Consider the following 60948-nt stretch of genomic DNA (forward strand, 5'->3'; position numbering starts at 1 on the left):
CCCCAGCTTGTATAATCCTCCTCTCAGGGTTCACACACTCTTCTTGCTGGTTCCTAAAAAGACTCTTCCCTCTCCTGTGTCCGAGGTGTTGCCCTGCAGCAGCACCCAACAGGCTGAAAAAAAAAAGCTGTACTACCTCCTTTAAGACTTTCACACTCTTCTCTTTCACATGGGGAGTGTTAAAACTCATTTAAAACCTGGAGATGTGAGTTTGAATTGCTCACATGCCTCCCGGCTGTGCCTTGGGGAAGGGGGGGATTTACCGGGGTTGTGACAGTTCCTCACCTCGCAGGAACTGCAGGGCAGCTTGAAAATGACACACAGCTGACCTGGAGCAGGAGCCACACCAGACTGTGTCTGCAGGTCTGAGCTCACTCAAAGCATGCAGGCACACCTGACAGACCAGGATTTTGGGAAGGAATGGCCAGGAACACGCCTTGGCTGTGCTTGTCTTCCCCCTCGCTCTGCAGGCACTTACAGCTTAAAGAAGTGTGATTTTTTTTTTGCTTTGCAGCTATATAGAGTATTCTTGAAAAATCTGTCAAAAAGTTCTGCACAGAACTGGCTATATTTAGCCTGGCACTTCACTTAAATACTCAATTATCTGTAATTTGATTTCACAACTTCTGTCTCCATAGATTCTCCCTGTGTTAGCAAGGTTAGCAAGGAATAACACACTCCTGGGTAAACATGCTGGTGTACTGTGAAGCTGTACAAACCTAAGGGCTTGTGAGGGCTGGCATGGCAGCCTATCCCAGCTTTATCCAAAATTAGGGACAAATCACAAAGCTTGATGCTAATGTAACAGTACCACACAGCTGAGTTAGTAAACTCAGTTGTAGTAAGCAATTAACTCAAACTACAACAGAGCCCCTTGTATAGATAATGCCCTGGTATCTATTCCCAGTGCTGCCACCAATCCACAGAGTTGGATACTTGAGCACCCTCAGGAGGAAAGCTATAACACAGGGATATTGCTAATCTACCTTAAAAGCTCTCTAAGTAGATTAAGTGTTTTGAGAAGGGTTCTAAATGTTCATCCAAAAATCATCTGAAAATCCCTTAAGCATTTCAGGATACTTTAGCTGATTGTTTTGGTAGCTCCAGACCAGCAGCAGGGTGACAGCTGCTGCCAGCTCTGCAGGACCAACATCCCTGGGAGCAGAGGATGTTCTTCACCCGCTGTCTTAACATCCATGTCAGTAGAACAAACCAGTTTCAGGTGACTGGTGAGAGCAGCAATAAACTCCTAGTTTATTGTTACAGTTTCATTTTGTGCTCATGCAAAGATTTCCATCCTCCTAACTTTGTCTTTACAAATGCCCTGGATGGTTTTACTGCAGCAAACTGCAGCAAAAGACTGGGGCTTGTGAGATTACACGGAGGCTCAATCTGCATTATCTGCATCTAAGTGGCTAAACGTGATCAGATGTCACAGAATGCCTCTAAAAATGCAGGATGTTGTACAATCTTCCTTAGTATTTTAGCATCCAAGGTAGATTTAACAAGCTGAGAATGTGCACCTCAACCTGTTACCCAGGACAGAACAGTTTCTTACTGCAAATGCAGGGTCACCTCCCACAGCTCCAGATTTATCAGTGAGTAAAACCACTGAAAGGTTCTTACCCAATTTTCCCTTAACACATTCCTCATACCCTCCTGTCCACTTTCACACGCCTGCTGGTGCTGCAGCAGAGATTTCTTTGGCAGGAGAGGCACTTGTGAATCAAAGACTCACATTCCACTCGGGCTTAGCATTATCAGGAGCAAGACAATTTGCACAACTGAGAGCTAAACAGCTGATAAACTCAACTACTGCTCCCCTGGGGTCCTCCCTAAATCCAGGCACATTTTATGCCGCTGCAGGGGAAATGCTCAGTACAGGGAAGGATAAGAAAAAAATTATACTGACATCCTGCTGGTATTTATTTAAAATAAAATAAAAATAGTTATCTAAAGAATAACACTTGGAACCGTCTGTTCCTGCTGTGTGCAGGCAGTTCAACTGGGATGTCAGAACCCAGTTATCAAGCACCAAAACAAAAATAATGATGGCTGAAATTGCCCAGAAACAGCCCAAGGTTCTGTCAGCCTGCAAGCTCGAGTACCAAAGCCCAACTGGACACTTGCCACCTCAGCTTGTTTTCTTTACTGTATCCACATTGACTCGGTGTCAGCTGCAGCTCCTCTAGGACAACCCCTCCTATTCAAAGACATAAACCTCAGCCTGACCACACACAACATTTTGCAACTGCCCCAAGAGACACAAACATTTACAGTCCAAGCCGCCTCCTTGTTTTGCTAAGACAACGTGCAACAGTCTAATATTCTTTACGAAAAGTTATTGGAGAACTTCGGCAACACGTGAGTGACAAAAAGGAATCCATAAAAGCACTGCCCAGCCTGAAGGAATCAGCATAAACCCCTTTCTCTCATCAAAAGGGTAATGACAAACAAAAGTGAAACCATAACCATTCTTGTGTTAGTCCACCAAAATAACAGAAAATACCATAGAAATAAGAAGAGCAGAGATTTGTGTTTACCCAGCACATCCTGACACTCTGTATTGAACAAGCGAACGCTCAGGGATTATTTCCCAGGTGATACAAATATTTACTCGGGGAATAGAGGATCCCTGCTGAAGTTGGAGTTACTTTCAGCCCATCTGGCCTTTGTGCAGTTGATAGTCTGCCCCTAAATGGCAGATCAACAGAACTGCTGACAGCACATATTTTCTCACATATGTATTCATAGGCTACGTATCTGGACGTGCAGCTGTCTCCTGATTGCTTCCATCTGACAGAGTAAAGATTATTTTGTCCCCCCCCATCTCATAAGACAGTAATGAAGAAATCTGGACCATATGAACAGCTTATCACTTCAGTGGAGTCACCCCAATAAACAGCAACACATGAGATACTTTTGATAGATGTTCTCAGTTCCACAGAAACTGCTTTATGCAGAAGTTCTTTCCATTTCTGAGATGCAAAATTGTTATCAACACTTTCCTTCTCTCCAGCAACCTTCACTATTTTCCAAGTTTCTGACACTAGGTATTATACAGTAAATAACACAACTTTTCAGTGAACTTGAAGATCCCAGGACACACAAAGCTCTTGCACAAAATCTAACTTTGAGCACACTGGAATTACTACCTTAAGGGTAATTCTGACAGTCTTGGAAAAAGAAATAAAACTCAAGGAAAAGGGATTGCTGAGAGCATCAGTTTAAGGGCTAACATATGGAAAGGAAGATGGTGTGAGGACATGTTGAAAAGAATGTTATTTAACAAGGCATGCAGCATCTACCCCAGAAGATCTGCCCTGAGAGAGCTCTCACACTTTCTCTGGAGGATCTGGAGAGCCCGAGAGGCTCATGGAACTGGAGACAAATCAGAAACACACATCCTTTGTTAGCCGAGAAACAGCCAGGCTGGGTTTCTGTGTTGTTTTTTACAGAGTCTAAAGCACAAACCAAAATATCTTGAAGCAGCTGTTTTGGCCTGAAAACGGTTTTGATGTTGCACCAGCAAAGCTTCCTTTCTGTGGAATTAACCTTTTCCTGAAGCAACCTCCTCAGAAATCCAGGTGCCTTACCGGAAGAAACAGGCGCTGGGCAGCACATGGTTTGAATAACTTCTTCCATTCCTGAGCATTTCCTACTGAGAAGGTTATTGGGTAAATGGTGGATTCAAACTTCTTTGTGTATGAGGAAGGCCACTCCTTTAACTGAAAGACACAATGGGAGGAATCAGAGAGTACATATTATACAGCTTTTTAAAAAAACTGAGCATGCATAAGGAATTTATAGCTGTGTACAGTAAACGAGCTCAACTGCTACTTGTTGATGTCCGTGTAATTCTTCTCAGAGATTTGCAACTCATAACTAGCACGTTTATTTATTTATTTATTTATTTCCCAAATGACAAAGAAACTCACCTTCTTCTCAAATTCAGGCTTAAGGGAATCCTCAGCAAAAATGTGAAAGCAGAGTCTCCTGCTGCTGAAGAGAACCGCTGATTTCAGCATGATCAGCGTCTCCTCCAGCCGGTCCCCACATGCCACCACTGCCAGATGCATGCACTGCAAGGATGAAGGCTCCTTTGGATGTTTCTGTTCCCCAGGCTTCCTGAAAATTCAGAAATAGGCATATAAAAATTACTGAGGCAAACATGAAGAGAATCCCGCATTAACAGACAGCAGGGTTTTTTCTTGCCCTTCCTTGAGTAAGGGGTCAGGAGTTTTTTGTGGTTAGATATCCACAGAACATGCACTGGCACACTCATTTTTGTCAACGGTACAGATCAACAGCGTTACAATTATAACACAAAGGAATTTGCTGTTTTCAGAAATTTCCTGTTATTCCTACATTTCTGGATTTGCATAAATCACTGCACTACAGACACAGATGAAACGAATTCCACAGCACCTCAAACCAGACACCACCTTGCTCTGTGCAAGTGACAGCTCCTTTCCCAGCTCAGAGGTCAGGAAGCCAGAATGGAGTTACTACTACCCAGCCAACTTTCTAACACATTGCAGATCACACAACTACATCCAGCAGCTTCATTCCCAGGCTTATAATGGCTAGACTGGAAGAAGACATCCATACTTTAAAAAAAAACCCCACTCTATCCATATGTAAATTGTTCTAACAGTTAATTAATTTTGCTGTTAAAGATGCATGCCTTAATCCTGGCCTGAAGGCACTGGCACAGTTTCAAAGGATTGCTCTCTATTTCACCCCATGGAATCGCTGAGATTTTGCTAAAATAGAGAATTTTGAAAACAAACAGATTCCCATGTCCCAGATGAGTCAGACTATATTCCACAAGTGGTCAAGGGGCAAACTATGGGGTTTTCACTTAGCACCCACCTGTGTGGGATTTATATACATTTCAGCCAGACTACAGGGGAATATGCACATAAAAGGCACATTGCACCTGCTGGCCAGAAAAATCAGAGCTCTCCTGGGGAGTTGAAGATGTTTTGAAAACACAGTCTTTTGGTTCTGTGTGTCCCCCAATTCAGCGTGGAGCTAAAAACTGCATCCTCCAGGAATGTTTCTACCATGTTGTACTCACTTATATTACATGGGATGAGCTGACCAAGGAACTAAATTAGAAGCACAGTAATCACTCTTGGAGAGTTCAAAAGGCAAATCATAGATCACTGCCCTTTCTGGACATATCTCTGAGCAGAGGACATCAATCCTGGCCCCTTCACAGCACACATAATTACATACACACAATTAATCAGTAAAGTTAATAGTACAAACAGAAGTTCTAAATAAAGAGAAAAATGACAGTTATAAAGCTGTTACTCTTTTTTACAGACATTAGAATGCTGCTTTGTGAAACAACAGAGTTCTGTCTTACAGAGTAACTCACCTCTGTGTAAAGGAACACCATCTACTGGCACTTTACTGACTATCCAAAGCAACATATTTTATTAAGGGTTTAAAGTCTTCTGCTTTAGTCTTAATTAACCCCCAATTTCATCAATGTATAAATAATGGAATACTACATCTATGTGAAGTGGTATTTACTTTCCAACCCATTAGTGTAAAATCTGCTGAATTATTGAAGTGAATAATTAGCTGCTCACACAGATCACCTTTTCCCCCTTCTCCCTATCTGTTTAATGTTTCCTCTTAATTGAGTCTCTAAATCAAGCCATAGGCAGGCTGGGAGCTGCTTTGATGTAGCTTGTGGCAACGGAATTCACTGGGAGAGGGACTAAACTACACTTTTATTGCAACATTTCAAAACCCAACACCAAAGCACTCAGCTTGGCTGTGCAGTTTTAGCCACGAGCTCTCCATTATGCAGCTATTTTGCAGTGAAAAATCCAGTGTGTGTAGACAAGCACTTCCAATGGACAGGCTCAGCAGAAGCAACCCTTGATGAAAGCAGAATTCCCAGTAAGCCCATGGGAGTAGGAATAACAAGAGACAGCAAGTGGAGGAGAAAGCTGAACCTTGGAGGTAAGGAATTATCAGTTGCAAAGGGGGTCAGGAGCGTGTAATGGCTTAGGGGGGAATAAAAATCCCTGAGAAAAGGGGCACGAGGTAGTACTTGAACTATGCCAGTAACAGTCTGGGACACTGAGGGCAACAGTCAGTGAGGAAAGTCACAAAGAGGTACAGAAGAATTTTGGAACACAACATTTTGCATATTTTTTATAAGTACACAAAGAAAACTAGAGGATTGTGGAAACAAAGGTGAGCTGGAACGGGAGATAAAGTGTCACAGCAGGATGCATTTGACTACAGTTTTAACCTAGCCCTTAAAAAATAACAATTATCATCCATAAGTCTGAGGAGAGGAAGGTGTAAAGGCAAAGTTAAACTGCCAGGAAGGCAAATGAGCAGATCACAGCAAAGAACATCACAGCTCCCCTTCCCTCCTCTGTTCATCCACACACCTACACACAGTGCAAGGAGCAATGGAAGGGACAGGGAGAAATATCAGCTGGATGAAAGGATATTCCCTAAAGATGTGCAGGATACAGCCGCATTGTCCTACCTGTACAACAGGAACAGCTGTTAGAGCAGTAAGAGTTCCCCACCTCAAGACTCTCAAGCACATTAAAAAGCCCATAGATCCACATTAGCCAATTCTTCCTAGCATTTATATGCACATTCATCCATCTATACTCCAAGTTGCTGGTTATGAATAGAGCCTATAATCAGATTTTATAACATAAATTAAAGGTTTAAATGCATCTAAATCAATACAGTGACCTGGGCCTTGAAGTTTAATGTTTTTGACAGGAACAAATAAAGAAAGATTAAGCTCTACAGAAAGCATCACAAAATACAGACTTGATAAGATGGAGCACAATAAAATGTTTATAGCAAAGACCTCCCAACAATACAGAGCAGCTCCCATCCAGTTGTTCACTGGTATTTTATTTACTGCCTACATTTTTTTCAGGCAGGCACTGACACAGCAGGAGCAGCCTGAGTGCTCAAGCACAACAGTGTACATTTCTAGGTCTTAAAGTTTAGATTACATGTAATTTTCTTATTAGTCACAGTCAAAGTGTCTCAAACATAATTAACCCAAAACCTGTCTAAATCAATCCAAATCCATTCAAAATAATGCATTCCCATCTCATTACAGAGCCTGCTAATCTATTCAAGCCTTCAAATTTATTCCTGAGAGGAAGATAATGCATGCAGATTCTTACAAAATGCAATATAGTTGTTAATTTTTGAAACCTTCTTCATATTATGATCTCATTTACCGTTGCAGCACAAACAAGGTTCGATTTAGGCGTTGTATCCAAACTGGTGATTCACTGAACAGGCTCCTTCCCTGACAGTCACCCCTGAGTCAATGTCCCAACAGCAGCTCCATGATATGAAACACATTTTCTTACACACTTTAAAACATAAATTAGAAAGGCTCTAAATGTTTTGAAACAAAGTTTTCTCACTTCAGTGGAGTTGCACAAAACCAACTGTAGCTGCTGATAATCAAAAAATCAAAGTTTCAACCTCCTCTTACTACTCAGAGAAAGGGGAAAATGACACTCAAAACCAGAATGGGTGTTTCTGCCTCCCGTTATCAAGTGAGTTCTTTGTGAAACAAGTATTAAATACTTGGGGCTTCAGCATGTTATTATCAAACTCAAGCCAAACTTGTATGTGTGTGTACACAGGCTGCAAAGGGAGAAAAAGTGTCTTGACAGGTTGCCATGCAAGAGATGTTTTGCTTTGGAAAAGTTACTTTCAGGGAACTAAATGTGCTGGCAAAGGTTCCCTTCCTGAGCCTTGCCACGCTGGTTTAACAGAGAGCATGGTCACATCTGCCCCTCAAATGTAAAATAACCCTTCTGCTTTTGGATACTTTGCACACACTGGTTTGGCACATACTTAAAATTTCTCATATAAAAAATGTCTTACTGAAAGCCTAGGACTTGCTACTTCCTATACGAAGGAGCAGTAAAACCACCATCAAAAATCAGTTTTCAAAGCTAAGCAGAAACTTAAATGCAGTGCTCACCTAGATTTGCCAAAATTATCTAAAGGCCAAAGCAAGACCCATGAATGTCACTGATAACATTTGCTAAGTACCAGCCAGCTAACAATATGAGCATACATGAAGCTTTTATCATGTATAACTGCTTATGTTAGAAGAAATCCGTACTTAAAACCTAAAACCTGATGTGTTCTGTCATCATGTGAACTACAGAAAGCAGAATTACAAATCCCAGCTAAAATACAATTCACCTTCCCTGCAAGGTGCTGATTCTCCTAAAGCAAACACATCCTAGAAAATGCCTCTGTTTCTGAGCTCAGCCCAAAACCTGCATCCTCTGACCAAACTACACAAACCAACTTGGCAAAACTGAATTGAAACAACTTTTTACATTCACACAGACAAAACTTCACTAAGGTTTTGTGAATTGATTATGCAGTCTCATGTAAGCACGAACAGTGTGATCACATCACAGGATCTTGGCCTGTCTCTTATGCTCCAAGTTCAAGCCCCTCACACGCCTTTCGGTCTCACCTGGATCAGGACTTTTAAGCCCAGCAGATCCTACCACCTGCTGCTTTCCCAAGAATTCAGGCACCACCTCCACTTGGACCAGGTTATGTCATACCTGCCTCACAAAAATTCCTTTTATGGAGACTCTTACTCAAATAAATTAAATCAACCTTCAGCAAAGGGCAGAACTGGACCCACAGAATTGTGCTTCTCAGTTATACAAACTGCTGGGGCCAATGGTGCAGGATCATGAGGGAAAAAAACAACAATCAAACCTCTAAACAAACAATATTTTGAAGAAAAGGCATGGTTTGAATTCCTCTTCTGTTGTTTGTTGCTGTGTTGCAGACCTTGTAAAAAGTACTTGCAAAGTCAATAAATAATCAAAAAGTTAGATAATGTCAAAGTTTGAAACATGAAGATGCTTCTGAGAAGCTCATTGAAATGGAACAGTTGTTTACACTCTTTGGCAGTTCCATACTTTCAGGGCTCCCTCCTTCAGTGTTCTTCTTGATTTCCATGATAATCACAGAGATATGCCTTAAAGAAAAATGACTTCAGGAGGTACAGTTGCTAGTGGAAATAATCCTGCTTTAATACAGGCATTTGGATTCTGCCCGTGACCCATTCTCAGCCCCAGTAAACATCTCCTGCATTCAGTGGGGTAACAATGCTGGTGAGAAACCAACTGCCTTAATAAGTTAAGGAGTAAGAGCTCAAAAAACAGGAATAGTCTTTCATTCAGAACATCCCTGTGAAATCATGAATCAAAGACACAAAGACATACCAAGTTAATTAGATATATGAGGTCACACTGACCATAATATAATTGGAATGCAAAGGGGAAAACAGTCCTCCACCCACCGAAAGCTGCCAGGGTCTCTTTCTGAACTAATTGGGGTTTTTTAAATACTCTGCCTGTAAGGTGCTGGGAGAGGAAATACAACACACCAGGACTGCGAACTTTTTTTAAAAGTTATGCGTAATGAATTTACATAGAAAAAGCATTCAAAACAAAAAGCTCGAGAGCTCAAAATGCACTGGTGCCTCCGCAGTTTGGAACCCAATGGTATCACACAGCAACAACCAGACACCTTCCCTAATGGGAAACCCGCAGAAGCGAAGCTCCCGAGGTGACAGCAGCTCCTCATTCCGGCCAGCGAGTACCTCACTGCCCCCGTCAGCCTTCGAAACAAGGCCAAAACTAATGGAAAAGCAGCTATTTCAGAAGCTGTGCTCGCACAGCCTTGCAAAGGAGGGGACCCGCTGCTCGGACCGAGGGACCGGCGGCGGAGCGAAACCCTCCCCGCACCTTCGCGGCGTCTCTGGCAACCGCGCTGCGAGTGGAAACTACGCGGGGAAAAGTTCATACTTCCAAACCAGCGCAGTTTGCACAAGGGTCTCCCATCACCGGTCACTCGCGGAGGCGACGGGAAAACACCTGGGAGAGGGAAGTGCTGGAAGCACCGGCGGCGGCGAGAAGGGACCAGCCGGGGGGACCCGCGGGTCACGCGTGGGGCTGGGCACGGCCGGCACAGGGGGGGTTCCGCGGGCAGGGGCCGGGGGACGGGGCCGCCCCCGTTACCTGTGGCCGGCGGTGCCGCCGCTCCGGCGCGGGGGGCTCCGGCCGAGGCGCGGGGGGCGGCGGGCGGGCGCGGAGGGCGCGGGCGGCGGGGCCGCGCTGCCCGCCAGCAGATACAGCAGCAGCAGCACGGCGAGGCACAGCAGGGCCGCCGCCACCTTGCAGGGCCGCCGCATGGCCGGTCAGCGCGGCCGCATGGCCGGGTCCCCGCGCCGGTCCCGCCGCCCCAGCCCGGCCCGAGCGGGGACGTGGCCGCCCAGCCCGGCCCGGCGGGGCGGGGCCGCTACCGCACTGCCCTACCGTACTGTCTGGAGTAGCCGCCGCACGCTTGGGGAAGTCTCGTCACTTACCAGCCGCAAGACCAATAAAGCTTATTATTGATTAATAACTCCAGCAAGGAACGCCAGGCAGGGCTCCGCGCCCCGCTGTTACTCCGAGGTACCTCTGATTTCACGCCTGTGCAGGTGCGCGGTGCTGGAAGGGGTCAGTGTTCACAGGAAGGTGAGCAGGAGGGAAAGGGGAGAGAGGGAACTGGGCTCTGAAGCGCCTTTCGTCTGTCTGTGCGAACATCAAACTGGTGCTGAGCTTCCCTCCCTCCGCCTTGCAGCCCCAGTTCATCACCTTCATACACGCTGTTCTCATCCCACCTGCTACGACGGCAGGTTGTACGGCAATAAACTGCAATACTTGTAGGACAGCGAAGGAACAAAACATTCACTCCCTTCTGTGCAGCTTTGGACTTGTCCCCGTGTGACCCACCTTAGCTGGTCTTCTGTGCAACATCATCAGAGATTACCACACTGTGAATTTCATGGAAATAAATCCTACTTCGGTTCATAATCTGATTTATGACCTTTAAATGAAGAGAATGACAGAAATGCAAGGATTCTTGTTGCCCCATGGAGCTGGAGCATAAACTTTGCATGGAATGGAAATGTCAGCACTGCAATGGGGAGAGAAGGGAAAGTGGAGCCTCACAAGTCCCTCACAGAGTCAGCACTGGAAGTGAACTTGGTTGTGCTTGGCCTTCACTACTTAAATGGCATTCACTTGGCAGAGAAACTCTGCAGCCTGTCCATTTTACACTGCTGTCACCACATGCCTTTACCAGTCGTATCCCAAAATGTACTTTACCTTAGTAGTAGTGGAAATGCAATGAACAACTACTGTTTCAGAATTTCATCCAACTCGGTTTCTGGCCAGATATATTTTTTTTCCAAATTAAGATGTGCAAATATCAACTTTCCCGTGCTGCCAGCTGCATGCTCACCCAAAATCAGTTCCATGGCTGGGCTGGAACAGAATTACAGTGCACCCTTAAATCAATGTTGCTGAATCTGCTGCACTCTCTGATGTTCAATTTTGGCAGTAAAGCAACGGACTGGCCACAATGTGCAGCCTTGATATGTGACAGTGGCTGTGATCAGTCAGAGTGATGGCTTGGATCTATAACAATAAAAAAATAGGGAGCCACATATTTTAGACTTGAACAAATTTATTAATATCAAGTGTGTTCAGTGTATTTTATATTGCAGACACATATCATGGCATCATCAAATATATTAAGAGGTTAATCATTCAAAGGCCTGTGTTATAACGTACTTTTTTTTAGTGTAGCTCTGTAAAGCACTGATTTAAAGCATAGTTATATTTTGAGAAAATCTTAAAAATTAAGCCCTCTCAGTAATTTTATATGTTTTGGGCTACTGTTTCTAAGGTTGTATAAGAAGACCTATTCTCTGCAGCAGCCAAAGAGTCAGACAACCCTGTAAAAACAAGAGTAAATGGCTGGGTGAAAAAAGCCAGGTTCCCAGGAACAGGGATGTAACAGACCTGCACCTTCTGCAGATCAGTCACAGAAAGAAAATCATACCACATACTATCTAGGGAGTAATACATTTCAAAAATTCACTGTCCTACATCTGAGCTAAAAACCCAGACTAGCAAACAAAGGTGTTTACATGCTGCTCCTGGAGTAAAAGTTGAACGATTCCAAGGACTTTTAACATAACAGCCACAGCAGATCCCTGGAGAGCTGTTAAAGAACCTGAAAGTTGCTTCAGCACAAACCCCCCCACATTTGGCCCAAATCCATGTCATACCCAGTGTGCCTCTGGGCTGCTCCTGGGTCATTGACCCAAGAACTCTCCTGCAATCAGTGGCTATCAGCTCAGGGTCTCACAGAGGTTCATTTGGGCCTCTGTTACTGGAATTCCAGTTTATGTCCTTCCATCACTAAGAAGCCAATCTCCAACTTGATCTCTCACACTCAAACTAGGCACTTGGAGATGTGTCTGGCAGGTAATGCTACAAAATGTAACACCAAGAGACCCATTACAAACCTACACCCCTGGCTGTTACCACTTTATCCTTGTAAAGATTTGCAAGTTTGATCCTGGATTTATGAAGACCATCACCCTGTGCTTATCTGAGACAGCACAGAAGGTCTTTGTGATCCAGGATCCTTCTCTGGAGAAATAGAATGAGAAGCTTCTTTATCTTTGGATAATGGAAACTGCAAGAGGAAAGAGCAAAAATAAAGCTATGGAGATATCCTGATATTGTGGCCACAGTACTTCTGCAGGTGAAACAGTTAAGGATTATGAACTCCTGGAAAATCAAATCTATGGGGAAAGGAAATTCAGATTAAAATGCATTAGATTTGGAGGCATGCTTCAGGCCACTTAGACAAAAGAAGTCAAAATACTTGTTTTTCACTTGTTTTCAAAGTTAAAGGGAAGAATAATATGAATTTTGCTCAAGTGTGCTATTTCCATCTCAGGAAAAGCCCTCAATTATTGTTTACATTGTTAATTTATACCAAATTTTTGCTAAGTGTAAGTCTAACAACTACAGAACTACTCCTAGTTGTTTATAGAAATTATTACACTGATAATTTAGACAATGGAAAATAGCAATGTGTTGTATTGTATTTTATAGTGTATTTGACAGAGAAATGTGTTTCTGATTGAAACCTATGCCTAATTTATTTCCATTTGTTTCCTACATAGAGAAACCATTTTATTCTTCATTTTACTTGTTAAACTAAATGCATACTCTGTATCTGATTACCATTGGTATGTACGTGCCAATTATATATCCAGAACACATTATGTATCATATCTGTGAGATTATGCCAGATTTACTTGTTACTATTAGCCACGTAGAGTCAAATGTGCTCAGAAATTGCAAAGCTTCATGTTTCTATTTTTCAAAGGAACAGCAAGTTTTCCTAATTACTTGCCCAAAACACTGTAGATAATGTTTTTTCATTCTTCAGTGCTGCATTAAACATATAGCAGCCAAATTAACTTCTTCATCAGAGAGACGCACCAAGAGATGTAAAGCGGTCTTTGTACATTTCCAAATAAAACTTTTTATTACAGTTCTAAAAAATTCAGTATGCTTTTTACAGAAGAAAGCAATAAACATTCCTTAGAGAGGCTCCTTCATACTTTACTTGGATGGAAAAGCAGAATGGCTGAGGCACCAGCTTCTTCACTGAAATCAGCATATAAATAGTTCTTTCACAAGGCAACTATTACCAGAAAAAAAGGGCTGGGAGTTCTTAGAGTCTAAAAAAATGATAGTGAGGCAGTATTGGAAAGTATCAGTTAGACAAGAATAAACCCTCTAATGAAACTTCTTATCTTTTATGGACTTGTCCTGCAAATTTGAATTTATGTAGAGAAGACGGTGCCTACTGGTTCATAATCCAGCTTCCTGTCCAATATTCTTATTATAGATTACATTGGTAAGGTCCAAAAGTTAATTAGTGCAGAATTCCTCTGGAAATGCATCAAAAGTTTCTAAGGACATGATCGAAGCCTTGGTCCAAGTCAAATCAGCATCTGAAATTAGATGCCATTAATTTCTTATTATAACAGAAAATGCATTTTATATGCCATGTATCTTCAATTTCTGCAGGAGAAAAAGTGGGACACAAGGAAGTTTAGGCAGAATTAAAACCGTACATCAGTTTTAGATCAGTGGGGAGAATGATCTATTTTGAAGCAAATCATTTGATTTTTGTGCAGTATTTAAACTGCTGGTTCAGTTCTGCACAAGAACGAAGAAGTTATCCCATGAAGAGATGTCATATTTAGTGGATTTCCAGCCTGGGGGATTGTTTGTCTACTTTTAAAGAAAAATTTATTAGCAGAAGTTATGTAATTATGCTTTCTCCCTCCAGGAAAAATGTTTGAATGCATCTCAGAGGGGGCAGCAAGAGGAAGATAGTCAGCAGTATTTAAAGATGCAAAGAATTATCTGGAACCAGAATACCTCTCATGGTCTAATGGCAGGAAAATCAGACTAATTCTACATTAGGCGCTATATTTAATAAATTACGGCCTTTAAACCGACTTTTCTGCTTTTGGCAATTTTTTGAGCTTCTTGTTGCATTTGCTCCTTAATGCTGCATTGTAATTCATCAGGATCTGCCTCTTTTCACACTGTCAGCGTTGTTCTGCATTTATCCAATGGCTTAGAAGAGATGTAATTGGGAATTCCTACTCCGACAGTGCTCACAGGATCACTCCTCGGTTTGCTGATCTACCTCCCCTGCAGCGAAGTGTGAACACAACAGAAATAACAGGACATTTGCTCACATGAATTAGTCCTGGAGTAACCACTGTTTTCATAGGAAAGAACAAACCAACTCTTCCACGCACTAAAAACTGTTTGATTTCCACTTATGAAAAGCAGCTGAAATAAAACATGCAGAGCGCGTGCAATACATTTTATGCAACTGCAGGTAAGAATCCATTCTTTCCATTTCTCGAGGGGGTGGATTCTGATTTTTAGCCAGAACAACTTAGGTTTTACACAGTTACACTGACCATGTCCACACTAACTGTTAACCATTTCCTTTCTAGCAACTCTGGGAGACATCGCGCAACTCCATCAGATTTTTAAGAGCGACTCGAATTTAAAGATGATGTCTGAATTCCCGTGTATTTCGCGAACGCCAGCAGGAGTACAGATCAGCAGCCGGCTGTGCCCAGCTGCCCGGGCACGGCGCTCCCTGAGGGCGGCCGCAGGGGCCGCCATTAAGGGGTGGGGCGCGCCCCGTCTGCGCCTGCGCGGCCCCGCCCCCGGTGCGGGCGGGCGCGGGAAGCGGCGCGGGCGGTGAGTGGCGGCGCGGGCGGGCGTGCATGGGGCTCATCATCCCTTCCTCATCCCCTTATCCCGGGGCTCTTCCCCCTGGGAGCCGCCTCCTTGGAATGCTCTGTCCCGCTGGAGGGCTCGGGAGGATGGCCCCGAGGGGTTACGGGCGCAGGTGGGCCCTCGGCCCGGTGTGAGCCAGCGGTGGAAGGTTGTGTTTTACCGGACCGCCCCCGTCCTGCTCCCTGCGCGTTTCCCTGGAGCGCAGCGGTGTTTGCTCGGGAAGGGCTGGGAAACGGGATTATTCGGGATACAAGCGCCTTCAGCGGCGTCTTGGCGCCGTTCATCAGCCGTGAGATACCAGGGGGGTTGTGTGGCAGCCTCCGGAGGGGTTTGGGGTCGTTCCTTTGGGTCAGGGATGCTCCAAGTGCAGCAGCAGCGCAGGGACGGCTGGGCCTGGCTTTGGGACTGCTCTTAATAGATGAAACTTTGACTTAAGGAAATAAAACTTGCCGATTGACACCCCCTGAGGGGTCTAACCGAGCGGCTGGATTTTTGTATCCCAGTTTGCGGTGTTGAAGTAGACAAGAAGAAAGCCCATAGCGCTGTACTTTCGATTTGCAGGTGTTCCCTATCCAGGCACAACTTTATATAAACACCTGGCAGCTTTTCAGCCTGGAAAGGGTGGGAATGTTGCCCTTGAATTAAGTAGTACGGTGCAATGGGGAGTTTAATTTTTTTCACGTGTGCCAAATGAGGTAGATTACCCATATGAAGAAAAAGGTAATCTGTTAATTTGGCCCTGTTAATGGTTAGTGGTTGCTGTCTGTTCATGAAATTGTCACAAAGGGGATGTATTTAACAAACATTTATCTGGGAAAGTGCTACTTTTCACTCACTTTCACAGTTTAGTTCTATTCTGCATTTTTTGGCTAAAATATTTTTGTTTTAAAAGGTTAGTTTTCAAAACTGTGTGGCCATTTGTAAACATGCCCTCCCCAAACAAACGAAACTCCAGTCCACAGCTGGATTCCACCTGATGAATTATCTCGTATTTAGAAGCTATTGAAGAGTCAGACAAGTTGTATATTGGGTGAATAGTTCTATGTAAATTCCTTCTCTCGTGCTAAATATGTACATGTGCTAGTGTGTATACACACATGTGATTCTGATGGATGTTCATCTAAACTGACCTTGCATCTGTTGCTTCTTTTTCTGACCAATGTGCGTGTGAACTATAAAATACAGCTCTATTTTTTTTTTTTTGCAAGTTTTACTCTTTTTCAGTGTTTTCTAATAGTGGTTTGTGATCAGTTCACTAAAGAACTGTAAAGGTCTATATGTGAGATTATAAATAACAGTTACAAAAAGTTGAAAAGTTTTAGGGCCGAATTCAGTGTGGGTTTTTTATGTGGAATATAACAGGTGCTTTTTGCATATATTAACATTCAGGTGTTTCATTAAGGTGCAGAGGTGGTACCTTCACATTCTGGATAACACTTTGATGTTGTTGTCATGAGTGTTTTCTTCTTGAGCATGTGGAAGATCATTTTGTGAGAATCTGAAATGTTCTTCTCAACAAATTCTGAAGAGACACAATTTGCTCTCATAAACTGGAAACTACAATAATCTTTTTCTTATTTTTATAGGGCCACACAGTCATTGCTTTTCCTGCTGGATCCATCATGATAACTCCAGCTTTTGAACTGACCCAGGATCTGGATTTTCTCACGATAATAATCAGAGTACCTTATGCCAGAGCTTCAGAGTTTGATGTGTATTTTGAAGGGGAAGACTTTAAATTTTATGCTAAGCCATACTTTCTCAGGCAAGTAGTGGAAAAACTTCTAAAAATTTGAACTTCATAGTAGAGATTGAACTTAATTTTGGCCCCTCCAGAACATTCCTCATTTGCAGCTTTTACAAGGGTGGCTGCAGACAGCCCACTTCATGCAAAGATCTGTTATTTTGAGTCTGGCCTCTTTGTTCTTAGGCATTAAATCACATTAAAGAGAGTTGAAAGAAACTTTTCTAAATTTAACTTACAATATATTTTTAATTGTGAGATGGCCAGACAGTTCTCTGGCTGTAGTTTTGTAGAACAAGTGTGTCTTTTCCTGAGAGGAATCCATGGGGATTTAACTGCGTGGCTTCCATTTCTGTCAAAAGGAGTCACGTAGTCTAATCCTTTGTGCTGCTTTTGGAATGTGCCTTACATTTTTATAGGCTGAGATGTTAAGTTGCCTCATTGAAAGCCTGACTAATTCTGCATCTCATTTTTTGCCCACAGATTGACACTTCCTGGGAGAATTGTAGAAGATGGCAGAGAAAAAGCATCCTATAATACAGATGAAGGTATTGGTTCATGTTATTGGTATATATGTCATTAAAAATGCTACTAACTCCAGTAATTTATACTTGAAAACAAAAAAGCAATAAAGCCTATAAATTTGTTGCTTGCAGAATGTTTATTACATGCTTGACTTAATCAGTTTGCTGAAGGAGTTTCTTATGATCTTCTGTAACTTGTTTGGTGAAAGGATTAAAAATAAAACAGAGCTTGTATTCTTCTGTTGTTTTGTGTTTATACAATGTGAGTCAGGAGACCACAACTGGTTAGATATTCTCTTTGATGTTTTATCATTAAAATCTTTGAGCTTTGTGAAATAAGGTTAAAAACATGCACAGAGATTGATGCATAATGAAATGCTACCAGTATGTGTCCCACTTCCTCTGAGCCTTTTTGATGAGAGGAAAAATGCACATTTTTGTTTGTCTTGGATATTTTAATGCACTGACTACGTTCTGGCTTTCTTTTAAGGAACTTTTACAATTCGGTTACCCAAGGAGGTTCCTGGCCAGTATTTTGAGGGCCTGGACATGCTGACATCTCTTTTAGCACCAAAGAAATCAAGATCAGCAAAGCCTTTGGTAGAAGAGATAGGTATGATAAGAAAAATCGTGTTTATACTGATGATATATGTACATAATGAAACAGTTTTAGATCTAAAGTGATATATGTGGAAAAATACAGTATCTATTACTGGCTAGTCCTAGGTGTGAGAAGGGTATGAATAAATGTAGAAATAAGTATGTTGTAGACAATATACATGTCAGCTTTATAGGTTATGTTAAAATTTTTCCAAAATGTGCTTTAAAATATGCTAATTCTCTGTAGATCTTTGTACCCCTCTAGTGGCTGTAGAGCACACACACATTGGAGTCTTCTGCTTTCTACAAACTACCACAACTGGACTTTTAGCTCATATGAGCAGCTGATTAAAACCCCAGGTTCTGATGGATGTCTTGCTTAACATCGGTATTTAACAGACAGAAATGTTTGACTATCTCTGTTTAAACTTTTAGTACCTATCTTAAATTATTGATAACATCACTTCTGTCAGGGTCCTCTTAACATCAAATTCTGATCTTGTTGAAATCAGTGGAACAAGTATTTCAGTCTTTGAGGGAGTACACTTAAAAAATTTAGTATTCCTGGTCTTCAGTTTTGAAAGTGGGAGAGTTGGAAGCAGGACCTATGGGTCACTGACCTGTATGACCCCCCAGTGTTGTGTAAGATTTCTTAAAAGATGTAGTAAAATGAGAAAGGCTTTCTGTGCTACCAGTGTTTGCCTTTCTAGGAAATCATATATATGTTTTCTGTGCACTGATTTTCTTTCTCTGACCATGCAATATATGCAGCTGCCTCTGCTGAGCTGTCTGAGGAGGAGGAGGAAGAAGAATTTGACTGGGAAATAGAACAGACCCCTTATGAAGAAAGTTCAGAAAGCACTCCACCACTGCAGCACCCTTATGGATTTGGGAATTTGCGGTCAGGGGTGTTCCAGAGGCTGCAGGTAGGTGCATTTTTGTCTTTTCCTGTCATAAAAGTTCTGTTTAACTGGCTGTGTAGGCTCTCTGGCTCACAAGGCAACTTTTGAAGAGTGGACTCTTCAAGGTGTCTGTCCACCTGGTGTCTGGGGTTCACTAGCATTATGCTGAGGCATCTAAATTTGCTTTTGTGGGTTGATTGGTAGGATAGGAGACTTCAAATGCTGTTACTCTGCTCTCGTGCCTTCAGCAGTTTCTTTTAGCCATGGATTGATTGAAACTAATCTAAAACCTGTAGCATGCTGAGTAGTACAACAATACTTGTAGTCCACAGCACTGTTATTAAAATAGATGATGATTTTTTGTAGTGTTCTTGCTCTAAGCAACTAAGTTGTAGCTGTTTAAAGCAACTTAATTATGTAACTCTAATTATTGCAGGAATTGTAGTATTTTCAGGTTTTGGAGCAGAAGGATTGCTATTTATGGAGAAAGTATTTATGTTCTGTTAGAATATACATACTGGTTTACTTGTGAAGAAATACATTTCCCAGCAGCATTAAAGTACCACTGCTTAATGATGTTTAAAAGGGCACTGCAAGTGCCTATTAATTCATGTACAGCCACTTCAGAGAGTGAGAGTAATCTCAAAAGTCACAAGAACAGTATCTGTGATTTTTATCTTGTCTTCGTTGTGGTTGTGTGCTTTTGTTAAATATTTCAACTTTTACAATAATGCAAAATAACCTCCCTGCCTTATGATAAAATGTCCTAAATAGACTTAATAACATCATGAATTCTAAGAGGCTTCAAATAATTGCATTTCCTTGGAATTTGGATGTTTCATTTGCACAGTGAAGGCAGAATTTGGAAAGGGAGGTTGAAGATCCGGGGATTTCAGTGTAATGCTGATCCCTTCCTAAATTATTACTAAATCAGTCTTGCATGTCATACGTGTGGCTTGGTCCTATAACTTTGGCTCCCTTTGCAGGATGAGCTCAGTGATGTGATTGACATCAAGGATCCAGACCAGACTCCTGCAGATGAACGAAGGAGGAGACGCCTGGAAGCTGAGGCTGCCAAGTTTGAGCCTGATCATTACCTGTGAGTATTGATTGACCTCATCTGCTCAAGGAGAGGTACCTCAGCTGAAATACATTCACTTTTCCTTTTCATAAATTATTTGGTTTAAAGATCATGTCTGGAAAGAATAATTTCACTTTTCATTTGTCTCTTTCTTTGTCTCATCAGGGCAGGCCCTGGAGGGTTTTCTTAGTGTGACACACAAGACATTGCCCATCTGTTTTGGGGTTACTCAACTGTTTAATTACTGCTTAAGTCCGTGTTCAAGTGGGGCTGCTGTGAACTCTTGCAGAACATTGTTTCATAGTTCACCTCTTCAGCAGCTGAGCAGCCAATCCCTGCCAGCATTTTGGGTTGTAGATGTCAGAACTTTGTTTTCCTCTTGTGAAACAAGGATTAATGAACCATCCTGGTCTATGAGGAGGTAATTTCAGTTTTGAAGTTAGGAATATTTTGTCTTGGCCACTTTGGTTTTTGCTTTCACATGAAAGCTGTTTTAAAGCAGAATGAGGAAAAGTTCCAAATCAAAACATTGTGTTTCTTTTGTGCTACTTTGTTTCTTTTGTGCTTCATTCCATGTAATGAACATGGAAGTGATTCTTCGTGTTCTTTTCAGGTTGGTTTTTTTCAGGTCAAGTTAGGTTTAGAAGCTCTAAATAAAATAAGTTGGAGCCATGAGATCTATTAATATACATTGGTTTCTGCAAGATGATTTTGGTGGGGGAAGAGTTTAGTCCCCAGTAGGGAGAACTAGTCCTCTGGTGTGTTTTGTGGGGGTCAGGAAGGCTTTACCCACTCTGAGTTTTTTCAGAAGGTATCTTTGCAAACCTGGAATTTTTCCCCAGTTGGATGTTTCAGAGGCAGCCTCATGTCTTTCTGTAGCACACAGAAAATAGAACAGCTTTCTGGAAATATCACTTGGAAGTACATTTCACTAGAACTGAAGTAGTTCCTAACCTATAATGGGATGCAAATTACAGTAATTCTAAGTTTCCACTTTAGACTCTGTGTTCTGGCCTGGTAGATGAGTTACACCATTTAGTTTAATGGCTGTGTTTTGGTTGCTTCAGAACAGATGATCCCAGCCTTTCTTCAAGAAAAATTGTTTTCCCAAGTACCCTGATTAAGAACAGAAGCTCTGGGAGAAATGGTGGCAAACAAGTGTTCTGGTGCCTTTGAGCAAAGTGTACACTGACTGATATCTCTAAGTGACTTTATAATGACATTGAAGGAAGGCAACAAAAACATCTGTCAGCATGAGAGTGAAGCAAATTCCATTCTCTGTTCGGTAGACTGGGCAGGTTTTGTGTGGTGATTAAGAAGGTTTTAAGAAATTTCCTGCAGTTTTTTTCAGTTCTCTGTATTTATACCATTGTTTGGCTCGAAGAAAAAGCTCATAGGGTAAAAGGAGGCTTAGAACTTGAGTCCTTTAGTAGAAATCCTCCCAGAATTACTACATTGAGGTTTTTACCACAGTGGCTTTGTGCTGAGATGGATGTAATCTCTCTTCCAGAATTCATGTACAACTCTTCTTTTTCAACTTTCCTGCTTCGTGTCCTTGTTTACCTCAAAGTCCATCCCTACTTTGTGTTTACCCTTCAGCTGCACACCCTTCCTCCCCACGGAATACCTAGTTCTTGAGTGGGAGAGCTTCCCAGTAAAACCAAGTGATTTGTCTGAGGAGCCTTCTCTTTGGAATATTTTCCTTTTAATACATCCAGAACAAATCATGTTTGTTCAGCTTTGTGTCATGCTGCAAGCTCATCAACATCCTGGGATTCTGGGTGGCTCAGGGAAGGTGGAAGAAGTAAGGAAGGGATACTATAAGATAAGAGAATGTTGTTTATGCTTTTAATAATGATTATTTTCTGCTTTTAAGTCAAAGAACATATCTCTAATGTGTGGAAAATAGCCCAGAACCCAGTGAGGTGTATTTTATATGTGCATTAATATATACCCACATGCACTATGAACTGAAATAAATAGCATATGACTTTTCTCTTTCTTTTCCCTAGAGCTGATTTTTTTGAAGATGAAGCTATTCAGCATGTTTTAAAGTACAAACCCTGGTGGGTTGATGCACATAAAAAGCTGACAGCCTTGCAGAGGGAAAGTCATCAGGAACATGACACTCATACATTTGGTGAGAACATGCTTATATATCTATCTATCTCTTATATATGTATCTGTACACACACCTGTTGCTTGAATGATAATTGCTGTGATGCCATGTTATGTTCTAGGTTATTGTTCTTGAAGGAAATTTATTACTTTACTATTATTTTTGTGGGTCTCGGCCTTTTTTTGAAGGAAAATTGTGTCTTTTTAGAAACCTAAAGGGATGTTTTCAGGGTTAGTAGATGGCCTTGTAAGAGCACTGTTAACAGATAACTGAGGTCACCTCCCTGCACACAGTGACTGCAGAGAGCACTGCAAGTTACTATTATGCATATTCTTCTATTGTCCTTTGCTCATTTCCTTTGTAGTATGAAAATCTGATATTGAAAGTAGATAATGATAATCCCTTCACCAAAGGTTCTTAGTGCACTAATAATACCTGCACTTTCACATTTGCTACAGGAGAAGAACAATGGAATTTGGGTAAATGTTGTGTATTTTACTGTGAATGTAATCTGATCTTCATTCCTGGTCTCTTTTCAGCCTCTGAAGCAAGAAATTGTTAATTATATCCATCATAAATATTTGATTTAAAAAGCATTGGACAAAGGTACAAAGAAGCTTCAAAACAGAATAATGAGGGGTTCTTTTGTTTGTTTTTATCCATTCACTCCTTAGTAAATGAAACACTCTTACTGTTTGCCTGTGTTAAGGAATATCATTAAAATGAAGAACTGCTGGATGATTTTATTGAGGAAGGTATTGAGATAGGTATGTTTTTCTTCAGTGTGTTGCTGGGTTTTAGGGGCAGCAACAACAGAAAAACTACTCGAGAGCTTGGCAAGCCTGCTAATGAAAATTACACAGAAAATAGAGCTACATTAAGGGCATTTTTCTCTAAACCATTTGTTATAAGAATGATAAAAAAAAATTTGGTCTGAGTCAGATATGGTTGAGTGAAGAGGATTGTGTAGTTTTGTGGATCTTGAGGCAATTTAAGTAACAAAAGAAGTGATGTGGTGTTTGGATGATGTTAATGACAACAACCCACCCTTTCCCTTTCAAAGACCTCAGTTTTGGTAACATTTGTACTGTTTGAATGGCAAGTGACTGAGACCAGTGGAGGCTCTTAAACCTGAGTGAGTTGTGGTGAGGGAAACCACCATGAGAGGGAGTGCAGGTTCCACTTGAAGGTCTATGAATGGTAATACAAAAGGGCAGGAGGTGGGTCCAGGCTGTTCCCTCTGGAATCTGATCATCAGCAGGATCAGTTCCCTGTGGGTTTTTGTTGCTTCATCCAACCAAAGGATGGTCCAGCTAATCAGGGTTACAGATCCAGGAATCCTTACAAACTGGGTGCAGTTGGACTGCACATCTGCCTGACTGTGTGTTCCATCCTGCCTGGGGAGTGGAGGTGACAGAACAGGCACATAAAAGGAACAGGGACTGTGTTAAGTGAAGGGCCTTCTTTACTGCTTGAGAAATCCCGTGTTATTTCCACTAAACCCGAGAAGTCTGCCTGCACTAAGCCAGGGTGTGCTGTACAGGGAGAAGGATAAGGAGGCTTTCACTGCACTGGAGTGTGCTCCTAGTGAGGAGCCTTTGAACACAAGTGCTTAGCTGTAGAAAGCCAGAGGGTACTCGAGCACAGAAGCTCTAAGGGCACAAACACTATCCATGTTGCAGATTGTTCCAAGGTGTTGTATGATGTGTGGTGATTCTTTGAGCCTGTGTATACAGGAAGGTGGGAGGTCAAACCTTTTTTCCTACAAAAATCAGATAGAAATGTTGCCTGTTTACTTCTGAACTTGTTTAAGGGCATAAAGAAAGAGGGATTGAAATCTTGATGCAGGGTTGTTTTTTATTGCTTATGGAGAAGAAGCATAAAATGAAAGTACCCAGATTTCTTTCTCTTCCTGAGTTCCAAATTCATGTCTTCTGTTAAGGAAAGCATCTAAAATAAGGTCATTTCCACCACCTTCCATGATGAGGACTTCCAAGCATACAGCCTGTAAAGAGACTTCAAATATTGAGATGTTTAAAACGTGTACAGCTCATGGCAGGTGTACTGCCCTGACCAGCTTGCAAAAACTTTTGTCTGTCCTGTGTGAAGGAAGGTTTTGTTCTTGATTTAAACATGTGCTGTTCCAAAGCTGTTAGAAAATGTTTATTTTCTTATTCAGAAACACTGAATGAATGGAATAAGTTTTTGTTTCTTCTTTTTCCTTACTTATATTGACATCCTTTTAGTCGTTCTCTTCAGTGTTTTCTTGGAACTAAAAACTTCATTACGTTTGTCTTCGTCTTTGACTGCAAGGACTAATTAGGAATAGAGATGGCATTTTTTATTTTTTGCCTGGCATTACAATTAACTGAAGATTTTCTTTGGTTGATTACTGCTCTTATATTCATCTCTGGTTATTTTCTCCCTGTTTTTACATCATCAGGTTTTTCTAATGTCTCATTACCAGATTTTTTTTTTTCTTTTTGGATTATCTTTTCTCATTAACATTTAAAGTCTTTGTCTCTCTTCTGTCCTTACCTTGAATCTATTTTTATTTGACCTTTTTCTCCAGCTCGTGTGCATGGTGTGTGTATTTTGCCTTTTTTTAATTTATTTTTTTTGTCCTTAATGTCTCTTCTTTCTTTGGTCCTTTTTTTACATTTTACTGTGTATCATCTCTTCTGGCCCGTTTTGCTCACACTTACAGTGTCTAATGCAACTCAAGTAATATTCCATAAAGCCCAACTAATTACCCAGCCTTTCACATGAGGGAATAAAACTTTTGGAAAGCTTTCTTTTTGCTGCTGCTGAAGTTTACATCAGTGTCTCCGGCTTCTACACATTTCAGATGAAAGGGTTCGTATTTTCTAACAGTCACATTCAGCTTGGTTAAAAGTTCATTTTTATTCTACTTCCAGTTGCACAACTGTAAAAACTCCTCTTTAGGCAACACAATAATCTTCAAAGGCTCAGGCTGACATATGTATTCAATCTAACATTTATATGCTCCAAGGATATCTTATTTTGTTCATGGTAACCTGTGACCATTCTCCTGATTTCTTTATAGAATGAGAAGCAATTTCCTCTTAAAGATCCACCTTTCAGTAGAGCTTGGCTCAAATATATACCATTACTGGTAGATTCATAAGTTTAAGATGAATATTTTTTCCTTTTTTATCAGATTTCTGCAATTGCTCTGCCACCTTTGCATCATGTCTGTCTTCCTGGCACTGCTCTGCTGCAGAGCAGGTATTTGTCATGTGAGGGAAGATTGCTTTTTATTCATGCAAAATCCTTAATGATCTGTCTCCTCTGTAAAGTACCTCAGGTTTTAAAAGGCAAGAACAGTAAGAAGAAAGAATGATGTATGGCTTTGATATGGTTTGCAGGAACTGTGTGTTTCTTAAAGAATAATGGGAAAAATTAGTATAAGGAGATTGTGAGATCCAAGAAAGACTGTCCAAGTCCAGTGATTCCATGGAGAATGCCTGGAGGAAGAAAGTCAGAAGCGATGTGGAGGAAATGTGTTGATTCAAGAAGTGCAGGGAAGAAAATATATTAGTGAAGGAGCTAAAATTTTAATGGAAGAAAGGCAAAGAAAGGGGAGGGATGAACAAAGCAGACTTGGCTGATCATAGTTTAGAGGGAATATAGATGTGCACAGGAGGATAGCTTTGTGTTTTTAGACCTCCTAGTTCACCTCCTGTAAAACTGAGGCTCTTCTCATCACAAGTCTCCCTGACAGAGCTTTAGGGGGTCCTAAAGATGGGCCCATCTGCAACTTCTCCAAAAATGGCCCCGTGTACAAGGGAAAGAGCTTTTCTTGAATATTCAGTGCCACGTTTTTAAATGTGGAGTCCATACAGGAAAGAGAGGTTATCAGGATGTCAGCACTGTGGGAAGGTTCAGTAACCTCTCATAAACCTCACAACAAATTCAAGCACAAGAGACAAATCAATAAAAAATCAGCTTCATTAGTTCAGTCACTTGTTTAAGTCCGTTACTATCAAGTATTTTCAAGGCAGTATCCAGCACTGGGGAAAATGCTGATCCTGCACAAAGCCTTTGGGCATCTTTCTAGGCAGAGTAGTGCTACCTTTTATCTCCTAATGGCTTAGGAAGACCTTGAAAAGAGACTTGTTTGCTACTGATTAATATCAATAACTAACTTTATTCCTGACTAATCCTCTCTCTGCTGACTAATCTCCTCTTTTATCTGCTGTTGCTGATTCCTTAACCTACAGGGATAGAAGTACACATTTAAAAACCTCAATATGGTAAAATAATATTTTAATTTAAAACATAAAATAAGGAGGGATCAGTTCTCCTCAGTTCTTTTTCGAGAGAGAGCTGTGGGATTCAAGGCTTGGCTTGACAGGACCTTAAGCCAAGGCTCTGCTCTCACCAGAAAACAGCTGGTTATCAGAGGTCCTTCCTGACCTGTGCTTTCCTGATCTGACCACTGAGTCAGCTCTCTGTGCAGATATAGCACATTTTATCTAAGTGCCCCTAACACATTTAGAACTGGAAGTGTCATAGTGGTCTGGAGATACAGATCTTACAGTGATTTAAGTGGTGTTATCGCAGCAAAAGACCAGTAAGGCTGTAACAAAACACCCTCTGGCTGTCAGACCTCATCCTCCCCTCAGAGATTAAACTGTGCTTCATTGACACTCAGGTTCTGAAGGGCAATTTGAAATATCTTTATTTTAACATGAGGAATGGCCAGTTTAAAGTATGTAAGAGAGGTGATTAAAGTGTAAAGGTAATCTCTGCAGGACTATCTATCAGTAACTTTGTGAGGTGAATTTGTCTCAGTCCTTTAGGCTTGCATATATTAACAGTTTCACTGTGGTTAGAAGGGTGGTTTTGCCACTGACAAATGTACAAAGCAATGTAAAGTCAAAGTTACAGAAAACTTACAAATTTAGACTTGATAAGTACCAGCAGCTTCTGCTTTGCATCAGATTAATGTTAATTGTTGTACAGACTATTAAGTAAAATGTTGGTAATGCAAGTGCACAGCTTAATACAGCAGAAAGTGCAATTACAATTTCACTTGTTCATCATACTCCGTGTACTTGGCTTTTTGAACTGGGAAAACAAAGAAGGTGGTGATTTGGGTGTGTTAATAGTGAGTTTTATAGTAAATGTGGGTAGAGTCCTTCCCAAATCTTCGTTTGCGAAGCCTAGCCATGATGATGATGAATAATGAGTTTCAGGCCTGGATAGTTCACTGTTCAAAAACTTTAAGGAATGGATAGATATTTATTTGTAACATTATTTTCTCCAGAGAGATATTTTATTTAGAACACCTGGCACTTTGCAGTGAGTTAATGAACATCATGTATCATTTACCTTTGGGAATTCTCTAGTCTGTGTCTTGTTTGCCATTGTTTAGTAAACTTGGAATTTCTGTGTTTATGGTCCAGTTGTAGATGTTATGATGCTTCAGAGTTTGCATTTTAGAGGAAGAAAACTTTATTCCCATGTTTCATGAACTTCACTTGGAATTATTTTGCTTTCTGCTTAAAAGAGAAATAGGGTTCACATTTACATTGAAGGATCAATTTACAAAGAAATGTACTGATAGAATATAGATACATCACCTGTATTAGTGATATAAGGTGTAATACAGAGCTGCTTTGCATGGACAGAAAAACAGAGTTAGAACTGCCATAGTCTTACTAAATTGTCACTTTTTTCTAGATCTTAGCAAGTGGAAGAGATTGGCTTTGTTATGATGATACAAAAACTGGAATTTCTTTTTGTGGGAGCTTGTAAATAAATGGAGACTGGCTTGACTCTAGAATAATGTTTAGCTCATCAACAAGTTTCCATAGGAATTTAAATCAAGCATTTCATGGTTATGAAGCTGATAGAAACATAAAAAAAGTTCATACAGTAGAAACATTCAAAAATGTTCCTCCTAATGCATAATTTTATACCCTGAGATGAGGTGCCTGCATATGTACATGCCTTTGGCATCACAAACGTTTGTTTCAAAACATGTCATCAAATTAGAAAGCTCCTGTGATAAAGATCACCAGTGCATAAATCCACCAGTCTTACCAGTGGATTATATCCCAGAGATTGTGGATTGTGCAAAACATTTGAGGAGAAATATCTGTGAACACACTGAGCTGCTGCTGTGGTGTGACCAGACTCTGCTCACTGCACCAGTCCTACTGAGTAAATCAGAGCCTGTGGGCAGGGAATGCCAGTGCTCCATGCAACCTGGATGGAAATCTCTTGGCTTTGGCTTCTGGCAGCTTTAATTGTTCTAAGTGGCTTCTTGGTTTCCATTGGGTTGGCACAGAAGTGGCTCCTACTCAGTTCTCTGCTTAACCTCCACTGTTCTTCCAGGGTAACTGCCATCCCTGCTGGAGTGTTTTAAGTACAGAAGGGTGACCATTCAATGTCCAGTCTGTGCTATCTGTGTCTGTACCCCTGTTTGTAGGGGAGATCCTTTGATGCAGTGTCAGAGCATTCCTGTTGTGTTATCATCTTCCCTGTGCCTCCCAAAGGAGAAGGTGCTGGGTGAGAGGATTCTTTGGCTTGGCTCAGTATTGCCACTCGTAACTAAGGGAGGTGCACTGAAAATAAGCCAAGTCTGATGGTCACTGATGGGGGATGCCACAGCTCTTTGGGAGGAGATGCAGCTTCCATAACTATTGGTGGGGATAGGATTTTGATCTTTTAGATCTCCCTCAGACACTCGAAGGATGTTCTCAGACGGCATCAGCAAAGATCCTCAACCATGCCTAGGTTATGAGTCAAAATGGATGAGGCTTGGAAAACAGAATTGTACTTTTTTTTTTTCCCCCTTCCCTATTCTTTTAGTTCTTACCCTTTTCTCCAGTAAGAAAATCTTTTTATCCTATCTTCTTTTATTTCTCCCACACAAGGTGGACTTAAACTTCATCTTACTCAGCTTCTGATTGTGCATCCAGGCAGAAATCCTTGGCACTTTGAGAGGTTCCAAATCATCAGTGTGTACATGCAGTAGACTGCAGGGCTGGAGCTTGACATTGAGAGGAATATGTAAGAGTTTAATAAAAGTTAAAATGAAAGTAAGAATGATTTAAGCTTTTGCTTGAGTGATGAGTGACTTGTGATTAGTTACATGCTCCTTTTTAAAGAGACTGTTCAAGTAGTATTACCACCTATTAAAATGAATGTGCCAGCTTTAAATTCATAATCAATTATCCTTTTACTTTTTATAGTTGTCTTCTCTGAGGAAGAGAGAGAGCAGCTCAGAAAGTTCACAAATAAATCTTACCTGCTGGATAAAAGGAGCCGTCATCATGTATATCTTGGATTAATTGATATCCTCCTGGCATATTGCTATGAGATCTGTATCAATGAAGGGGACAAAAATGTAAGTTAGAAAAAATAAAAATATGTGTTAGGAACCTAGTGCTGGACCCTGTCCTGCCATTTAGGAAACTTATTTTTTAAAGTGAACTTACTTCCAAGCACTAAAAATATATGAGTAACTTAAAATTAAGGACTTTGTATCTCTAGATTGAGCTATTGGGATGTATGTGGGGATTATTGGGATTTCAAAATACTTGTGTTCTTCTGCAGCAGCATTTTAGTAGGAGAGATGTGGAACTGCAGGAGATTTCAGACAATTCTGTTTGTTTCTGATTTGTGTTGTGATGGGTCTTGGTTTATGTAAATGGAAATTTAACAAAATAATTGTTCTTTTTTTGTTCTATGCTGTTGTGTGGATAACTTGCCCTTTTGGAAATGGACTTGCTTCCCAAGTACAGCTTTGAGCCTTGAATCTCCTCTGATGATATTAACCAGTGAGGTGTTTTCTGAATGCTTTTAATCAAAATATTGGGACATGTAATCAAAATTCTGTTCTGTCTTAATCAGATTGGCTTGGAGGGCATGGTTTGTAGAAAGAGAAGCAGAAATGTCCAGACCTCTTTATTCAACAGAATAATCTGGGATTGTTGTTTTGTGTGTTAGTGCTGCACAAAATTGCAAATCTGCCAGGAACACAATTGTACAATTCTTTATTTGGTTTGCAGTGAGTGTATGGGATATGCAGAAAACACACTGTGGGTTTTGTCCTTTTTTCCCCCTCTTTTTTTTTTTTTTTCTTTTATTCCTGTTTAATAGGAAAACCAAGACATTCAGGCCACACAAATCTTTACTAGAGCCAGGATTACAGATCAAGGCTTTCTGGCTTTTTGCCCTAATCATCCCACTAGACCACACTTGCACACAAATACTGTGAATCTGTCACATTTTAAGAATAATGGCATTTTACATATACTGCTGGCTTTGGGACCCTCTCCCAAAGCCAAAAGTCTTGAGCTGTTTTCATGAAACAAGGCAGTTGAGCTTGGCTTTTGTTGATTCAAGTTTCTGTTGCTTTGTGCAAAGGGACAGAATTCCACTAAAATACTGTTTTTCTGTGCATTGCTGTTGTATTTCAAAGGCTGTGCATGGGCTCAATATTCCCACTATGAAAACCAACATCTGCATTGCAATATAATTTTTAAAGCTGTCCTGTGGCCATTTCAATGCACGTAATGTAATTACTGCTGCTTATTCACAAAGGTTCTTAAATTGCTGCCAGAATGTTATCTTAAATAGTTTGCCAGCAGTCTTGAGTGTGGGGTTAGATAACACTTATTTTACTGTCTTCTCTTAAAATTAGGTTGAATCATCTTGGAACATCAGGAAACTGAGTGCAACGTTGTGCTGGCTGGAGGTGAGGCAAAACTAAAGTTCTGTATTATGTGGGTTTGCTGTATACTTGGGGGTTTATGGGTGTTGTGTGTTGCTTTTTGGGCAAAGTTTACTCTTTCAGTATTGAATGTTAGTGGATATGTGTTGCTTTACCTGCTCCCTGTCTTTTCAACCTTATTTATAGAATTATAAAGGTTGGAAAAGACCTTTAAGGTCATCAGGTCCAACCATCATCCCAGCACCACCCCCTTGTTCCCTGTTAAACCCTGTCCAAGTGCCACATCCCTGTTTGTTTGGTTGCTGCTCACCCTTTGAAGCCAACACAGATAAGAGGAAACACTGAATTCTGTTCTTTCCACACTGACACTGTTCATTGAGTGTACACAGACCTGTGTAAAGAAGTTGCTAAAGAGCTGGCAGTGGAAGGGATGGCCTGTAATCCACTCATTGTCATGATGCAGCAAGCTGGGAAGGACTGTCCCAGCCCCATTCCTGAAGTTACTGAGCCAAGTCTCAGTTTGCAGGGTCAAAACTGAAATTTGACAGGACTTTTAGGCTCATCCTTTGAACTTTTCTAGTGGTGATGAATTTACATTCACTAATAACTTATTCTGACAACAGGTTTTCTAGATCTTTTATTAATAATTCTGCAGTAGCAGGTCACAAAAGAGTGCACTTAAAATGCACTGATTGCCTCAATTCCTGATTTATCTTTTTCAGATCCATGTCCTAACATAGTAAAGGGGTTTTCTGCATGTCCTTATGATATAGCAGTTCTTGGGGCAGCCTGTGCCAACTGTATATTTCATACTCAGAAAATTCAGTCTCCTGGCACCAAGCTGTTAATAACTATCTCTGTTATACAAACCATGTAGGGTGGGTGTTTTCATCATTCTGTAAACAAAATTGCCTGAGCTCTGGTTTGTTTGAACTGGCTGCCATTTTGCTGGGCATGACATGTACACACACCTTAGCCTTTAAATATTAAATCACAAACCATAAATGATTTAAATGCTTGCTGGTCATCCATTAAAATGAAAAATGGGTTGAGGTAGTCACGGTGCAGAGAAGTGCTGGCTGTCAGCAAAGTGTTTTTATTAATTTTAATAAATTGAGGGTTCAAGATGAAATAGGTATTTTTATTTGAATTCATAAATGGAGTATTTTGTCTTGAAAAGTGAGAGCTGGGAAGAAAATCACTCCTTTAAAAAAGTCTTTAATACCACCTTAATGCCTCTGGCCTGAGTAAATTAGAGGTCTTCCTCACTCATAAAGGAGGACAAGGAACTGCTCTCCCCAGGCAGGTATATTTATCCTTGTCTTGAATATCTATAATTTTCATGGAAGGCAGAGTCATGTATCATTTCTAAAGATCTTATATGTACACATGTATTTGGTTAATATCATGTGGATTTAATTTTTCTTTATTTTTAAAAGGCTTTTTATAGCTTCTCCTTAATATATATAATAATGTGGGACAGATGTAATTTATTGCTTTAATCTAAAGGATGGCAAAGTCTTGAGGTAGATGTTTTATTCTGATGTTCTCTACGTTCTTTTTTTAATCCAAAACCACTAAAATGTACAGGACTTCTGTCATCCTGCCATGCAAACCAAATGTGCAGTGTCTTGTTTCTGTTTAACATGTTGATTTCCATATCTATTCAAATACAGCTTTGTAGAGGCATAATATATAAAAATTTACTTTTTTTTGCTCCTATTCTACTATGACATTTTTCCTTTAAGGAAAACAAACAAGCACAAAGACTAATTCAGATTTTTTTCACTGATATACACAGAGCTTCACTTGCATCCATGATGTCCTGGTATCTTTTGGAAGAAGAGTGCTCTGCTACCCCCTGTACAGACATTTTGGGTTAGTGACACGTGCCTTCAGTGACACAGTCATGATACTGCAATTAGGTGAGTGTTTTAGGGGTTGGAAGTGATGCCTGTAGAGCCACCTTGTTTGTGTGTCTGTTTGCTTTAATAACTTTGAATCCTTTGGCCAGTTTCACCCAAACTTGAAGTACCAACATTTCTGGACGTGTGGTGGTTTTGTGAAAATGGGGCTGTGGAGAGAAGAGGAAAAAAAAAAAAAGAGTACCTTTAGCAGTAGAAAGCCTCTGAAGCAACTAATTTATTAGGCAGCAGATAATACAAGCAGTATTCCTGAGGTGTTCCATTGTGTGGGGCAGTTCAGTACTGCTGTGCAGAATCACACACCTGAGGAGAAGGGGTACTTTTGTGGCTCCTACTGAGTAGGACAGTGTTACAGTTCTTTGCAGGTTTAAGGCAAAATGGTTGAGGTGACCCCAAAGAATAAAAAACTGGCTGTACACTGTGTTTTTGTAGCTTTTTGTTTCCCCTTGAGGAGTGGAGCTGGCATCTGACTGACTGCAAGTTATTCCTTCAGCAGTGATATTCTTTTTGTATATTCCCTGTTTATCCCAGAGAGCTTTCCTGTAACAGTACAGATCTTCAAGCCTATGGCTTTTCCAGCTCCAGTTTTGCAGTTGTACACAACCATGTTTATATCTTGGGTTATTAAAGTTACTTGCAACTTTTCTATTTATCGTGAGTTACTACTTTTAAAAAAAAAAAAAACACATTCAGGGTTAAGATTAATTTTTTTGGACAGAAGAATCACTGAGAAGCAGCACTTCAGTGGTTTATTTTCAATTGCAGGATTAAAAACCCACACAAATGACAATATTAATCTCTACCACTGCCAAAAACTATTGATTCAAAATACTATTTACATTATAGCAGTCAGGTAGTGAAGTCTTAAGGGGGAGATAGATGCTGTCCTTCTTCACTTATCTCCACTGGCTTATGTTGCTGTTCATACATGTGAAAAAATAAAATTCCAGTAACAAAACTGCAATGATCCAGTGCTGTCAGCCTTTTGGATTTGTTTTTTTCTAAGGAGGATAGTACAGGAGAGATAAGATACTTGCTTTTCTTTCAGTGTCATGATGGAAAATGGTACTGCAGTGAACTTTCAGTGATCCAACAAAATTTCTTTAGTAGCTTGGTAAGGGAGATGAGGAAAAGCTGAGAAGAACTGGGGGCTGTTCAGTCTGGAGAAGAAGAGGCTTCATGGAGACCTTAGAGGCCCTTCCAGTACTTAAAGGGGGCACATAAGAAGGCTGGAGAGGGACTTTGGACAAGGGTATGGAGTAATCGGACAAGGGGGAAAGACCTTAAGCTGAAGAAGGGCAGGGTTAGATGGGATGTTGGGAAGGAATCCTTCCCTGTCAGGGTGGGGAGGCCCTGGCACAGGGTGCCCAGAGAAGCTGTGGCTGCTCCAGCCCTGGAAGTGTCCAAGGCCAGGTTGGACGGGGCTTGGAGCAACCTGGGCTAGTGGGAGGTGTCCCTGCCCAGAGCAAGGGGGTGGAACTGGGTGGTCTTTAAGGTCCCTTCCAACCCAAACCATCCTGTGATTCCACTTCATATGGACATAAATCCATTGGGAGTGGCATGGGCAGTGTAGTGATGAAAGTAATGGTGATGAATGTGAACTTCTGAAAGTTCTGGGGTTTGTGTATCAAATCAGTATTTACTGTTATGGTGAGTGTAGAGTGTGAAAAGTGCTGATTTTTTTAAGGAGCCAACTGCCAAAGAATTGGAAAGGTACCAAGTGGATGGGTTACCCATCTGTAGTCAGAAGCAGGGTGGGGGAAGAGAGTGTGTGTAGGTATTGTTAAAAGAAATAGGGTTGTAGGTAATGCTTGTACCACCAAGACACATTCGTTCAGTCAAAAACTTTCCCCTTTCAGTCTTCAGTGGTATTTGAACCGTTCTTTTGGGGAATTTCTGTTTTTACAAAATACTTAGCAAAGTATGCACTGTGCAAATCAGACTAGGACTAAAATAACATTAAACACTGTTACCCTCTTTGGAAATTATGCATCACCGATTTGGCACTGTATGGGTGTGAGGGACATAGGTAAAAATCAATAACAGATAATGAATTCAATTAAATAGTAACACAAAACTTGCTTTTCATGTAGATTCAAGGACTGCTGTCTAACTTAAAGGAAGAATTGATTTAAATTGACCTCTCCTGACTTGAGATTTCTTTCAGGATGCTGTTGACAGAAGCTGGGACATGGTATAATGCAATGTTTCACTAATAATAAGCACAGTAAACTAATATATTTTAAAATACTAAAGAATTCTGATGGCACTGAATGCCTCAAGTTATGTTACTTGACTTTAAAAATATTAGTCCTGTGTTGATGGATCACTTCCAAGATACAGGATACTGCATTTTTAAGCTATTAAGGATCCTTGCATGTGGTTGAAACACTTTATTTTGCATTAAGACTTCCTGCCAAAGTCTTAATTGTAAGACAAATGCATTGAGCTGATTAATATTGAGGTTCTCAGCAGATTTTTTCATATGCTGTTCTAGTGATCTGTGGTACTTAAAGTACTTCACGAAACTGTTCAAAATCAACGTAGTTATTGACTGTATTTATCTGTTCTTTGGGTAGGATTGAAAAAGGGAATGAAATGGCAGTGGTACATCCATGACCCTGCCAGAGCAGGTGACCCGTTGTGGTCCCTTCCAACCTGAACCATCCTCTGATTCTGTGATTTTGAAGTTGTCATCTATGAGCTGGTAATAAAAACTCATTTGGGCTCTTTTTTGCAACATAAAATATCCTTTGCTTCTTTTCATGCAGAACCTAACACTAATATATTTACAATTCTACAATTGCCCATTAAAAACAGATAGTACTGTTGCCTAACTGGGTAAGTTATTACCAGGATGTTTCAATTTAAAAGCCTTTGAGGGTTCTTTTCTTGTGTTTAAAAATGCTGGTTTTCTCTCTTTTAAATGAAACAGTAAAGTTCAGTTTATCTTCTTAGATGAATGCTTCTCCTTGAAAATGTGGAAAAACGTACAGAACTCTTCAGGAAAAATAATGTAAAATAGATATATGTGACTTTAAATTTCCTTTGCTTCCAAATACACAGTATGAAAGGTGGTAGAATTTCATGATGGTGTAGAATCAGTATAATTTGTTCTATCAAATGGCAGATACAGAACTGGGGTCAAATTGCATCCTTTTTTTTTAAATAGTCTGTGAAAAGAGGACTGGCTTTCTGAAAATGTAGAATTCAAGTTGCAGGCTGTGGGGTTAGCAGCTGTCATAGCAAGGAACTCCAGAACAACCCAGTGATCTGCAGACAATTGCTCTGAATTTTCTGTTATAGATGTTGGGACCTTTTTATATTTCTGCTTTTAAAACTGTTGGGATCTTTTGCATAATCAGGAAATAGTATCTGCACATAAAAAGCAGTGTATTTATTGATCAGTTAAATGCAGAGCTGTGACTTCACACAGAAGAGATGCAAAAACTGTGTTAAATCATATGGACTCACACTCTAAAAGGAGACATTTGGTAGTTTGCTGTGCTCCGTGTTTGCCTTGACTCAGGATTCCCTATTCCATGTCTGGCAAGATTTGCAGCCTCTCTAATTAGAGACCCATTAAGCTCCTGGAATCCAAAACTTTTAATTTATGAAGAAAGACTTTTTAATTGAGAATTAGTGCGATATTCACTGCTGTGCGTTGTCGCTTGGCAGATGAGTAGCAGGAGTGGATGTTGTAAATGCTTTGGGCTGACAGCTTGACAGCTGGAACCTGAGAAAATTAGCAAGATTTTAATTCCACATATCATTTCTTTTTAAAAGAGCTCACTTCTTTTTAGTCAAAATAGTGAAGTTTGACAAGCTTGGCTTGACAAGCATTGATGGGGATACAGTCTAAAAGTTATCAGTTATATTTGGGATTTTGTTTTCTTACCTGACTTCTTCAGTAGGTTTCCCAAACCAGCAAGTTTTTCAGTTCTTTGCCGTGGCTTATTACTCTTTGTTCTTTCTCCTTATTGCCATCTTCCTCATCCTTTAACTTTCATTCTCTGTCTCTATTTTTGCAGCCTGGAACTACTTACAAACAAATAAACAAATGTTGTGCTTGAACAGCAGGGGGAGTTCTGATCTTTTTTTTTTCTTTTTTTTTTTTTTCCCTTCCCTGCTCTTCTAAATCTGTAAAATGTAATTTCATCCCTGTTCAGGTTTCATAGCCTAGGAGGAGCCAGCCTCTTGGGAGAGGGTTATTAGATTCCATTTGCAGTAGTGGCTGTTTTCATTTGAATATGGTGGTTTTTTCCCCCATTAAACAGCGAAAATAATTTTTTTAAGTGTTCCAGCACTTAACCCTTTAGCAACTGTAATCAGAAAACTAGGGGAGGAGATTCCAGCTAATTGGATTGTTGCATATGAAGGAAAAATCAAACTGACAACAGAAAGTCTTCTGGTTGTGGAATGATAAATCATTTACGTTTTTCATCTTTTACTGAGTTGATTATCTGTGTGTCAAATGGCCCTTTATTGGGCCTAAAGGGAGGTTTTTCTTGCATTTTGCCAAATTATTCAGTAACTAGTCAGAAGCAGGAAAAGTTTTCCTTAATTTCGGGCCCTGGTGAGCTGTTGGGCAGTGGCATCATTACACTGCCTCACACAATTCCATGTGCTTGACCCTGCTGAGGGCTGTGTCTTCCCAAACCTGCTATTTTCCAGCACAGGTATTTGTGGAGGCATAAAGGGAAATGTGTTTTCCTCCAGAGAAATGATGGGGCATAACTTTTTGTTATTTGTCAGTTACTTTTCAGTTTACTCTTTTTTTTCTTTTTTTCTTTTTTTTGGTCAAAATACCATGCACTCTGTGCCTGTTACAAAGTCTGGGACAGCAGAGCTTGGACAAGTGGAAAAGCTGGGGGAAGGGGCTCCTTCAGCTGTGGAGAATTACATGCATGACTGTGCCTTGAGGCTTTAGTCTTGCAGAGAGATTCCCACTGAATTCAGCGGGATGTGGATACCAAAGGACACAGTTACACTGCTGCTGTCCTGAGCCTGTGATTCAACTCCAAAGTTCCAGGAGGGTTGTAGATACCGTGGTTATTAAAGCCTCACAGGTGAGATGATGATAAATATGATCTATTAAGATTTCTAGTGATTCACAAAAACAAAAATCTATTTCCAGGAAAAGCTGCAGTTTTGAAGTGTCTGCTGGACGTTCACAAGATTTTCAGGGAGAGTGACCCTGCCTACATCCTTAACGATCTCTTCATTACAGACTATTGCATCTGGATTCAAAAAATCAAGTAAGTTCTTCAGTAGTTATTGCTGTGGGTAATGTTTTCAGCATACTTCATCTGTGAACAAGTATCAGCAAAGTAAAAAGAAATTCTGTCCCCTATACGTGGAAATAAGATCACTCTTCTTCATTTAGTAGCTGTGTCTGTCCAGCTATTCGTGTGGAGATATTCAGTGCATTTTTTTATGTAGTGACATGACTGGAGAAAGGAGGGAGGAATTGCATTTTAAATAAAAATGTGAGTTTTTGTGAATCTATTAATAGATTTTTTTGGGGGGGAAAAAACAGCTTCTGGGGAATTTTCATTCTATTGCAATCTCTCAGGAAGAAAAAAGCTTATATATCACTTATATAACTTCAGGATAAAGGTAAGAAATAACTCCTAGTTCTGAATTGAATTGACAGCACAGGCAGACCATTGACAGCTGTAGGAAACATTGATTTATGGGCTGTAGCAGTTGTAGCAATTGATTATCAACACCAGAGTAAGTGTCACAAATCTCCATGCACTGTGTGCTCCTGCCCCTGGAGCTGTTTGCCAGCTCCCTCTCCCTGACAATGTGCTTTGGCTTCCACTTCACTTGAGAGGAAACAGTGACTCTGCCACTTCCAGGCAAAGTCCCTGCACTTCAACACTTCTGTGCCTCACCTGTGTTCTTTCAACAGAGTCAGTATGGCTTATTTCCAGAGTTTTGGGAAGTTTGCAGCCAGACTGGTTACAATATCAGCATGTTTTAATGGCTTAAAACCAAAAGTGTTGGTAGGAAAACAGTGGAAAGTGGATTAAATGATTAAAGCAATCTGCATGTTCAAATCTTACTAAGCTTTATATTGTTCTTGTCAGATTTATTCTGTTTTCCATACAGCTTTTGTATTTTCTTCCTTCCTTTTTATGTCTTCGCAGCCTCCTCTGAAGGGCCACAAAAGAAGGTGTGAGTTGGAATAGGCATTACTGATGTAAACACAAAAAAATGCCATTTTCATACTGGTTAATATAGCAAAATGTAGACTCATAAAACTGGTTAAAATTAGTCTTTGCTTTTCAGTTCACAATTTAACAAGAGAGGGTGGGAGAAAAATAACTTCAGTGCATGAGACACAAGGAGCAGTGAGGGGATATAGAGGGAAATTGGTAAGAATTATGATCAGAAAGGGGAATGTGACAGAGAACTGAGCCTGCACAGGCTGTAGGTTTAGGTGTGACCTTATCAGAACTTCTTGGAGAATTAAAGACCCTCAGTTTATAGCTGCTTATTATGCATTGTAGATGATGTTGATTCTTATTCTCCTCTGTGTGCTTTCGGTGACTGTGTTCCTATAAATAGAAATGCACAAAACACTCTAAAGCAACTACAGGTGTTTCCAAACATTCTGATTCATCAATCCTCGTTAATTCCAGGATCAGCCAGTTCATTTTACACTGTCATATTTGAGGAGGCCTTTTTTGGCCACACCTTAAATGTGTGGGAAATTCCCCAGGTATGGGGAAATTCATGTTCAGGTTGAAGTTGAGATGAAAAAGTGCAGTAAATAAAGGAGATAGTTATTTCATGGATCTTTCACAAAGAAATGAGTCATAAGACAGTAATATCACTGCTGCCCATATCAATGAATATAATCTCTAGCAAGTCAGTCATAAACCCCAGGGTTTTCTTTAAATCCAGCCCAGGAAAATGCACAGTAGCTATAAGTGATAGATTAACACGTTTCCTCCCAGACTCTCACATTATGTCCCAGTTAAGCAGAACTGACAGCTGCTGGAAAGAGGGCAATTAAGCTCTCTTATTGTCAGAGTGACAGGGCACAATAGCTGTCTGTCATTAGCAGAGCGGGAGAAAGAGGAACCGCAGAAACCATTCCTATTTTTAGGTCTGAATCAGGACAGCATTTAAGCATATGCTGAAGTCATTCCTGTTCAGTTTAGCAGTGAAGCATGTGTTTTAAGTTCAGCATGTGCAAAGTGAATGGGAACACTTTGTTTTATTCCTTTATGTTGAAGGGAAAACCAAAAGTTCACTTGTCATTCAGAAAATACCTTGACAGATGCAGAAATGGGCAACCAATTGTCTGTTCAGGACAAGGGTTCCCAGCTCCCCAGGGTGAGGCATCTGGAGAGGAGGGTGGTGCATCTTCCATTCCAGGGGAAGAAGGTTATGACATCCCTCTGCTAACTCCCTCTGAAGCACTGGCACAGAGGTTGCCCAGAGAAGCTGTGGCTGCCCCAGCCCTGGAAGTGTCCAAGGCCAGGTTGGACGGGGCTTGGAGCAACCTGGGCTAGTGGAAGGTGTCCCTGCCCAAGGCAAGGGGTGGGACTGGATGAGCTTTAAGGTCCCTTCCAACCCAAAACCCATTCTATGATTCTATAATTGCCTTAATGGTGAGAGAGTTCTGTGAGGAGAAGGTATTCATAGGTGTTTTTGTGGTGGTCTTTCAATGTAATTATTTTCATCTCCAGTGGGTCTGGATACTTTCTGGTTTGTTTCTTGGCTATTCTTTGCTCCATGGAAGCTTCTTTGTCTCCATTTTCTCCTGTCTTTTCATAACTGAGAGTGCTCTCAAAATCCATGGAAGGTTTTCCTTTTCTTCCCCTCTTTCCCTGGTATGTAACCAAGTCCTAGTGGAGGTTTGGGCCTCTTTTTTTTTTTTTTTTTTTTTTTTTTTAAATAAACAGTTAAAACAGCCTGTAGGTTCTTTTGAAAGAAGAATCTGGTCACTTTAAAAACAGCTGGAAGCAAACTTTTTAGCTCACCTGTGCTGGCAGAGAACAGTCTGGGAGATGCAGGTTTAGGAAAAAAGCTTGGCACAGGCAAAACTGTAATGGATGTATCCAGTGGCAGTAGGCACACAGTCCTATTCCAGATGAAGAGGAACTCCCCTGGTAGGTACCAGCTTTTAAATATTCCACGTGGAAACAAAAACCTTATAGCCAGCAGTGTGTCAATGGCTGATTACAAATTTGCTTTGAGATCATGGTTTGGCTGTGGGGAAATTAGATGAATAAGTGAATGTGTCACTGGGCTGGCAAGAGCTGATTTATTTTAAGCACAGTGTATGTGGAATTGGAAATGATTAAGCTGCTGAATAAAACACATGCAGGTGGCTAATAGTCAGTTGGGTATGGGGAGTACAAACTAGGTCTTTAATGCTAAGGATTTTATTTTCTTTTTTAGAAAAATTGTTTTAATCAGGTGCCTGGTACTAAGAGAAAAATAGATTCCCAAATGTCTTAGTCAAGATATTAGCAAGTGTAGCTAAAATTTTGCCTTCCTGTTTACAGTCTTAAAGCTAGTTTTACCTGCTTTCTAGGTTTCTAGTATTTCTCTTTAAGCTGCTTTTGAGGTGACTATTAATAATTTCAACTGCTGTATGAACTGGCATGTAAATCCTGTTAACTGTTACTAGGCTTTGGAGAAAGGGAGCATGTTGCTCAGCAAAACTTAGCAGAAAGAGGGAGAAGTAAATGTTAACCTGGATAACAAAGACCTATGGAGGCAGCTTGTGGTAAATCTCGGCAGGTGGTGTCAACATTTCTGTTGAAAAGCCAGATGCAGCCAGATGGAAAATTGCATCTTTAACCCCTGAGGTCATAATGACATGTCATCACTTCATTTGATCCCCCTGCTAAGTGAGCTTATCATCCACCCTGCTGTCACTTCTGTTATTGCTTTCATTTCCATAATAAAATTAAATTTAATTTGTCTGCTTTGCATGCCTTTGTTCTTTAGGTCCGAGCTTTTACAGGCCATTCTGATACATGTGGCAGCCTCTGAGGTGAAGTTGTAACTCAATTTGTATTACAAATCTGAGGTTTTCTCTGTCTTCCACACCTTCCTTTGAGCAGAAGGAGATGAGGGAGAGGAGAAGGAGTTTTGGGGAAACCACTGGTTGGTTGGCAGCTGCAATAGGGGCTGCTGAGACCAGGGGAATCCAGGTGCAGGCTTGTTGCAGGAGAGCCTTTTCTCCCTCTGGAGAGGAGTTCTGTGTCTGTGACCCCACAGGAGTTGTCCTTTACAGAAGTCAGAATAGTTTACCCACTGCCTCTTGCTGTGCTGAGGTTCCTTTGTGTGGCCTGATGTCTTTCTCCAGTGTTTTGTGTTCCCCTTTGTGCCAGGCTCTATTCATACTGGTTTTTGGTCACTGTTGTACATATGTGCCTGCTGGCCATGACATGGGTGGAAGGCTGAACAGCTTCCTATGAGTCCTTGTCCAGGCAGGCAGTAAGTCCATGCTGTTCTGCAGCCCTGCCTGAGAGGAAAAACTTGAGCCCATGTCAATTTAAAATACTCTTACCTACTGTTTACTTGCATGTTTAAACATTTACCACTTTAGTGTCAGTAAATGAGCATATTCTGTGTTCCTGAAATGGAGTTGAAGTTCTGAGTGTTCCTGGAAGTTTTCCAGGGGGTGGTACACTTAGTACAGAATCACAGAATGGTTTGGGTTGGAAAGAACTTTAAAGATCATCTTGTTCCACCTCCTTTCCACTAGACCAGGTTGCTCAGAGCCCCATCCAGCCTGGCTGTTGTATAGTTGGGATTAATCTGCTCAAAGTTTTGTGGGTATGAGACATGCAGGAGAATAAGGTATATTTTTCACTATCACTATTTTTCTACTTTTTAATTTACCATCTGACCTTTTGTTCATGTTCTACTGCAAAAAAAAAAATTATAAAATGATTGTGTATTGTAGTAGCTTCAACTTGTGCAGTGAAGGAGATCTGTGTGTTAAGACAAATAAGCTGTTAAATTGCCTTGGTGTTTTCTGTGGAACTGTATCTGCAACTTGCTTTGTTATCCTTCACAAATATGTGTTCCCCAACCTAAGACAAATGTAACATTGCTAATTTTGGTGACTGTAGGTGTAACATGCCAGTTTGAGCATGGATTCTTTGATTTAAAGTTTGGAAAAAAAAACAGGGTTCCTGGTGGCATTTATACAATCGTTGTGGAAGCTGCTGTCTTTATTGGAACTAACTGAATTAAAGCTAAGCCAGATATTCCTGAGCTGTACTGGCTTCTCCCTGATTTGCAGGAGAGACATACCCTGAAAGGTAGGTCGGTCTCATAGGCCTGCTTTCCTTTTCATCTCTTCGTTAGAATCGAAACCTAGTTCTTCTTGCAGCATAATTACCTGGTCTGAAGCCAGCAGGGAGTTGCTGCTGTATTGTAGGATGTGAATTTCTCTAAATAAATGTAGGATTAATTACATTCACAGCATGTCATGGAGGTGAAGAGATCAACTCTGATCATTCAGCCCCCCCTCCTCTTTTCCCCAGGTTTTCTGAATCACTTGTTTAATCAATACACTGTAGTCTTGGCCTGAAGTGTTAAGGCCTGATATTGCAGAGGCTTTAAGAAGCCCAAGTCTTTCAGAAAAAAATAAATAAGAGTTGTGAGATTGAGGATTTTTTTACTGCCTGTGTCACATCAGATCATAAAGTGCACGAAAGGGAGTCAGGAACTCAACCTGTGGCATCGCAGTTTCAGTCCATTGCGTTGGTTAAAGTTTAGTAAAAATGTATTTTACAAGTTACCATCTCTTTATATTTGCAAAAAAAGACCAGGTTTGAATGTAGAAGACAGCCTAGTAACATTCTTTGGAGCATACTTCTGATAATCAGAGGAGTGTTGGTAGTTTGATTGCTCTCACGTCCATTTAAACACACTGTATCACACTGAATCTGCAAAAGCCTCTCTTTGGTCCCTATAAGTATTTCCATGGCTTTATAGGCCTCTTATTAATTTGCATTAAGTTCTCTGCTCTGTATAGTCTCTTATTTATTTTCCTTGTATCCTGTTGCACACATGGGCTCACCATATCCTGTGCTGTGCTTGCTCATGGGGCAAAAAGCATTTGGGAGCAGGGTATGTGTTGCAGCCTTCCTGAAAGAATTACTTCAGGCTTTTGCTAGACTTGGGGAAATATTTTGGAACATGTAACATCTTTAAGCTTCTGTGGCCAGATATCATGATCTTTGTATGAATTTAAATAGAATTTTAGCATGCATTCCAATGGTATGTTGAAATAATTTGTGAAATGGATAATCTATCTGCAAACCTAGGAAATTTGATCCACTTATTATTTGCTAAGATCTGGAAAACTTTGAAAAATGCTTCAAAGTATGTAGAAACTGTTTTGATTGTGCCATTTTTGCAGCTGTTTCTTCTTGACAGTTTTGTTTTCTTTAGGGGTTTAGGGTTTTGTAAAGCTCAAAATACTTGAAAAGACAAATCCCCCCCAGGCTTTTAAAAGGCTTTTGTTTTTCCTTTTTTTGCTGATTGTGGAGTTAATATGTACAGAATCATAGAGTGGTTTGGGACCTTTGGAAGGGACCTTAGAGATCATCCAGTTCCACTCCCTGCCATGGGCAGGGACACCTTCCACTAATCCACATTGCTCCAATCCAGTAAAACCTGGCCTTGGACACTTCCAGGGGTGGGGCAGCCACAGCTTCTCTGGGCACCCTGTGCCAGGGCCTCCCCACCCTCACAGGGAAGAATTTCTTCCTAATATCTCATCTAAACCTGCCCATATTAATGAAATCCTATTTCCTCTTTATGGCATTTTCATGTTCCCAGGAAGGAATTAACTGTAACTTCTGAACTCAGGACTGTCCTGCTAAATGAGGGGTGAACAGAGTAACTCTTGTAAGCTGTGCACCTCTACTGTGAAAATATAAAGTTCAGACAGAAGGATTCAGGAACAAAACTGTCCTAAAAGGCTTTCAAATGATGCACTACTAATGTTAGTTTATTAAATATTTGATTTGTGATGGGGGAAGAGGGAATGTGTAAAACATAATAAAAATGAATCAGTGCTTTAAAGCATTCTCAAATGTTAAAGGAATATGCTAATTTTCAGCTGTTAACCTCTTGGATTCAGCACCATGATTGAAAAGAACAAAGGCATAAGCAGTAATATATTCTGGATGAAAATCCTGCCTCTTGGCTCTGTGGGATTAATCTGATTTGTACAGCATGTTTAATGCACTTCATACAGTGGAGTCCTGAGGAAAAATGCACCTCATAGTATTGCATTTTCTGTGCCTTGCAGTCCCATGGTCAGCTCTTCTCTGCTTTCTTTGGCTGGAGTTGCACTTTGACTCTACCTCCCTTGCTGCCCATGTCAATCTTAGTTTAGTGAAGGCTGCAGTAATTTCAAGTTTGACAAAACTCCAGTTTTCGAAGTAGGTGGTGCAGAGAAAAGCCAAATTGCTTTCATGGTGCTGCTTTGAAAGCAGCTTTGCCATTAGCATATGCTTTTAGCCTGGGTTCTGATGTAGACAGTTGTGTTAGATATAAGAGTGTGTAACAGCCCCATCAGAAAATGCCTTATTTTGATCTGTTTTGTAGTTAGAGGATTATATTTTTCACTAAATCTCTTTAATGATATTGTCATTGTGGATACACTGGAGCCACTTAATTCTCTGCCCCTACTCTCTGCAAAACAAAAAGAACTCATTGGATTTGGGAGATTTTTTTTAATTTGAAGGCTATTCTTTCCTTTGCTGTTTTGGCTAAATAAGAGCCACACAGGTACAAGGGACAAATCAAAAAATCTTGGTGCAGCTTGTGATTGCACCTCTTGATGCACAGGGTGAGGAAGACAGGGTTCATCAGGGCTGCACCTTCCCTGTCCTGTGATGACTTGCAGCAGTAGCTCATGACTACAATCCCCAATTATTGTAGCTCATGACTACAATCCCCAATTATTGTAATTCCTTCTTAGCAGGTTTTACAAGCTGGCATTACTAGTGCTGGCAGCCAGTTCAGCAGGCAGCACATTTTCTCACTGCTTGGAGTAATTGTGCTGCTCTAGGTTTGCTTCTCATTCACTTCCTTGGTGGCCTGTGGTGGTGAATTAACTTTGAGGTGCCCCAGCTGCTCTTCAAGCTTTTACCAATAATGGGAGTGGCTACTTCAGGTGGTGTCTTTGAGATTTAAAAATCCTTAAGAAAATACAGTATGTGTCTTTTTAGATAAATTTTTTGTGGTGTTAAATGTTATTTATTTCAAGGCTGAAAATTAATTACAGAGGCTGCCCCAGACTGGCCCTAAGTGCCTATTTGAACAACCTGCGTTTTAATACAATCAAGTATAAAATGACACACTCAGTAAAAGATTGTAGGTCGAGTTATGAATTGGAGAATATAAGACAGTTGAGGGCAGCAGCTTCAGAAAAATAGTTTGGGTCATGCTTGAGAACAGTTTGAACCTGAGCACCTCTTTTTTTCTTCAGCTGAAGTGTGTTCACCCTCTCACCTGCTCAAAGATAAAGTGGTATCATTTAGAAGAAGGAAGTGGTATGACCTTAGAATGCATCATTTGTAAGACTGTGTTAAAACACAGACTGATTCTCGTGTCTGTTCAAAAAGATGCTGAAAAATGGAGAGAATTAGGGGGAAAAAATGTTCCCTGACTGATCTATGTCAAGGCAAAGACACCAGGTAAACTCAGCAGTTCATTGGTAAGAAAGCTAAAGGTTGATCTAGACTTGTCTTCAAGTATGATGGGACAGAGATTTTGGGGTTTAGCCACTGGATAATATAACAAAAAATTACAAATGCATCTAGTTGAACAGAAAGCAGGAAAAATTCAGACAGAAGTTTTTGCATTTTCCTAGTGAAGAGGAATTAGGAGTTGGCTCATTCTCCCTGAGTTGCTTGGTAATTCTGTACTGTCTTATTTGTTTCCATCATGATAGCATAGCTCAAAAAAACACCTTGTGGCTCAAACTTGAGCTCTGGGTCTGGTGCAGAATGTATTGGAGATTCTGTGCAATTTGTTATGCTACTAAAACAGCCTCACAAGAGGAAATGCTATCATTTTCCTTAAAACTTAGATAAAGAGTAAACTAATTTATCAAAGAGTACATTGACTGTTGGAAGAAAACCCAGATTTATTTATTTTCATCCCAAGTCCTCTGCTCTTAAACCTTAGATCACAGTTCTTTGATTTAAAAATAGTAACTAATAATTTGCAAGCACATGATGTGTCTCCTCTTTCACTGTTTTGATGCATGTTTTTAATACAGTTTGTTTGTTTGCTGCCATCACGAGCTGCCAATGCCTCTCCTTAAGTGTTGCATCTTTTTTAAGGCCTGAGCTGTCACTTCAATTGTCTGTGTAGCAGGAGGTGCACACAGAGCACTTTGTAAATAACAATACCCAAGTAATATAATATACTGATTTAAGAACCTTAAGGCAAAACACTGTTTGCCCTGAGGGCCCAAAAAGGTGATAGACAGGTGGGTATAATACCAGATGTTTCCCTTCATGTATGTTTTAGCAAGCCCTGTAAAACATGGATTTTTAACAAGGGATTTAATCTCTCCTCCCAGCTGCTAGCTGCAATTTCCTTTGATGTTTTTCCTCTTCTGCCCTCTGTTGTTTTTTCCTATTTATTCCATCATTTTTCTGCAGCTCCTGTTCCTTCAGGCTGTGTCTGAATGTACCTTGCTGTGGGCAGAGAAGGCAAAAGAAGAAAGCCATTTTTTTTCCCCCCTCAGGCTACAGCTTTGATTTTCTAAAGTTGTGGGGAGGCATTTCCTACCTGCCTACAGAAGGGTCAGTGAGCTGTGTCATGTCTCTTCAGTCAGCACATCTCAGCTGTTCTCTGGTTTGGGGAGGGGAAGGCGGAGCTGGTGCGATTGTTCCCTTTCCAAACAGGTGGAATGTGCAGCTCTGGTCCAAGTGGGAAGCTGATCTCCAGGCTGAAAATGCCTTCCTGGTTTGCTTCCAATGTGGTCAGTAGCTAGCTTAATAATAATTATTGTTCCTAAAAGGCATGATCATGGAATCATAGAGTAGTTTGGGTTGGGACCTTAAGGACCATCTAGTTCCAACCCCCTGCCATGGGCAGGGACATCTTCAACTAGACCAGGTTGCTGAGAGCCCCATCCAACCTGACCTTGAATGTTTCCAGGGATAGGGCACCCACAGCTTCTCTGGGCAACCTGTGCCAGTGTTATACCACCCTCATTGTAAAAAACTTCTTTCCTGTATGCAATATAAATGGACCCTCCTGCAGTTTAAACCCATCACCCCTTGTCCTGTCCTGCCCTGGAGCAGCTGGTACCAGGTGCCCCAACACACCGGGGGGGGGGTGGGAGAAGCTGGGAGCAGGCTGTTCAGTTGAGACCCTTGTGAAAATCTGCCAGGAATTTGCAAGATGCTTGGGTTTGGTGTCTTTTCCTGTTCAGATTGTGTGAGGTGAGAATGGACTGAGTGGGAAGGCTACAGGTGGTGTTTCCCCTTCAGGTGTTAAGGGTGTCAGTCAGAAGAGATGGAGCAGCATAAGAGTTAAAACTGATTGACCTCACTGTGTTTTTGGTGGATAAATTTCCACTGCAAAGGGGTAGGATCATGTTGGAGTAGTGTGTTTGTAATTGTGCCTTTAAGGCTGTTCCCTGCCATTGTTGTTATTTTTGTAATGCAGGACTTTACTGGCATTATCCTGACACTAAAATTCACGTTTTCTGCCCTGCTGTCTGTGAGTAGCTTTTATTCACATATTGTAACACAAATTGTATCATTTGCAGTGCTGGGAGAGCTTTCTCCTGGATCACCAGCAGTGATGGTGAAGACCCAGTTCTAGGTAATGGCAGTTCAGAATGTGAGGGAGATGGAGCTAATGTAGAACAACTGTGTGTTCCATTTCTGTATGCAGCCAATATTACTATCACGTCATAAAATCTTTCTTTCTCTGCATCTGTTTTGTGGTGAGTTATCTATTCATCTTTCATTATTTGTGTTTATCATATATAACTTTGGAAGCTGTGCCATTGTTAGATGTTTGGACTGGCTGCAACTTACTGGAGATATTTTGGCAACAAAGATCCATTAAACTGTTTTTAAAACTTATAAATACTGTTCAGTTTCTTTTTATAGTCCAATATTAATTCCAAGTCTGTTTTCTCTTATGAATATTTTCATAATATCATCTACATAAGTAAGCTGTACTTGATTTCTTTTATAATCCATGATCTGTTTGGTTTCAACTTATCAAAAACACCAAGTAATGAAAATAAGATGTTATATTGGAAAGCTTCATCTTTTTTTTAAATATTTATAAATGTGAAGTTCAGCTCATGCAGTATTTAGATTCATTATGAAAGAAGCACCGTGGAATTTCAGAATAAGTATGGAGGAAAGTCACTTGGAAACATTCAGACTTATTAACATAAAAGAAGTCACTTAAATTGAAACGATGGTGCTATGTTTTATATTTGATTTATGGTTAACAAACTGTAATACTTTAAGCTATGTAGATAGCAGTTCATGTTTACAAGACTGCCAGTGGGATTGCACTGTAAGTACATCACTCTCTTAGTTTCAGGATCCACGTAATGCCCTTTGAAAGCCAGAATTTCAAGATTAAAGCACTTTGTGTTCCCTTAAACCCGCTGGATTCTCCCCATCAGCCGTTGTTTACAGTGCAGGGCTGTTTTCTGTCACCTGAAGAGAAGGGGGGTTTCTCTTGTCCAAAGCAGTCAGTTCGTGCTGCCTCTCTGCTCTTCCCATCCCATCCATTTGAAGTGGTGGCATCTTGCTTACAAAGAGATGTATTTTCCAGGCTTCTCTTTGGACCCAGTGCTCCCTTTTTTACAGTGTGGTTTTCCCGTGTTTACAACGAAGGTTTGGTGTGCAGGGAACGCTCTTCCAGTCTCTGCTTTATGTGGTGTCTACAAGACAAGGAGATAAAAAAAGATTCTATGGACTTCCCAACCCAAGCCTTGTGCTGTTGTCTCTTCCTCCCATCCCTTGATACTTCCACCAGGCATTTCCACAGCTGGAATTAGCATGGATCAGCTGGCTGGTGTGTGCGTGCCATGGCCTCCTACCAAGTCAGGACATGAGAGCTGTGTGCTGCCAGCCTTTTCTCATGAGGCTCATTATTTATATCTCTGCTTATTTTCATGAAATATATAGGAATTTAAAGGTCTCCTTTAAATTCTAGTTGCTCTTAAATTTGATGAAGTTGCCTAATATTTCCAGGAGTACTTAGAAAGGAAATAATTAACAGTTAGTATGGACATGGAGAGTGTAATTGTTTAAACCTAAGTTATTTAGGTTTAAAAATCAGAATCCATCATCTTGAAAAATAGAAAGCATGAATTCTTACCTGTAATTGCATAAAATATCTTGCACAGACTGAGTAGCTTTTATTTCAGCAGCTGCTTTTCATAAGAAGTGCAGAATTTGAACAGTCTTTAGGGGAGATGGTTTCTTTCTTTCCTAAGAAAACAGTGGTTACTCCAGGACTAATTCATGTGAGCAAATGTGTTATTGTTGGTGTGTTTACACTCATCTGTCTTTCTTTTGCTGCTGGTAAGGCAGAAGATTAGTTAAAGTTTAGGTCAATTTTTACCAGACTTGAAGAAAATTTTCTGTTTCTCCTTTACCAACACATTAAATTCAGCTTTGTTCTTCTGTTATCTTCTGTACTCATTGATCAGAGCTAATGAGATTTTAATGGCGTTATTTATTGCTTCTGCCTCTTACTATAAAAATGTATAATAAACTAAGCACATGAAACTGTTGAATGGTGGTGTTTGTGTTTATCTCTCTGGCTGTTAATTGTACAACCCCTTCTGTGATCCTTTCAAATCTCATAAACCAGGTAGGGTCATGATGAGCTAACCAGCTAATAAAGGCTGGGAAGGGATTTAGTAGATGTTGCATGTTCATCTTTCTGATGATTATGAAATAATATTATCTGTGTTCTTCTGAACAAGGTGTGCGTTTTCCAGTTCATGCCTTAAACTTCATAGTATTATTGTTATGCTTTGTTTTAGCCATGTTTCACTGTAGGGACCAGTTATGTTCTCAGAGCTGGGTGAAATAAAATGTTTGCACAGATTCCCTGAGCTTGTGGGGGAGTTGGGGTAAAGGTGTGTACAAAGTACTGAGCAATGAAAACTGTGTGAAGTTAGAGTTGTTGTCATGGTCTGCACTACAACAGTGTGCATGGATAGGCAAAGTGGTTGGCACTATCTGTTCACATTTACCAGGACTACTTTCTACTCAGAATTTCTTTCAGAACTTAAATTGGAGTATTTTTGGTCACTGCTTCTGAGCTTGCTTTTTCACAGCTATTTCACTATTGTTGGAGGTCATTGACTAGTGTATAATTGAAGCACTCATTACAAATAACCTTGGAAGTGAAATAAAAAAATGGTGAAATATGGCATCTCACATAAAACACATGCTAAAAGGTGTAATTGAGCCTTAATCTCTTGTCTCCAGGCAGACTCTGAGGCTCATGTTCTTTTGTAACCCATGACTTCTAAAGCTTAGTTTGGGCAAATGGATGATGTGTTCAGTGTGATGAGTTTCTCATTATTGCAGGTAAATTTGCAAGGATTCTTTTCCTGAACTGGGGGATTTTTTGTGATCGAATCTCATTGTTCGACCATTTGTGCCTTTTTTTTGTGCCTGTTGACTTGAGCTGTTTCTGCATTAATGAATTCTGCTTTTGCATTCAACACCATCATCGTTATCACTTCTGTGTCTTAGCAGTCAGGGTTGATCAAACCTAGACTGTTTCATGTCTTGAATATTTTATTAAAATCAAATTGCCTGTCAATTCTGTATCATAAGAATTCAATCATTATATTATTTTTTTCCTTCAAGCTGCTGGAAATTATATGTCAGATGTGGAGGGATGTTTGTCATTATTAGTTGCCCTTCTGAAGGAATCATTCTACTGCTGGGCTAGAACCCTGAAATTTAAGTTCTGTTACAGCCACTCAAGAGTATGTGTCTCCCCCATTTATCCCCCACCCCTGGCTCTCAGAATATGCTGATCTAGTGACTTAAGGTGTTGCTTAACAGAGTGAGCTCAGTTACCAGTTTCAAGAGACACATTTTCCCCAGAGATCACCAGTTTGGTTGCTCAAGTAGCTGTGCAGGACTAGACACAAACTGCATCTGAATTTTAGAGCAATTTATTTCCTTCTTGATTATAGGTAATACTAGTTGGATCATTCTTCTATGAGCTTACTTTGTTGTCTTCTGCTATCACCTTTGGCTGTACCTTGTTGAGCCTTCTGCTTCAAGAGACCTTAAGCTGTAGACTTACTGCCATAGGGAGAATAATTTCCATCAAGATCGTGACAGGGTTCCTGCGGGAAGTTCATTTGGCATTATCAGGAGACTGAATGTTGAACAATGTCTCTTCATACCCCTTTTGTCTGGGCAGATAAGGCTTGGGCTGGAAGACAGTGATGGATGGAATCCAGCAAAAGCCACTCGGGGCAGGAGGAAAATAAGATGATCTAAAGGGTGTGGAGGGTCTGGCCCTTTGCAGGTGCCCTTTTGTTCAGCAGTGACAGACCGTGCAGAAACATCAGTTATGTCCTATTGCAGCCTGTCCTCAACCAGTCTGGTGGCAAGGCAGGAAATTCCACTATTCCTTAACAGTTTAACTGACATTTCAATATCTTCCAATAGTAAATCTGCACGTCCTCTGTATCTGAACTGCTGAGGCTCTACTTTGGGATAATATCTGGTGATGTCTGAGATAATTTTAACTCTGGGATTGTCTTAATACTTACGGTGCCTCTGGCTAAATGAATAATTGTGGGAAATTGTAAGCAGTGCTGCCAGGTATGTAATTTGGAGCACATTTAACGTGGGGATACTCTTGGCTGGTTGCATTGCTTGGTATCTTATCTGTTTTATCTGTGAAACTTTTTCATGAGTCAGTTTTGCCAGGCCTTGTGGACAAGGGTAGTGTAAATAGAGCCTGATGCTTTCTCCTTAAACTTGGTAACTTCTCATATGTTAAACATATACAGTTAAGGCTCTGGGAATATCTTGTGATCCAGCAGGCAGAAAACCTTTTGCCTAATGCAACAGCTTTACTATTATATGGATCCTGTGTGTCCAGAGCTCCTGCTGAGTGGAGATAAGTTAAATAAGTACCCTTTCTGTATCTGTCAGCCCTGCTGACTGGCACAGCACGCTGCTAGTTTGTATTTGAATGCATCCCAAGGAACTGCAGGGCTACCAGGGGACCAGAGCTTGGCAGGGAGACAGGCCCATTTTCATATTTGGTGGAACCTCCATCGCTCCAAAGGCACGTCTGCGCTTGAAGTATCTGCTGGTTCTTTGAGACCTGTTTATCTTGCCCGCGAGGCTTAAAGATAATTAATGTAAAGTGTTTTACACTTAAAACGTCTTGTCAGCCCCGTGGAGCCAAGTCAGAGCCCTGCTAGCGTGGAGGACTGATTCCCAGTGTAGCACAGCGAGCAGGCCCCGACCGCATGGGAACAACAGAAGGCATCAAGACTTTGGTTAGTTCTGAGATTAGTTAAGTTCCAGCTTGGTTCCAAGACCAGTTAGGTCACATTCAGACACCAGGCTGGTAAGCAAAGCTGCTGTCAGTGCTTGTGGTACTCAGGTTCCCAGGCTTTGTTCTGCTCCTGCTCTACTCGGGCAGGAACAGCTTCATCTGCTGTGGCAGCTCCGTGTGCTGTCACTTGGCTGTGACTGAGCCAGGGCAGATAACAAAGAAATTCTGTTGCATTCTGCTGTGTCTTACACCTTGTTTACACTGTGTACTCGGCACAGTGGTTGTTTGTATACATCTGTGAGATGCAAAGCCAAATTGATGAGGCAGTAGAAATAATCCCTCTATTGTTTACAAAAACAAAAGCAAGCTGCAGCTTGTGCCTGTGCAAGGAAAGTCACTTCTCATTCCACAGCAAAATGTGACTTATTCCGGCTTTGGGAGGCTGTGCTGCCATGTGACTATTTCATAAACTCACAGAATGGTTTGGATTAGAAAGGACCTTAAAGATATCTTGTTCACCCTCCTGCCATGGACAGGGACACCTCCACCAGACCAGGTTGCTCAGAGCCCCATCCAGCCTCAACCTGAACACTTCCAGGGATGAGGAGTCCACAACCTCTCTGGGCAACAACATTTGCTCCCATGTTTGCAAACACTCAGTACAGATTTTTAGATGTGTAATTCCCTTGCCATGATGGTGTGCAGTGCCATCATCATACAGAATCAGGAACAGAATGCTGGTTTTCATTTATTCAAGTTCTCTTTGAGTTGTTTGGGGGTTTTTTAACTGCTAAAACAAGAGAATTGGATGTAAGGCAAGTACCAGGCAGATGGAAAGGTCTGGCCCATTAACACTTTTTTTAAAACTTCTCCTTTCATACTGTGATTTCTGACTGATGGACATAAGATACAGAAGCATAATTACTTATTTTTTTTAGCATTCGGGAAAAATTAGAGGATTTCGTGGCTGGATGTATCCCCCCACCCAAGTCCTGCATTTATTTTTACTCTGAGTGCCTAGGCTGACTTTTGTTTTTCCTTCCAGCATTATGTTAAATCTTCCTTGGAAACAATCAAATCCCTAATGTATGTCTTCTATGAGACCTGTTTCTCATAGCTCTCTGTTCTGGAGATAACAGCTATCTTGATTCTTCAGATCCCACTGCCTTCTGTACTCCTTGGAACAGAAGGCAGACCTGGAGCTCACAGGAGTGTTCATCTTCACCTGGAGACGTGTCCTGCTCTCCTCCCACCCCTCAGCCCTGCAGTCGGTCCCATCACCATCACCTCTCCTCATGCTGCCACAGGAGGCCTTTGCTGGAAACCTGTAATGATTTCCCTTTCCTGTTGCCATAATCCTCTTTTTTTCCCCTCCTTGTTTTCTCCATCTCTCTTTATTTGCTAAATCTCCTTTCATTCTTTGTTCTTTTCAGCCCAGTTTCACTCTTATATAATCTAAGATCTGTAGAACAAGATTTTTTTTTCTTCTTCTAGCACCTGAAGAAACTCTCTTGTGCTTAGGCAAGGATTACTGTAGTTCTGTCTTGGAATTTTAATTCCAGACTACACGGACAAGCCCCGAGATGCCTCTGTTATCTGTTCCTCAAAGCTATACATTAAACAAAACATGCATCTGATCAGTTTAACCTGTAATTAAACATTTTCCTTAAGCAACTGACATCGTGATAACTAATAATTATCATGTGTAGCACCTTTAAAACCTATTATGCATGTTTATGTAAGAACACTATTACCATAATAATAAGATATCATTACCACAAATGTGCATACTGAATGAGCATGTCTTAAAGTAATCATGGATTCCATTAATCATACTTGAAAAATTAAAGTATTTGCTGTCTAATCTCTCAAACACTACTCGAAAGATTTTGGAAACAGCAGGACCTGTTTACTGCAAGTCTCTAATACATGAGATCTCATATTGCTTATCTTTCAGCTTGGGAAATCATTAGCTCAGGGACTTCAGTCTCCCATTGAAAGCATTTCCATGCTCTGACTTTTAGGCTGTTTGCCTTGTTTTTTGTCCAGGGAATGCCCCCATCTTTTCTTAAGGCTGATGTGAAATGCACTCCTGAAACTCAGTTCTCCTTCAAATTAGATAATTGCCTTAAAGTAGATGAACTGATAGCTAATTCTAATTCTCTTAGTCCCTTGCACAGGGGGAGGAAAAAAACCCCTCAACCTGTTCTCTACGTGCTCTTTTTTTTTTCCATTTAATAGCAGATTGGGAAGTTGGAGAGTGGAATTTTCTGCTTTTATGTATAAATTTGTCAATAGGTGACAGTTTGACTTTGTCTCTCATATTGAAAAGTCGAGCTCTGCAGATTGTCCATTTTTTTCCTGATAGAGACCTCAAGGACCAGAGTGAAAGTTGGGAAGAAACATTTGGCCTACTAAGAAATCTGAGGAACTGAAAAGAGACTTTTTCATAGAATCACAGAATACTTTGGATTGGAAGGGACCTATAAAGGCCATGCAGTCTGACCCCCCTGCAATGAGCAGGGACAGATACCTGATGTGTCTAAGAGCTAAAAAAAGCAACTTATTGCTTAAGAGAGACCATTCTTTTATCTGTCAGTAGGACCACATTGAATTTAGTAACATCATGTGTGTTGAGCCAAATGAATATATCACTGTGGGGTTTTTTCCCTGACATTTGGCATTAAGTAATCTGGAACCCAGTAAAGTATTTATTAAGGCCAAAAAAGCACATGATGTCATACACCTCCTTAATACTTGATGCAGTTATGGGATATGTTTCTATATCTATAAACTATATTATAAGAGAATAGTGAAAGAGGAGGAGAGGATTTTAAGGACTGAGAATATCAAGCAGGGAAAAACATGCATAGAAAATCAGAACAGCAGAAATAGGAAAAAGCCAAATAATACATACAGAATTGGGAAACAAATTGACAGACATGATAGAAATCTGAGGAGAAACAGGACTTTGAAATTTGATTTTCACTCTGTAATGGCAGCAGTGGAACAGGTGGGTGAGACTGAGGCAGTGGGAGCTGTAGGTGTGTCACCAGAGCAAACTGTGCCAGAGGGTGTGTTGTGAGTTAGTTGTTCGTGGCTGTCAGTGAAATTAAAGGGAGCCACATTTAAAACAGTGTTCTCTGTCCCAGGGCACATCCAGCTTTGGGAGCTCCTATTGCTGTGGACAGTCAGGGAATAGCACAGGAAGAGGGGCTGTACCTTCATGTTACTGACAGCTCTCACAGGGGAAGGGGACACGTGCACACACACAGACATAGAGCTGGAGGGGAGGAAGGAGACTGTTTCAAAAGCAAAGCCAAATGCTTTCTGAAAGGGATATAAACTCTGGTGACTCGGGGTATAAATCAGCTTCTCACCAATGTGCTCAGGAAGCAGATTTCCCTGCAAGCCAGTTGTTGTGCTCCCACCTACCTGCAAGGCTCCATGAACCTCTCAGTGTATCACTTGGCTTCTTTTCCTTTTTTTTTAATGATGGAGCAGGGAGAATGCTTTCTTTGTTCCCAGTTAGGTTGGCAATTTCTCAAAACCTCCACAACTTTTCAAGAAAAAAAATCAAGATCTTGACAAAAATAAAATGGATGTAAATTGCCAAAAAGAAAACATCAGAATAATGTTAAGTATGCAGATCTTTAAAATTTGGTACCTGACTTTATAGTAGAGACTGCTAGGATGATGTTATATTTAATTCTTAGCTTTACATTTAAAAATCATAGAAATATAAATTGTTTTCTGTTGCTTCACTTCTGGGAAACTTAGTTTTTTTAGTCTGTGGGTTGAACTAAGGAAGTTTATTATGTTCTGTTCCAAGATCAGCTTTTAAATGTTGCACTGTCTGTAAAGTGTGTAAGAAGCTGCACCGAATTTTCCTTCCCCCCTTATAAATACAATTCCTATAGGAGAAAAAAAAATATGGAAGCTTCTACTGAGTAATTATGCCCCCTGGGAAATAGAATATAAAGATCTTTAAAATCATTCAACTGAGAGAACAAGCACTTTAACTTTTGCCTCGCAGGAGTCATGTATTACATCCCCAGCTCCTTGCTCCAGTGTCAGTGTGTCGTGCCTTGCAGGTTTGCAGCTTTGGCAGAGGAAATGAAACCCAGTCAGTTACTGCAGGATTTATTGCAGACCTGCTGCTGCAGGAAGTGGTGAAAAGCTGATTGATAGTCTGAGGCAAAACTCTACAACAAGAAACAGGATGTATGTTTGTTATTTTATACCCATTTTCCCCTCTGCCCTCACCACCCTCCATTTCAAGGCACTCTCTTGCTTTTTGGCCTCTGTTTATAAATCCACGATGCCCTTTTCTGGGAAAGCACGTGCTGACTTCCAAACACTCGAGGGAATGGATGGGGCTGCACCAAGGGTTGGAAGCCCATGTGGTGTGTCTGCTTTATTAGAGGCATTGATCTAAATGCTCCTGTTATTCCCATTGAATTATATTTCAGCTGAATTCCAAGTGAAAGGTAAAGCACATCTACAGAGTACTGAGCATTTCCTGTGATAATGGGTGCACCAGGCTGGCTGGGAGAGGAGAATGGATCACTGAGATGGCCCCGATCAGCAAGTCCTGCTGGTTCATACACATTTAACAGACACATCTACAAGGGTAGTAAACCAAAATGATTTTCCTGCATATAAACTTAATGCAGCCAGCCACATGTGCTGCCAAAGATAGCAGTCCTGGAAAGGTTTGTTCTGAACTGCCTTCTCCCTCACTGTGCACTGCTGCAGCACCAAAGCAGCCATATCTTTTCTGAAAGTATCACGAAGACTTTCTGTGGGATATTGTCTAACCTTGTGGGCAAAGTTACCCCAAATAATCGTAATTATGAGTACTTTTTATTATTTTCCCCTCCTGTAGCATCTGCTTTTACAATCAGGACTGAAGAAGCTGTTCTGCACAGCAAGCAAATAGTAGAAATGTTTTAAGGTTTGTGTTCTCGTTACCGAACGGGAAAGTTCTGTTTGTAAAGTTCAGTAATACATCTTGTTCTTTTGTTAAAGGTCAAAAAAGTTGGCTGCACTCTCTGAGTCCTTGCAGAAAACCACGCTCACCAAGTCCCACATGGGGTTGGAACTGGAGGAGCTGGAAGCAGCAGCAGTGCTGGTACAGGAGGAAGAGAACGCGTTAAAAGCTGCTGGCACAGTTTCCAAGCAACAGCTGCTTTCCTCGGAGTCAGAGACGAGTGACTCTGAAGAATCAAGCAGCACTTCATCATCTGAGACAGAAGGCTCTGATTCAGATGAGCAAGAGTCCTCGACCAGTGAAGATGGGGAAATAAATTCCTTCCAAGGCACACTTGAGGAGGAGAGGACAGCTCCACTTATTGACTGTAATGGACTGAGGCAGGGCACAAACACCTCGGCGCTGGGGGTTAGTGATGGAACAGCAGAGGCTTCTTTGCAATCTGTGTCTCTTCCCAGGAAATTGATAGAGGAATTGGAAATGCAAATGCACTCTGCAATGAGGCTTTCAGAGCAGCCTGAAGGATTGGCTACTGTGAGCTGCGTTTCACAGGAACAAGCAGAAAACCCTGTACCCAAACCTGACAGATTTTCAGAAGATGCTGCTGGGAAGGGAAGTTTCTTGGAGGTGTCTTCAAAGCCAAACCCGTTGCTTTTTCTCTGCAGCACAAATGAAGATGAAGACTAAAGGACCCTGTAGGAACACAGTGTGACCCACGGGCACACAGCTCATCACTGTGATGAGATGTCCCAAGGCTGTCCTGAGCTGCAGAAACACGTTTTTGTTTTTTTGTTGGAGGACAAGACTGCTTTGAAAAGAATTTGTATGACTGTGTGTTAGACACCTTCACAGTTAATTTTTATTTTTCTCCTCTGATTAAACAGTCTGAGTTTTGATGTGGCAATGTATAATTTCAATAAACTTCTAGAAGCAGTCGTCATAAAGCTTATTCAGTGATGTCCTAGTGAAATACAACTGAAATGAGTTGTAGCATGATTTTAGTTATCTTTAGCTGTTGGGATTTACTTGAAAAAATATCATGTTTCTATAAACTTTTTTGACATTGAACTACTATTTCTTAATTTTAAAATGCTTTATAGCTAACCACTTCAAAAATAGTGGTTACAAGTTTAAAAGTCTAAATAGTTGATTGCAAATTATTTTTAAATATATATTTTCTAAATTTTTGTACAAAATAAAGGCTATGTCTTTGTCATCAGTACAAGAAAAAATGGTCATCTTATGTGTCCAAGGGATAGAAGGTTATATTTCTGCAGTTCTTACAGAAGTTATTTTAGCAGTTTTGTCATCTATTTATTCTTTTTTGTTGTTTTTGAAATGTTGGGCACTCCTGTGGACATTTCTTTTGCTCTTTAAAGAACAGAAATCCCAATTATTTCTTATTCCTGCATATGGCCCTACTACCATTCCAGTAATGTTAACCAAAATGAAGGAACAATGTGGCACGTGGGTCATGAGCACAGGACTGAGAGCAAACCTGGGCTCTCTGGTCCTGACTTTGCTGGTCTGGCACGTAGCTTTGGCCAACTTACCTGCTCCTTTTTGTCCTTATAATATTAAAACAATTCAGTCACTTGATATATTTCGTTAACTAGTTTCTGTTGTTGAAATCAGATGGCTACTGCAAATTATCAGCTGCTATTTAATCTCTACAGAAGGATTTGGGAAGGAAGGAGGATGGAACATGGACCACCAGGTTTGGATTCAGCAGGAGCACAAACCCACCAGGAGCCCCCTGATTCACACCTCTGAAGGAGCAAGTTGTGATTACTATTCAACCTTCTTGCTATTAAAAAGTGTGTAAAGATCCCAAGCTTAAGGATTTGCTCTTCACCAGTGCTATTCCCTGCTGGAAATCAGCAGGTGAGCTCTGTTCCTGTGCTGGCTCCTGTTCAGTGAGAGCTGCAGCCCTGATCTGCCACTATTTTTTATGTTCTTAAATACCTGCTGGTCGCTTAATCAGTCTCTGTGTTCTGTTCCCTGGGGGAGAAACCTTTCCCATCCTGTGTGTCAGGGAGCATTTACTCTTCTAAATGCCAGCAATAAAATCTGTGCTGGAGCTGCCGCTGTCTGAGAGGGGAAAAATGCACTTCAGGAAAAAAAAAAAGCAAAGGTCCTCCTGCTTTCCCCAAATTACAGGTGTGAATTCTGGAACTTCCTGCAGCTGAACAGGGGCTGGAGAAACTCTGTGCCTTTTTGCAAAACTGTTTTCTGGTCATGAGAATGGAATTTGATTGTTGTATGTTGATTGATGGCAATTTTATGTGACCTCTATAGTGATGAGGTGGGAAATTTTTCCGTATTGAGTTTTTTCACATGTGGCTGCATTATCCACCACAACTGGAGTGCTTTGGATGAGCAGCACCTGTATGAAAAAGAAGCCCTGCTTCTCCAAAAAGAATGCACAGAGACACTTTTAAAAGAGAAGTGGAGCTCTAATGTTGTTTAGCCAGAATTAAGGCGTACTGAATCTGTGAACCACCAACACTTGGGAAAACAAAAAAAAACCCAAATCCCACCACTGCCCCTTA

General features: G+C 40.7%; 2 protein-coding genes across 4 annotated transcripts in view; one reads left to right on the forward strand and one right to left on the reverse strand.

Annotated features, from left to right (window-relative positions):
- Window positions 1–10258, reverse strand: part of GXYLT2 (glucoside xylosyltransferase 2) — a 17952-nt gene extending 7694 nt beyond the window's left edge. The window contains exons 1-3 of the mRNA XM_027710573.2: window positions 10086–10258; window positions 3939–4128; window positions 3597–3728 (exon numbers count right to left, since the gene is read on the reverse strand). Coding sequence (XP_027566374.1) covers window positions 3597–3728; window positions 3939–4128; window positions 10086–10258 — 495 coding nt within the window. The remainder of the gene's footprint in view (window positions 1–3596; window positions 3729–3938; window positions 4129–10085) is intronic.
- Window positions 10259–15284: 5026 nt separating this feature from the next.
- SHQ1 (SHQ1, H/ACA ribonucleoprotein assembly factor) lies at window positions 15285–60236 on the forward strand. 3 transcript variants are annotated; one of them, XM_027710720.2, is made up of 12 exons: window positions 15285–16281; window positions 16838–17016; window positions 17479–17543; window positions 18010–18132; window positions 18891–19045; window positions 20008–20120; window positions 22115–22242; window positions 29448–29602; window positions 30902–30955; window positions 32733–32856; window positions 37994–38114; window positions 58435–60236. In XM_027710720.2, the coding sequence occupies exons 2-12, from the start codon at window positions 16874–16876 to the stop codon at window positions 59081–59083; spliced, it is 1830 nt and encodes a 609-aa protein (XP_027566521.1). In that variant the 5' UTR covers window positions 15285–16281; window positions 16838–16873; the 3' UTR covers window positions 59084–60236. The 3 variants fall into 3 exon arrangements, with proteins under 3 accessions (XP_027566521.1, XP_039244300.1, XP_039244301.1); XM_039388366.1 differs by having other exon boundaries at window positions 15285–15540; window positions 16144–17016; XM_039388367.1 differs by having other exon boundaries at window positions 15286–15399.
- The last annotated feature ends 712 nt before the right edge of the window (window positions 60237–60948 follow it).

The sequence above is a fragment of the Pipra filicauda genome, unplaced genomic scaffold (assembly GCF_003945595.2).
Source record: "Pipra filicauda isolate LSUMZ 115617 unplaced genomic scaffold, ASM394559v2 scaffold63_size3267554_pilon, whole genome shotgun sequence".
Lineage (NCBI taxonomy): Eukaryota > Metazoa > Chordata > Aves > Passeriformes > Pipridae > Pipra > Pipra filicauda.

What these genes read in the sequence shown, in the direction of transcription:
- SHQ1 (XM_027710720.2), top strand. Translation starts at nt 16,874, where the DNA reads ATGATAACTCCAGCTTTTGAACTGACCCAGGATCTGGATTTTCTCACG. An exon ending in ATCCTATAATACAGATGAAG is followed by an intron (nt 17,544 to 18,009) that starts GTATTGGTTCAT and finishes CTTTCTTTTAAG; the next exon opens with GAACTTTTACAATTCGGTTA. An exon ending in AGTCATGATACTGCAATTAG is followed by an intron (nt 32,857 to 37,993) that starts GTGAGTGTTTTA and finishes ATCTATTTCCAG; the next exon opens with GAAAAGCTGCAGTTTTGAAG.